General features: G+C 34.6%; 6 protein-coding genes and 1 non-coding gene across 9 annotated transcripts; 5 read left to right on the forward strand and 2 right to left on the reverse strand.

The window, feature by feature from the left end:
* The first annotated feature begins 3,400 nt into the window (after positions 1-3,400).
* LOC145038166 (small nucleolar RNA R71) lies at positions 3,401-3,508 on the forward strand. Its single transcript, XR_013679230.1, has one exon. It is a non-coding gene; the product is annotated as a small nucleolar RNA R71 (small nucleolar RNA).
* Positions 3,509-7,742: 4,234 nt separating this feature from the next.
* On the reverse strand, positions 7,743-10,813 carry LOC145037055 (B3 domain-containing protein Os01g0234100-like). The gene is made up of 7 exons (XM_078985602.1): positions 10,557-10,813; positions 10,357-10,443; positions 10,018-10,049; positions 9,802-9,943; positions 9,506-9,712; positions 9,294-9,384; positions 7,743-8,509 (listed from the first exon to the last, which is right to left on the reverse strand). The coding sequence occupies exons 1-7, from the start codon at positions 10,725-10,727 to the stop codon at positions 7,866-7,868; spliced, it is 1,374 nt and encodes a 457-aa protein (XP_078841728.1). The 5' UTR covers positions 10,728-10,813; the 3' UTR covers positions 7,743-7,865.
* Positions 10,814-17,178: 6,365 nt separating this feature from the next.
* LOC145037056 (cyclin-dependent kinase inhibitor 3-like) lies at positions 17,179-18,976 on the reverse strand. 2 transcript variants are annotated; one of them, XM_078985603.1, is made up of 4 exons: positions 18,334-18,976; positions 18,190-18,239; positions 17,903-18,055; positions 17,179-17,806 (listed from the first exon to the last, which is right to left on the reverse strand). In XM_078985603.1, the coding sequence occupies exons 1-4, from the start codon at positions 18,514-18,516 to the stop codon at positions 17,737-17,739; spliced, it is 456 nt and encodes a 151-aa protein (XP_078841729.1). In that variant the 5' UTR covers positions 18,517-18,976; the 3' UTR covers positions 17,179-17,736. The 2 variants fall into 2 exon arrangements, with proteins under 2 accessions (XP_078841729.1, XP_078841731.1); XM_078985605.1 differs by having other exon boundaries at positions 18,190-18,236; positions 18,334-18,974.
* Positions 18,977-43,130: 24,154 nt separating this feature from the next.
* LOC145035826 (uncharacterized) lies at positions 43,131-43,628 on the forward strand. Its single transcript, XM_078984335.1, has one exon. It carries the CDS (start codon positions 43,131-43,133, stop codon positions 43,626-43,628), a length of 498 nt encoding a protein of 165 aa, XP_078840461.1.
* Positions 43,629-44,006: 378 nt separating this feature from the next.
* Positions 44,007-44,959, forward strand: LOC145035827 (uncharacterized). Its single transcript, XM_078984336.1, has 4 exons — positions 44,007-44,188; positions 44,339-44,600; positions 44,712-44,767; positions 44,839-44,959. Exons 1-4 carry the CDS (start codon positions 44,007-44,009, stop codon positions 44,957-44,959), a joined length of 621 nt encoding a protein of 206 aa, XP_078840462.1.
* Positions 44,960-45,016: 57 nt separating this feature from the next.
* On the forward strand, positions 45,017-45,475 carry LOC145035829 (uncharacterized). The gene has a single exon (XM_078984337.1). It carries the CDS (start codon positions 45,017-45,019, stop codon positions 45,473-45,475), a length of 459 nt encoding a protein of 152 aa, XP_078840463.1.
* Positions 45,476-46,799: 1,324 nt separating this feature from the next.
* LOC145037057 (methionine aminopeptidase 1D, chloroplastic/mitochondrial-like) lies at positions 46,800-52,515 on the forward strand. 2 transcript variants are annotated; one of them, XM_078985607.1, is made up of 10 exons: positions 46,800-47,057; positions 47,604-47,684; positions 47,784-48,012; positions 49,031-49,192; positions 49,413-49,454; positions 49,523-49,594; positions 50,333-50,412; positions 50,508-50,605; positions 50,738-50,785; positions 52,229-52,515. In XM_078985607.1, the coding sequence occupies exons 2-10, from the start codon at positions 47,632-47,634 to the stop codon at positions 52,372-52,374; spliced, it is 930 nt and encodes a 309-aa protein (XP_078841733.1). In that variant the 5' UTR covers positions 46,800-47,057; positions 47,604-47,631; the 3' UTR covers positions 52,375-52,515. The 2 variants fall into 2 exon arrangements, with proteins under 2 accessions (XP_078841733.1, XP_078841732.1); XM_078985606.1 differs by having other exon boundaries at positions 47,615-47,684.
* Positions 52,516-72,089: the final 19,574 nt, after the last annotated feature.

The raw sequence follows: 72,089 nt of genomic DNA on the forward strand, positions 1-72,089 counted from the left end.
GTGAAATACTCGTAACTTGGAAGGAGTCCTAAATCAAGTACAAAGTGATAGTTGAGAATAGTAAATAGAAATAGTTGATTTTAATTAAGTAGTAAGTGTGTACTACTTGTTGAAAAGAATCCAATGATAGTAATTAAAATAATATGATTAAGTAGAATTATTTAAGGATAGTGAATATGTTCCTATCCTTATTATGTGAGATTTTTCAGTGTTATGAACTTTTCACGAAGAAATGTTAGCCGATTGTGAGGCTCGAAAAAAAATGTTAATAATCGAAAGAAGTTTAAAATGAGATGTAGAAATTTGATAGTAATTGATAGCTAATAACCATTTTGTATTGAAAATGGTTATCATTGTTGATAAAGACATATGTGTATTGTGGTGTAAATGTATGGGGCATTTATGCTAAGAAAATAATAGTAAATTGTGATAGTAATTGTGATGGAGGATGTGATTCAATAGTTCTTCAAAGAAGGACTATAAGTTAATGAAATTCTTGAAAATATCATGAAACTTCAGGAGATTCCAGGGACAGAATCTTTTGAAGGGGGGAAGACTTATGACACCCGGTTTTTCGTAACAAGTGTTATTTTATGAAATATTGATACTATGAAAGGGATAGGTGAGATAAACAGAAAGGGTTCATTTTTAGAAATTTTAATTATTAAAATAATGTTGAAGAATATTTTAGTTCATGTGGTGACGATTCCGTGGATATAAAGTTTACTGAAAATGGAGTTCGTATGAGAAAGTTATGGCTATTTAAAGTTGATATGAAAGTAGGATGTTATTATGAAAAAGTCAATAGAAGTCAAGTCAAAGGTCAACCTTTGACCACCAATATGTGAATCATAATTTTCACAACGTGACATTTGACTCTCACGACGTGAGCAAGTGATTCTTACGACGTGAGACATGATGAATTGACGAGACACGTGGCAGGAGAGTGCAATGCGTGGCAGGACCATGTCTGGACATTGCTCGCGACGTGAGCTAATAATGCTGACTACGTGAGAGCTTCCAGAGTATAGAAACAAGTGTTTTGATGTCATTTAGAGGATTTTGATGCATTTAAGTAGAGATGATGCCTGGGAGTCGTTTACGTGATATTATACCGGTGGAGTTATGTTGATATACGTGTGATATGGGTCGAGTTATGAGACCGTGGAGGTATAACTTACCTCATTATTATGTAACTATTTTATACAAAATTATTGTTGGTATTTGATATATTTGATTATATGTTATGTATATATACTTGTATCCGTGATATGGTGTTGTTATGAACGTGTTGGTGAGATTTGTAAGTAAATCTCACGGTAAGATAGTTAGTTGGATCTGTCAGGGTTATAAACCCTAATCTACTGAAATGTCCCGATATGGTAGATTTGGTTATTGGCTTATGGTTTTAAGCATGGTATTGATATATTATTGTATTTAATGAGCTTGGTGACTAATAGTCACGGGTTGTAGTTAAGGGTAAATTATAACAGGTTCTAAGGAACTTGGAAATTGTTGGTTAGGTACTGGTTTGTGACGAACGGGAAACTTGTATAGATCAAGGACCGAAGTGTTGTATCAACCAAATGATCAGGTGAGTAACACTACTCTAACATTTGTTGTTGTTGGTACTTGTACATTTTGGTATACGTGTATTGGTGATTATTATGACATTATATGGTACCTCAAGATGGTATAATTATTTGAATATGTTATTTCGAATTGGAGATATGGTGCTTGATTAATTAAATTGGTTATAATTAAATATTGATATATTGATTTACATTAATCTCGGATTGGAGATGGTATCATTTGATAGGTTTGGGCTTAGTGCTTTACTAAGCATGGGATTATAATGCAAAAAGGTTTCTGTTAGATCTCTTATGAGATATTGTGAATATATATGTCTGATGGATTATTTGTTATTTGGATTATGTGTTTATGTTATTGTAGGTTTTATTTACTAACCCGTGAGGCTTACGTTCTTTGTTTGTAAATGTTTTCCAGGTTAAAGATTGTAGCCCCCGACTCGATCCTGTGCTTGCGGCCAACACGATCCTTGTGATAGCTTTTTGTGCTACAGTGTGCCAGTGTATACCAAAAATTTTGTAAAAATTTTATAAGTATGGAATGTGTTTTGGGGTATATCTAGTGTAAGAAAATCTAGGTGTTACATTGGCTAAAGAATTTATTAAAGTGGAATTTCCAAATTCACAAGGAAAATTTATTCAGCCCAGATCTCCCATCTGAATTGGCAATCCATCAATGATTGTGGCAAAACATAACTCATTAAGAACAATGGTAGATGCTTTTTCCAACTCTTTTCAGGTAGTTATCACATCCTTAGCGAATTTGGGAATTTTAGCCGTGCACTTTAAAAATAGAGCATTTATTGAAAGAGATAGTACTTACTCCAAGAACTTCTGCTGTTCCAGCTCCAGAATATGTTTAAAGGCTCAAGATGGGATAACATAGGGGGCTGGAATGGTTTCGAAAATGAAGGATTTTTGTTCTCTAGTTGCCACGACGTGGAAAGGGTGCCACAACGTGAGGTCCAAACAGAACTCAATTCTGAATTATATTTTTCTACTTCGGGCTTCTCTTCTTCTAGACATGGATCAGGCTGTTCAACACTTGTATCAAACATCATAAATGGCTCATAATCTTTCTCTTTTTCATTATATATAGCCATAACGTGAGGTTGTGGTTTTGGATCGGTATTTCTAGGAAGTAACCTCTCATTAACAAGTGTTGTTAATTGCCCAAGTTGAGTCTCAATGTTCTTAATGGAAGCTTGATGATTTATCATGGTAAAATTAGTAGCATCATGTATTCTTTATAGGCTTCCATAAACCTATTAAGCATTGGCTCAAAGTCTATCTTCATCTCGGGTGGTGGTTGTTCTTTTTGGTAGAAGCCTCGATTGGGTTTCCTATACTTCTCGTCCTTTTTCTTCTTGTATCGTTGTAAGGCAACCACTCCTTAATTCGGTTTAATCTAATCCTCGTCTTATATGTCTCCACTTGAGTGTCACACTTGAGCTTTCCGGTTACCGTTATCGTCCAAGTCATAATCTTTCTTCAAATGTGGGCCATTGCAATTCTCACAACCCACATGTATGGCATGTATAGATTGATCCATCTTCATCATTCTTTAATCTATATTCTCTAGTTTTTATAATACCGCTGCTATGGTCTCATTTTCACCATCCTTACTCCCTTTTCTCCTAATATTATCATCACGTGGATTGTGGTACACCCGCGAGTGTTTTGCGAACTATTCAATTAAATCCGTAATCACCACCGGTTCCTTCTTTGGCATCGGTCATTGAGAGTTAAGAAGTTTCCTCGTGATCACATTTAGCCTATCATAGAAAATAGAAACCTCTTGTTGAACGTTTAAATCGTGTTGTGGGTAGTGTCTTAACAATCCCTTGTATCTTTCCCCAAGCTTCATATAAGGACTCCCCACTTTCTTGTTGGAAGTTAACTATTTTTTTCTTGAGTTTAGCAATATTTGATGGAGGGCTAAATTATTCAATGAAAGCTTCATGAAGGTTGGTCAAAGTTCTAATTGTTCTCGGCTCAAGTGAATTCAACCATACTTTTGCATCCCCAATAAATGTCACAGGAAGCATCCTGAGTAGTACCACATCTCTTGAAACATTTGGAACATGGAAGTAGTTGGATATGTCTAGCACATCATCAGTGTACTTGAAAGCCTCTTCATAGTCCTTGCTAGAAAATGGAATTTCATTTAGCATCAACAAAATATGTCCCTTGAGCTCAAAGTTTATTGCAGTCAAATTTTTTTGTGGTACAAGTCCTGGTCCATTATCCTCATGGATTCGCTTCTTGTAATCTTCTATAGTCATTCTGGTGATGTCCGCCATTTCTTCCCCCTCGATTTTTATTTTGTCTTCCGAATCTTCCTCGTTTGCTGGTCTGTGCCTAATGCCTTTCTTGTTAGGAGTGTTATTGAAGCTTTCAAAGTCCTTATTTGTTTGAAAACGGCTACTTGATTCGTCAAACTTTTTATCTGTCTTTTTGTGGAATACGGATTCTGGATCTTCGAGTGGTAGTATGATAGGAAGCTATGATCCCCTAGTCATAAACTATTGAAATAAAACAGAAACATGTAAAATGAATAAAAATAAATAAACTAAAAACTGATTGTAACGTGACCATGATGTGGCAAGGATGCCCACAACGTGGTTGCTGAACAGACAGAAAAATATAAGAAATGCAGAAAAATAACTTTTTGAGGTTTTTACCCTACAAAATGATCAAATAACTAAAAGCAATTAAACTAAAAATCAAATAAGACGTTCTCGGCAATGACATTAAAAACTTGGTGTGCATAGAAGTACCTACTGTTTTAAATTTTTAAAACTTAACTAACTTAATTAATTTATGCACATATAGGGAGTACCTAGTCGATTGTAGAATAGCTTGGGTAAGTCGGGTGTCGAACTTAGGGAATGAAATTTAATTAATAAAATAAGTGCTTTTAATTTAACTAAGAAAACAAACTTTAAATCAGGGGGTTTTTATCGATTTTGCAAGATCAGAAGAACTTAAATCAAACTCTTATTAAATTAGCAACTAAGGAAACAAAGAAAACAATTTTACTTCAAGATTATAGGGTACTTATGTTCAGTTCCGATTTCCCCCTCTCGTATGGTTGATTTCTAGTGGATAGATTATATTGATTACCAATTCATTAATTTACTAGCTATTATGATCAATTGCCTAGATGTACCAATTTATGAATTACCACTTAATGATCAAGCACACAGGTTAAACACAAAATCGATATAAGTACAAATTGGACTATGAATGATAAATCTAATAGTTACTTTTCTATAATCAAGTCAAGAAACCAAGCACAAATTAAGATTAATTATGCTCTCTAACACTATTAGGGTTACTAAATTTAATTACCTAATCTAAGATGTGATTAATCTTGGCTCTAATTATTTAATTATCATAAACAACTAGGTAACAAATTCATGCAACTAGAATGGTCATATATCACATAGAACTTGATAAATAAGCAATATAAGCTAAAATTTCAGCATGCTAGGATTTAAGTTATCAAACACAAGTAAAATCAACATAAATTATCCATAGGTCAAAATCAACACATAAGGATCATGTTCATCTTCACCAAATAGAAGTATAAGCTTTGTAGCCTCTCATCATAACAGGAAAACACACTAAATCAATGCAGTTTAGACTATACATGAGTAACGCTTAGCAAACCGAATAGATCTATATAGATTTCTTCTAAATCTCTTCAACTCTTGAGCTCCAATCAATTTTTTATTTTTCCAAGGTTTTCTAGATGGTTTTAGTCACAATCCCTCTCTGAAAATCGACCAAAAGTCTCTCAATTTAACATAATATTCGAGTATTTATAGTTTCCATAATTCTGACCGCCACGACGTGGAGAATATGTGTCACGTCGTGGTCTTCTATTAAATCCCGTATTCTCCAAGTCAGTTTAATGATAGCGAATCTTCCAATTGCCACTGTGTGGAGTAGAGTAGCCATGTTGTGGGCTTCAGACTTCATGCCTTCTTTTTCTTCAAAAGTCTTAGCCCACTCTTTCCTGCTTCCAGCTTCGCATTTGCTTCTTTTTCATCCTAAGCATGTCTTTGCTACTACAAAACAGATTTCAAATATAATAAGTATCTTATGTCCTTAAATAATCATAATTGTAGCTAAAATTATTAGAAATATGCATGAAATATATGAATAAATATGTACATATCAAACAACTTCTCAATAAAAGAATCGTCCCAAAATTAAGAGGACAACCACCATAAGATCCTGAAGAAAAACTGTATTTAGATATAAAGCATGTGTAGCCTAATTAGATGAACTACATTTCCAATTATTTTATTGAACATTTAATTAAGATGAAAGTAGCTCTTGATAGGTCATTATTTTGTGATTTGGGCTAGACAATCATATGTATAGGTCTTAATAGGTTCATGGTCATGTTTTGTTGATTTTGGCATAATTTACAGCTGAGTTGGTGTTTACGGCCGTAAACAGCTTTACGACCGTGAACCTGTTTACGGTCAGTTGTTCCCTATATATATAGTTTGTGTCAGAGTCTGTCAGAGGGTTGACGAACTGAGTGACGTATCATAAGTGTTTATGGTCAGTGTGTGTGTATCTTCAAGGTGTACTTGACGTTTTAGTGAATGAACATGTGCATTGCTTGATCATCTTGTTCTTCTACTCATTCTTGCTATTGTTTGTTTTAATCATTGGTTTGATTCTCGTAATTGGGACCTTACAACTCTAATATGGTAATGGTTAGGATCTGGTATTGGCTTTTACACCAAATTCCTCCTTACTTACCGTGACATTGCACTTCTTGATCTTGTTTGCAATATTTACAGTTTCACCAATCATCCCATCTACCAACTTGTCATACAAACATTCCAGAAGACAATCATGAAGCATTTCTTTACGACTGTTACATAGATTGTAGTAGCTCATTATTACATCTTCCAAAAGGTCCAAGTCACTGCATTGACCTTTGACCATGATGTGGAAATCTTGGAAGCTTTCGAGTTGTTGAGATGGAAGATTTGGTTTTGAGGGTCTAGAACTTTCTAGAACTTAGACCTAGCAATTTTAGACATGAAGACACGAATCTATGAGAGACACAACACGACACGAATACATCTTAAAATTGAGATAAAGCTTATTTATCATCATGTAATCGTTAAATTCGTGGCTGACACGTTTTCATGATACGAATACACGAATTGCCAGGTCTACTAAAACTTCTGACACAACATCTTCATTGTCATTTAATGGTGGAGTTGGTAGTCTTTGATGTTTGTTTCTCTTTGTTCTGGTATTCATTGATAGTGTGTCGGTTTCTGACACAACCTAAAGAAGCTCCGTCAATAGTTGTTGATAACGTGAAAAAAAGAATTATAGGGAAGAAGAAAGAGAAGATATTGAAGATGAAATGGTTGATGTCACAACCTCGCTCGATGAATCAAAGGGGACAACACCCCTCATCTGTCAAATTTTTATTTAGACCCTTTATCGAAACTTATAATTTATGCTTCTTTCTCTTTAAATTATTTAAATATTTTAAATTTTAATATCTATGTGTATATGTGCGCTTGTTATATAAAATCTTTTTAGTTTAAGACAAATACCAAAACTTCAAACAAAATTCATCCATCCAAAATTTTAAGGGATCCAAAATTCTAAGGGGTTGAACAACCCATACTAACCATTTTTTTGTAGTTTTGTCTTAATAGAATTATATAGGAATTTTTAAGCAATATATCACAATGTTTGTTATTGTCATCAAACTTTAATAAAATATTATCTTAAGTCATATATGTATATAAAAATGAATAATAAAAAAAACTACATATAAAAATATTAATTATATACAAAATTTATCGCCTTAAATCACGTCTTACAAATAACATGACTCAATACAACCGATAAAAGCTTGAGGATTGATATTATCTCAAAACGGTTTCAAACTTGAAGAAGTGGCTCGAAATCCAAGTGAATGAATAATTTCTATCGGATCCTTTATTCACACTTAGAATGTTTTTTCATTGTATCCCCTCTAAAGACTACTACATTCTAAAGCATCTTAAAAGTTGTGACTTGTGAGAATTGCCACATCAAATCATCGTTTCTAGCCTCCTTCAATTGAGTAATGTTGTTTATCAAATGTATAAAAAAAAAAACGGAAAATTTGAAGTTGTAGGCATAGAAACAATCCACCAATTACACATACACTTTGATCCAAATTAGTTGAACAAATATTAACACAAAGAATAAAAAAGTTATCAAAACCATCTCCACTTTCTACCATGGTGCATTAACCTCTTCTTGAAACTTCACCTCATGCCTCCCAACCTTCTCTTTTAAACCACCCACAATCACATCCAACTTTCCACATCTCTCCTTCAACCCCACAATCTCATCTTCAATTCTTTTCTTTTCAATCTTCGCTTCATTATACTTTTCAAAATCAAACCTACCTTCCGCTTCCAACACAAATCTTGAAAGTCTACATATTCTCTCCCGTAAAAACCCAACTTTCATCCCCAAAAATTCAAACGATTTCAAGGAATTATCCCATACACCGAATTCCTCCTTAGTTACTGTGACCTTGCACTTCTTGATCTTGTTTGCAATTTTTACAGTTTCCCCAATCATCCCCACTACCAACTTGTCATACAAATCTTCCGAAAGACAATCATGAAGCAACTCTTTACGGCTGTTACATAGATTGTGGTAGCTCATTCTTACATCTTCCGGAAGCTCCGAGTCAATGCATTGACCTTTGACCATGATGTGGAAATCTTGGAAGGTAGATGGAATGTTTGGTTTTGAGGGTCTAGAACCTTCTAGAACTTCTGACTCAACCTCTTCGGTGTCGTTTAGTGGTGGAGTTGGTGATCTCTGACGCTTGATTTTCTTTGTTGTGGTAAATGTTGTATCCGTTTCTATGTTATTAAAAATTGAAAAATATTAAATAAAATGAAGAGTAAATTACACGAATGGTCCCTATGGTTTGGGGTAATTTGCGTGCTTGGTCCCTAACTTATTTTTTAACTCAAAAAGTCCCTACTGTTTGTTTTTGTTATGCGTTTGGTCCATACTGTTTGCTTTTGTTACGTGTTTGGTCCCTGTCTTATCTAAAAGGACTATTATTTAAATAGGGAAAAATAGTGGTTTAGGTAAGGTAAGGTGAGCTGGTGGGGTGGGATTGAGGGTGTGTTTATTTAAATAAGTTGAAAAATCAAGGGCAAAATAGTATTTTTAGGTAAGATAGGGACCAAGCATGTAATATAAACAAACAATAGGGACCTTCCGAGTTAAAAAAATAAGTTAGGAACCAAACACATAAATTACCCTAAACCATAGGGACCATTCGTGTAATTTACTCTAAAATGAATAATTCAAAGTCTGAGATGTAAGTCTAACACCTCAAGCCCAAAGTTATAGACATGTCCAATAAGATTAAAGATTAATTGAAAATTTGAAAGCCATGGTGGAAGTTATGTGTGGCCCACAACATAGAGTTTAGAGTAAATTACAAATTTGGTCCCTAAGTAATAGTTGTTTTTACAATTTTCGTCCCAAAAATAGTCATTTATTTGAACAAGGAGCAAAAACATTACAAAAAACCTCAAATAAGAACCAAAACTACAAGAGAAAATTTTATGGGACCAAAGTTGAAAAAATCGGCTAACTCAAGGACCATAAATGAAATTTACAGAAACAGACCTGGAATTGTGTTTTCTGTTTGTGCCTCCAACTCCAAAAGGCTAAGACCACCATCTTCTTTGTTCATATCATTCGCCCTAATTATATAAACCTAGAAATTCGAAACTGAAGTTAGGTTTTGATTCTTATTTTTCCCATTTCATGAATTTGAAGATTTGATGTTCATCAAGAACAAAAATTAAACCACAGAAATGAAAAGAGAAAGATGTCACCTTAAATTTAAATTGTTCGATTAACTGGAAGATTAAAACATCCCCTTCAAGCAAATTATGTCTACTTGCAAACTTTTTCCACCCTGCACTAAGTCCATTCTTGTGAGCAATGAATTTGATATGATGTAGCTTCTTCTTTTCATCTTCAATGATCATATCACTGTCTGTTTTTGGTAAAAACAGCTTGCTGAATGGCTGTGGAAAGCTCTGCATTCAGGAGAGATGAACAGATGATGAAATTTTTCATGGATAAAAGTAAAGACTGAATCAAAAAGTTGAAAAGACAGTAGATTTACCATCCAATAACCAGAACCAACATGTGCTTTCCCCATCAATTTTATACAGCTGGGATGTTCGCTTCCTAGGGTTGACTGAATCTCTTCAGCTAGAATCATCGCAGGAGTGATTTCAACAGGAGATTTAGAGCATTTTGAGGAGCTGTATGTCAAGTAGACAGCGTTAGTTTGAAGATTATTTAGAGAAGAACAATGTAGAAATGAAGCAGAACTTACCTCGAACAATTACTGGAAGGATCGGTGATTACCTGTTGATGAAATTAATGATCTGTAAGCTCCATTTATGTCGATTAAACAGAAGAGATATACAGGAAACATGGAAAAGGTCAAAAAAAAGAAATTTTGAATGTAAAGTTAAACCCTAAACCCCAAAAAAGGAAAGATGAACGGAATTGATCGGATTCTAAAAGGTTTTGTGAAAATGGATAGCTAACACTACGAATTGATAGTTCCGAGTAATCAATTTGGTAACAAAATCCACATTAATTGTGCAATTGAAAAGCGCGATTTCGATAGCAAAACGTATCGTTTTCTATGAAATAAAATAAAACTTACGATATTAGGTTTTGGATGTATCTTTTCCGCATTGATTTCACCTGTAGAAACGCCATATCTGACCGGCTTAAACTTTCTTCGTTTGCCCTAACAGAACCACAACCAGATCCAACATTAATCAACTGATGCTTCTGCAAATGCATTGAAAATGACATAGGTATAGTTGCATGTATAGATAGGGAAAGAGAAAAGAGAGAGACCAATAAAGAAGTTGAGGAGGGAGGAGGCGGAGTGTTAGGGAGAGAGGTTTTAGTTTCAGCCAATTGGGAGATAGTGAAATCGTGTTCATCAGAATCATAAATGCTCTTATGCAGGTGGAGATCGGAATTTTGTAGGGGAAAATTGGATTCTTCGGCCACCGGAGCTGCCATAACGTAAAGGGTTTTAGGGAAGAACAGGTAAGAGAAAGAGATTGCGGGAAAGCAGCGGTGAAGTAGGAAACAAATTCCAACAAGAGGTGGGTTTGAACCTGTTTTTTTTTTTTTTTTTTTAATGTTGATAATAACCTAGAAATAAATATATTTTTCGTTAATTGCTTTTAGAAAAAATTACATAAAAGTTTATAACTTTAAAAAAAAAAAAGTTGGAGTGCAGTTTGTTGTCGGTTTATCCTCTTATGTTTATATAAATTTCGGTTTTAATGTCAAAAAAGTATCAACATAAGTTTTTATAAAAATAGATTTATACGGATGCTCAAGTCGGTTTGTGCAAAGTAGGACAAAGAAAATGTGGTTTAGCTTAAGCTAGTTAGAATTAATTATAAAGTTGGTTAGTTATGTGCTGTTTGTTTTTTCTGAGACAAAATGTCTGCAGTCTGCGGATCACAACTGTAGACATCTGCAGTAGAAGAGGTGGATCAAATGTCTGCGGTCTGAAAAAAAAAAATTGTTTGTTTTTTTAACATCTGCAGGCTACTAAAATAAATTGAAATATAAATAAACTGTTTTTTTTTTAACTTTAAAGTTATTTTTTAATATTTTAATGACTTTGTTATAAATAATTAATAAATTTATATCAACTTTTATGTATTATTGTATAAAAAATAAAAATAAAAATGGTATGAATTAACGTATATATTTGATAAAAACCAACAACTTTGGTTGCAAAATTTTAGCTAAACATTATAATTAGTGATCAAAAATTTTGATACATAAATGGACGGAAATAAACTTCTTTTTTTTTCAATTAAATCCATTAAAAACGTATCATAAATATTTTTTAGAGAAATTAACGATACCATAAATATTTTCTAGAGAAAATATAAGATTATATTATAATTTTTTTATATTTATATAAACAACTTCAACGACTATTATTGTAATAAATCTTTATTTACAAATTTATCAAAAATATCATGTTTGTATCGTCAAACGTTTTTTTTTAAGTTTTGTATTTTTTTTTAAATTGTTTATCATTAATAAAGTTGGAAAAAATATAATTAAAAAAAAAGTTAAAAAAATAAAGATATATATGTTTTTTAGGCTAGAAGATGTCTGAAGATGTTAGAAGACTCTGGTTCACATCTGCGCCAAGAAGAGGGCGCATAGATTTTTAGGTCTACAGTCTTCAAAAAAAAACAAACAGTCTGCGAAGGCTAATATCTACGCGTGGTCTGCACGGCACAGACAGAAGAGGTTACGTAGATTTGCAGGAAAAAAAAAACACTACCTTACTTTTCTCATTTCTCTTTGATAGATTAATGTAAAGTAAATTAAATATTTTTTATCTTTTGTTTCTACATATTTTCATATACTCAGTACTTATAAAATAATGACATACATAAACAATTAATGCTCTTTCTTAATCCCTTTTTTGATTTTGACATATATTTTTATCTAATAATTAAAAACAAAAGCTAAGAATATATTTGGACTTTTATTACGGTTTATAGGGTATCTACATATCTAATCCATTTTATCTTTGTCTAACAATCCAAACATACTTCTCTTTTCAAATGTCTTCAATGGCTTTCTTTCTGGAGAAGTTGTAGGAATGATGCGGATCATATCATTATCTCCCAAGAAAAACTTATTTTTGTTGATGGTTCAATTCGTCTACCACACGTTGATTCGCTTGTTTTTGTTGATGGTTCGATTCTTCTACCACATGTTGATTCACCGATGTATTCAAGATGGTATCAGTCCAATTTAATGGCTATTTGTTGGCTTCTTCATTCTTTTCATAAGAACGTAGCAGAAAATGTTCTCTTTCTACAAACTGTACATGCTATGTTAAATGAATTAAATCAACTAATCTACCAAATTCAATAACAATTATATTCAATTTTCACAAAATTCAGATGATTTTTATACTTACTTGAATGACAACCATATATATAGTAGAAACAAAAGCTAGCTACACACTAGCAAAAAATAAAAAATAATAAAATAATAAAAAAATACACAGATGTTATTAGATGTTGCATTAACTAATATCACTTTTTAATAATCTTTGCATTTCTAGACAAATCAATTATGAGAGTAAACAACAACACGTTCCAATATATCCAGAATACCTAAATAATTGTGCAAAATATCACATTGCTAATCATCCATATGAAGTTAACAACAAGACATGCATCAATCCACTTAAACATATATGAAGTGTAGAGAGAAAACATTGGCTAAATAACAATACATTAAAAACTTTTCTATTTTCCGTTCAAATTGTTATAATTTTTTTAATAACTTGTGTAACGAACTTATTTTGTTAACAATTTATTATTGCTTAAACGAGTAATTTTTGTTAAGTCTTTCTTTATCAACAAACAAACTAAACTAAATATTTTATTAAAAAAAAAACTTTCATTTACATGTACATACACAAAACAACAGTTTCATTTCCCTTTTGTTAATTAATTAGGAATCTAAAAAAAACAATCATGTATTAAAAATTATTTTTTACTTATAACGAACTTTTATTATTTTCATTTGGAAGAAGCATAAAAAACTAGTTTGTTTTAGAAAATAACTATGATTTTAAGATTTTGTTATTTTCATAAGGTTATAATAATAATAATAATAAAGTATATCAATCTTGGTCAAAAGTAATTATCAGATTGTTATATATTTATCTATTAAAAAAGTCTAATTTTAATCTATAAAGTTTGGCTAAAAAATCAATAAATTATTCACCTAACTAGTTTGGTTTTAACAGTCATTGTTTTTTTTAATATGTCATATTTCTAACTAACATGTTTCTTTTGTTAATTTGTTTATTATTTGTTTATTATAAATCATTTGTAATTGTTTCTTTTGTTAATTTGTTATTATAATGTAATTGTTTTGTTGGTATATTATAAGTTATAATATTGATATAATATTTTTAACCTTTTTATCCTTCTACCTCTATGTTTCTTTATTAATATTTTTTGGTATTTTTATATTCTTAAGATTATAGAGTATGTTTAAGAAATATTTTCATTGTTTGATTGTCATCCAAGTTTTTTCTCAATCTCATTTTCCTTATCAAAAGTCAAGGAAATGTTCACATATCATTATCTTTCACTATCTTTAATTAATTAATTTTTGTTTTAAATATTGTATATAAATATTATACTCGTTTTCTAGGGAATTAAAAACCATGAATTTTAATATTTTTTTTTATTTTTCAATATATATATATATATATATATATATATATATATAACTGAAGAAACAAAATTAACCAATCACACAAAAAGATAGTGAACGATAGTCTCCCCTCACCTTTTCCTGTACCCTCAGTATAGTGTTTCGGGGTGCAAAAACTTTTCCCTCACTCCTTATCCACCGACCTAATGAAATCTTTCTCCCTAGTCTCCTCCTTTAACCAAATCAATATCACATCATCCATTAGTCAAACATTTTTATCGTCTAATAAAGAAAATTATTATTTGATCAACAATTGTAAAATGTACAAATGCTAAAACAAGCTTGTATAATTGATGATGCAGTTGATTAAGGCGATATCAATGATGAAACATGATGTTCATTTACAAGTTGAGAAGCTTGTGGTGCATAAAGGGATGAAATGGTGTTCATTTACGGTGCCTCAACATTTTTCCGTCTCTTCTTGACTCATGATTTGGTTAGACCGTCCACCATTTTCTTATATTTTTAATTCAAGAAGATAATTATATTTCTTATTCTATTTAGTTATTGTATAGGTAAAATTGCAAAAATGGTCCTTACGGTTGCCAAACTTATGCGGTTTTGGTTCAAAAATGTTTGATGGTACACCAGTGGTCCAATTTTGGATACCTTGTACAGATTTGGTCCTTATGCTGTTAACTTTAACATGTTGACTGTTAACTTTTTAAAATGATTATTTTACCCTCACGGACCATTTCTGCAATTGAGTCTTTTTACTAAACCCTGGGGACCATTTATGCATATCTTTTTTTAACTTTATTGACATAGTATATATTAATTATTTTAATTAATTTTTAATTGGACTAATTCTTTTTATTGGATTATTATATATTAATTAATATTATTTTTATATTAATAATATTATTTTATTAGATAATAATTTCTTTTAATTAATTCCTTTTTAATTTATTTATTTTGGATTAATTCTTTTTTATTGGATTATTATATATTAATAAATATTATTTTTATTATTAAATATTTATATATTAATGAATATTACTTTATGGGATTATTAACTTCTTTTAGTTATTATTTTTTTAATTTCTATTGTATTAATTAATTTTTCTCGAACCGAGCTTTGAGACATATTTTGGACAAAATCACCATTTTCATATCGAGTGATAGTGATGGCGTTGTCCAAAATATGTTATCTCTCACATATTAAAAATAAATTAGAAGATGTTGGTTTTGGGGCCTTGTTCTTGACATTTTGTTGGATTAGTTTCTTTTAGTTAGTTTCTTTTTTAAAACATTTTTTTTATTATATTACTTATTTTTTTTAATTGTTATATATGAATAAATATTATTTTAAATATATAATATTAATATATTAATGAATATTATTTTATGGAACTACTGATATTTATAACTATTTTTTAATATTTATTTGAATTAGTGTACATTAATAAACAGGAAATTAAGTAATCTAACAACATTTTAATGTGTATTTTAAAGAAAATAACCAATTTTGTTAACAAAAATAACCACTTCGTTTGAAATGGACATCTGGACGGTAACATATTTTGGACAACATCACCACTATCATTCGATCCGAAAATTATAGTTTTGTCTAAAATATTTCTCAAACTCGGTTCAACAAAAAAAATTAATAAAATAGAAATTTTAAAAATTAACTAAAAGAAGTTAATAATCCCATAAAGTAATATTCATTAATACATATAAGTATTTACAATGAAAAATAATATTTATTAATATATAATATCCCAATAAAAAATTAATCAAATAAAAAAATTAAAAAAGAATTAATTAAAAGAAATCAATACTCCAATCAAATAATATTATTAATATATTAAATATTATATATTAAAAATAATAGTATTTATTAATATGTAATAATCCAATAAAAATAATTAATCTAATAAAAAAACTAAAAAACTTCATTAAAGAAAACTAATATATAATACTTCAATAAAGTTAAAAATAAGATATATAGAAATGGTACCTATGGTTTTTTTAAAAGATTCAATTGCAGAAATGGTCACTGAGGGTAAAATAATCATTTTTAAAAAATTAACAGTCAAACTGTTAAAGTTAACGACATAAAGACTATATCCGCACAATGTATCCAAAATTAGACCACTGGTGCACCACCAAACTTTTTTGGATCAAAACCGTATAATTTTAACAACCATAGAGCTCATTTTTAAAGTTTTGTCTATTTTATAACTTTACATATGTATCTTATATGTACTCTAAAAAATCAAAAACCACAATTAATTTAAAAGTGAATCGTAGCTCCCTTTTCTTGATAACCATGTAATGCTACATAGTCATGTAATTTTATGACTTGCAAAATTGGTTATTTTTATCCTAAAAAATCTGACAATATATCAAGTGTTTTCAGTGGCGGACGCAGACTGTTTTAGTAGGGGTATCCCTCGTACTTCAAGCGGATGCACGTAATAGAAAAAATAAAAATAAAATAAAAAAATTTACATTGCGTGCCGGAAATTAAGCAATGACCTGGGACCCCAAATACCCTCATAAGTCCGCCACCGAGTGTTTTGATCTCCTCCACTTCTTTTTAATCAAGTCTTTCCAATAACTTGTGTCATAGTAGTATTTTCATTTTTCAACCGCAACTCCCTAAACATGTTGGGAACTCCTTGACTTCACTTTTCTTCATCTATGGTATAATCTCTCTCAACATCAACCACATTTTACTTAAAAATCATCATTTTGAATCCCCGCTTCCTTTAAATGATCATCTTCTATAAAGGTTGGAGTCTATCTTGTTATAACCTTAACACGAACATAATATGTGATACTATCGATCTCTACGTTCACTACATCGACAATGATCCCTAAAGTAGTAGATTTAATGCACAAACAATTAATTTGATCATTAGGGTTCTTCTTTAACATAGATAAGTGAAATAAGAGATACATCACATTTCAGATTTTGAGTGTGAGGTGGCATTTAGCTTATTTAAAATTTTTATTACTATAAAAAGTATGATGATATCTTTTTATGTTTGTGACATAAAAAAAATACCATATAGATGTTTTGGAGGAAAAAAAAAAAAATATATATATATATATATATATATATATATATATATATATATATATATATATATATATATATATATATATATATATATATATATATATATATATATATATATGAGCTATTTAATACAAAAAACTCAAATAGAAACAACAAAAATAACAAAAATCAACTTTACTCAAAACCATATAAAAGAAAAAGATATCCTCTCAATATATGAGCTAATGACATCCATACAATCATTGTTTTCCATCAATGCTCATCCCAATAGAATGTTTTTCCACACGTGTCCGTAGCCGTCGGTGTAATTTGCATTTGTCTTTCCCCATTTCCGACCACAAACTCCGGTTATATATCTCACCGCCGGCACCAACTCCGGCGACTACCATGATTAATTTCTAACACTCGACTCTAAAACCAGAAGTTAAATATGGAAATTAAACAAGATGAGATGAAAAAAAAAAAACCTAGCTTGTAATCAGTGATGTGATAATTTTTTTGTTCATATGATCAGAAGCAGAAGGAATTGCAGTTAAAAGTACAACAATGTCGATGTACGTACTACTCTTCTTCTTCATTTTGTCTTTCAATGGCTTTTCCGTACAGAAATTCAGAGTTCAGACTCTCAATAATAATAAAAAACTGCACATTAATTCTACCTTCAATTTGTTACGAATTAATTTCGTGTAATGATTTTCAATCGTCATCTTATCATCTTCATGGCTTCAGTTGAACCCACTCGAATCGTCCTTCTGATGGCGTGTCGTTTACAATGTCGAAATTGTACCTGAAAGTTTATGGGGTATGATCGAATCTCAGTTTTTGTTTTGTTTCTTGAATTTTTAGTTCTTAAATTTGATGAACATGAAGAACGAGAACTCACTTGTCTTTGAAGCGTTTATGGAGGTCTTTCTCCGCGGCGGTGAAAAATTCTTCGAGCTCAGCCGTTGGCACTGTACGGCGGCGACAATTGGTTGCTGTTGACGACGGCTTTGATTTGAGCATCTCCGGTGCTTTGAATTTGGTGCTCGGTTTGCTGAAATGAACATCGATGAGTTTCGATTTGGTTTTAAAGGAAGGGAGAAAATGTAACAACGCTGGATCATAAAACTTCATCTTCTAAAATTTGAAGAAACTATGAGAAGAACGAGATTACAGCCATTAACAAACCTTGCTCTTGTGTCCAAATTACATCTCGCATTTGGTTCAAATTCATCCTGCTAATTCGAAACCGAAAAAATCAAATTATGACATTCATATAGAAGGAATCAGAGAGTATAAAAAAAGTTGAACAATTATCATTCATACAAATACCTTCAGATCTGTGAATTCCAATTCTTCTGTTGATCCATTATCTAAGCAACAAGACACTACATTGTGATCGCCGGCGGAAGTGCCTGTCTCCTTTTCCGTCGTAATTTGACCGAACGGCGACTTCGGTTCTCCATTACCGACCTTTCTCCTCTTCTCTGCAACCACCGAAGCTTTGGTCCTCATGCTACCGAAGCAATGTCAATCGCCAACTTCTTTGCTGCACTTCCTTGTATATATACTCGACTATTTATACGCACGCACACAAGTTATATAGTTAGTTATTTTAATGGAGAATAATATCTTCTGTGATTCTTCTGTTTTTTTAGTTTCAGAGAGAGAAAGGGGAGAGTGGAGGTGATGATGAGGACGTTGGTGATGGCAGGGATTCCGTTTGAATGCTGGTTGTTGATTGGGTGTGGGTAGTTGTGGTCCTCACTTTCTCTCTCTACATCGTTGTTACACTTCTACTGTGTGTCGGGTGTGTGATTTGATGGCGCCGTTACCTGAACCACGATTAACCCGTCGTCAATCTACCGGTATACGGTGGCTGGCTGGCCGGCCGGCGCCCCTATCCTGCGGTTACTGGTTGCAACTCATACGTGAATCGTTTTCAACGCAGCACATTTGGTGATTATTTGGTATGCAGCAAATTTCTTGATTTTACGGAGTATCTTATAATGTTTTTTTTCTTTTTTTTTACAAAATTATAAAATTGGTCCATGTAATTTGTAATTATTAATAGTAATGGCTTTTTTTTTTTTTTTTTTTTTGACAAATTCTATTATTGTAGTTTTAAGGGAGCTCGACTAATGAACCAAAAATTTGGAACCTTTTGGTCTTTATTATTCAAAACTGATTTTAAAATTCAACACACAATGTCTTATTAACCATAATAAATAATCTAATAATAAGAGGGTCCAGAAAAAAAATTTGATATACATATAACAGTATCAAATTGTATAGTTACTCGGGAACTATTTGCTATATTTCATAAACAAACATGTAGATACTCAAGAACTATTTGCTAAAAGAATTTCAAAGCAAATAGCCTATTGATAATTTCTAACCCTTTTTTATTTGTAAATCTGGTTTCACATATAATCTATGTGGCTTCGTTAGTAAAGTTTTTAAACATCTATCAAAACATGTAGATTTAGTAATGCAACAAACCTAATGCAATTTTAGCAAGTTGATATTAACTTAGTATTAAGAAATATATTCAATAATTTGTGCAGATCACTAGGTCTCGCAATTGGGTTGGGTTTGGATTGACGGGTCAGAAAGCATAAACTCAACCTAATCCATATAATATATGGGTTGGCGGACCACGGATTGATGGGTTGGAAACTTCAACTCAACCCAACTCATATAACCCGTTTAATAAATAAGCAACACATTTTAAAAAACAAGGTTTTTTCAACATAAAGTCATAAAGTGATTGAAGTAATTAACATAAAAAAATAGGTTTTCAATATAAGTTCATAAAGTCATTAACATCCAAATAAAATTGAAAAATGAAAACATTCAAATAAAGTGGAGATATTCTTTGTTCGTGACCCGTGAGTATCTAAAAATGATATTTTTTATTAGGTCATATCAAATACAGACTAGCCACATACGAATACGGAATGAATACAATGATACGAAATATTATGAATATAAAAGGAAATCAAATTTCACTAATATATATATATATATATATATATATATATATATATATATATATATATATATATACACACACGGATTGGCGGGTTGACTCGCGATCCCAAACAGGTGATCCAACCCAATCTATGAAAAAAATGGGTTAGTGGGTTGACAGGTTGGTAGGTCAAAAATCTCAACCCAAACCCATCTATTTTCGGGTTGGGTCAGTGTCGGGTTACGACTTCAGTCAAGAGTGGTCACCCTTATAGATTAGTAATGAGATAACCCCAAAGTTTATCTAATAAACGGATATTCAAAAATGGAAGGTCCATAAGGGAAACTGGTATACATATAACATATCAAACATAAGCTAATAAGTGATAGGTGGTAAGACTAATAGACTAATCTGTCTAATCGAAAAAGAAGAATCAACAATGGAGTTATCAGTTATGGAGAATCAGAGGAAGAAGTCATGAACAACATAACATTTCAGCGTTTCAGAATTCAGGAATCAATTCTTGAAGTTTGTAGTTTTAACTTTTGATTTTTGAACAATCAAGAATCGATTAGAGCCAAAAAGAAGAAAAATCAAGAATCAACTAAGGAGGATCGGAAGAAGAATAGAAAACAAATTAGTAATGGTTTTTGTGGTTCTACTGAGCATGAAGAATCAGAGAAAAGAGAATGAGAAAGAATCAAGGAACTCAAGAAGATCGAAAGAAGATCAGTCACATGCCTCTTGGATGATGAACTTTGTGGCATGTGCAAACGGAGAATCTACATTCCCCTAATTGAGGTTTGGGTTAAGTGGGGCTTCTTAGAATTGGGGGGCCCTAAGCCCTTGCTTATTTTTCCTTAATAAGGTTGGCCTTGGTTTCCAAAACTTATATAGATCTGAACATAGAAAGACTAGTATGACATTTTTATTTTCTTTTACCCCTTTTTAATTAAAATTATTCAGAAAGAAAAAGAAAAATAAATAAATGATACCCATCCCCAACCCCCAATAAAAACCTTTACACATCTCATGATTCGTCAACTGCTATAAGAACCTGAAATTTAGAGAAAGTTGACTTTTAGTCAAATATTAACCACAAGGGTAAAATGGTCAATTACAAGGAAAATACGAGATCATGGAGTTGAAACTTCAAGAAAATGGTCAAGATAAGTTTAAGTTACTTAAAAGAGGTTAGAGGGGTGAGTTTAAGAGAATGAATGCATAAGAAGATGCATTTTGGCCAAAAGGGTAAAATTGATATTTTTAAGCTTTTTAGGCCAAGTGTGTGACTTAAAAGATTAAGACTTGTATTAATTCAATAAGAAGCGACTTGATAGAATTATAGAGTATGTTCCCACCTTCGTGTAGATATAAAACACATAGAAAATAAGTAAGAAACGAAGAAGTTATAAGGGTTAGAAGTTAGGATAAAAAGTGTCCCCAAAGTTGTAATGGAATCAACAATACACTTTGTTATTCTCCAGGTGTCGCGGCGTGGCAAGTAGCTCATCATGGCGTGGTGAACGATGACAAGGATTCAAACGTGGTCCTCCACGTCTTACAGAAATGACAATGTACTTTGGCCCCACAACGCAACAAGATTTTTGCCAAGTTACAGTGGTGTAAGTGGTTGCCATTGACCACGAGTCAACTGGCCACCACGGTGCCCAGTTCACCATGGCATAGTGGCGCATAGAATAAACCCCCTGATCAATCTTCATTTTCTTCCAAAAAAAGTCCTCTTTCCTTATAGGAGGGAGCTTGGACGATTTTGGGGATGTAGAATGGTAAAGTGGTGGTCCACAGTGTTAGAGGAAAGGAATGAACCAAGGTTGTCAAAATTGAGATCTTATTTAAAATCGTTTTACATTTTGAAAGATCGTGATCATAAGATCGGATCAGGATCTTAAGATCCTACCAAAATGAACTCTTATTCAAATTTGCTCGCAAGATAGTGTAATCAAATATAACTTCTTATGCATCACCTATAATTTTTCTTGCTACAAACCATAAACATTATGAATAAAACATCTTAACTAGAAATAAGATTATTTTGATCATGTACAAGTAAGACATAAGATCACTAAAGGATTATTATGAGTATGTTCTGCCTAACTCAAGATGAAATGATAAAAATATGATACTCTAGAAGATTTCTTGCAACTTGTGACCCTCGATTTCAAGTTGAATAAACAAATTTTTAATACTTGGCTATATAATAAAACTAAAGAGGTAAGATGTAACATCCATAAATTTCACAAAAATTTTAAAATTTTTCAAAACATCCAAAAACACCATTTATTACAAATTGTTTTCAAAATAATTTGTCATCAGAGTCATTCCCATATATCATACCACAAAACATAAGGAGGTGCACGATCAAGCCTTCGCCTTCCCGCGATCCTCTAAAGTAACTAAATCCATAAACGAAACTGTAAGCTCGAAGCTTAGTGAATTCCCCCAAAGTACTAACACCCAAACATATAACATAACAACACGCATATTAGGTCATTAGCCTGACTGGACCGCCTCACAGGGCGTACAGTCTATCTGGACCGCTCCCGAGCCTTCTGCACGTCTGAACCGCCTCACAGGGCCTACATCCTATCTGGATTACTCGTTGGGCCTTCCGCCTGACTGGACCGCCTCACAGGTCCTTCAGTCTATCCGGGCTGCCTTGGGTCTGTTGGCCTTCAGCATAAAGTAGGGCCACCTAAACCCAACCATACACACACATATGTTGACATACTCATAATGTAACACCCGGATTCCCAGATATTATTTTTATTCTTTTATTTTTGGGTGATTGTGAGGAGACTCGGCGAGTTGGAGTCTAAACTCGCCGAGTAGGATCGCGGTTTTGTGCGCGGGTTCGCGTCTGAACTCGGCGAGTCCACGCTGTTTAATGAAACCCTAATTTCCAGGGTTTGAGACCTATTTAAAGGGGCTTATGGTCGTCATTTGCGGCCACCAACCCCAGAGAGAAACCTTAAAGAGCTTTTGAGCGTTTTGGGAGAGAGAATAGGCCATTATTGACTTTTGAAGCTTGGTTTGGCAAGGCAAAGGAGATTCTAGCTAAGAGGAGGCAAGGGAGGTGGACATCCTTCGATTTTGGAGCTCAGAGCATCATTTTGGAGGTATATTTTGGCTCCCTTTTCTGTTGTTATGATGAACATGGGGGTTTAGGGTTTCTTGACCCCTTTGTTGGTTAGATTTGATGTCCATTTCATCCCTATTTGTGATGAGGCTTGAGATGGGATCCATAGAGGTCTAGAGAAGCTTTATTCCTTAAGCTTTATGAGGATTCATGGGAGTTTTGACCTAGAGTTATGAGATATGGGGCTAAAACATCATTTAAGAGCAAATAGTTGTTGTTTGAGCACCAAGGTTTGGACTTTACGTGATTATCATGCTTGGGGAGGCCATATATACGATTGTATGGAATAGATCTGACCTCATAAGTGAGTTTGAGTTTATGCATGGCATGGACTCGCCGAATCTGAAGAACAGACTCGGCGAGTAGCATGAGGTTTGCCCGTAACCACTTAGCGAGTGGTCTTGTCGAGTTGAGGGGTCGACTCAGTGAGTCAGGGAGAGTCAGGGGGGACTGAGTCAAGCCGGAACTCGCCGAGTTGTTCTTAAGACTCGGCGAGTTGAGTCGTGGTGGCCCCGCAATTTATGCCAGGTGAAACCCGTCGAGTCAGAGAAGTACTCGGCGTGTCAAGAGAGGATCCAAGGGAGTCAGTGGACACGTATAGACTCGCCGAGTGGCCCTAGTGCACTCGCCGAGTCCGGTCAAAGTTGACCGTTGACCTTGTTGACCTTTAGGGTTGAGTTCAGTTGTATTTATGAGTCTATTACTTTGTGTGATTAGGCGGAGGCTATATCACATTTATTCCGAGACAGATATTTACCGAGATACGCGAGGTGAGTCTTCTCACTATACTTTACCGTGAGTAGGTAAATAGAGTTATGTGATATAGTGTTTTATATATATTGTTGTTGCACTGCATTCTTCTATGTGATTTATGTTGTGCATGCTTGCAGAGTTAGAACCTGAGGGTTCACAGAGTTTGGGTGCACGGACCCACAGAGTTATAGCCTTGAGTGGCTAATATGTGTTATATGTGGTATTTTGGGGAACTCACTAAGCTTTGTGCTTACAGTGTTTGTGTTATGTGTTTCAGGTACTAGTGAGGATCGCGGGAAGGCACCGGCTTGATCAGTACACACACGGGATTTTTATGCTATGAGATCTTGGGATTGTTATATGTTATAAATTGAGTTTCAAACAATGATGTTTTTATGATTTACAAATGAATTATGTTTTTATAAATGCGAAAAATTGTTTTTGGAAATTTACGGTGTTACAAGTTGGTATCAGAGCCTTGTTTTGAGGGATTCGGGTACACCTTCAGGAGTATTTGAACTCAAACCGAGGATTTAGAAAATATTTTCAAAAGAGAACCAAGTTTCTCAAAGAAGTAAAAGATTTTTAGAGAAACACAGAGCAGAGACGTGTGTACGATCAGTCAGCACCCGAATGGTGATTTCCCAAAATACCCTTATGTTATATGTTTATGAGACTGATATGATGTATTCTCTTGCTAGAATGGGCTAGGTATTCCTGTTAGGACTAGGGTGGCCTGATTTGTGATGCCTTAGCCTAGGGGAAAGTGAGCTGCTATGAGATGCTTGAGAGTGAGTTGAAGTAGTGAGGAGCTATAAGAGATCTATAGAGAGTGGATTATGCATAATAGAGTACTTGGGACTTAGGATCCTAAGAGGAGGACTTGGGGTGTACACTGATACGGTGCGGACAGTAGTATTGGGCCCGTACTACTGAAAACACCGGGCCATGTACAATTCAAGTAAGAATCTTCGGGATGCCAGAGATCAAGGAGGGATGCGTTATCGAGTGCGGGTATGCTCGAATGAATTTCTAATATATCGTATGTTGTATTTCAGAGGTAGATCATGGTGAGGACACGACTTATGCCAGAGAGCAGCGAGACTAGTGATGAGGAGATCCGCCAGATCATCCATGAGGAGGTGGCTGCGGCCATCAGGGAAGAGATACCAGAGATGTTCGGGTCTATTAAGACCACGCTGATTGAGACTTTTGACGAGCGTTATGCCGCTCTTTCTGAGGTTGTTGTCGCAGCGGCCACTGCTAGGCCGCAAGGGGGTGACTCGTTGTTTTTCAGGGAGTTCGGCAACATGAAGCCACCAGAGTTTGATGGGACGCAGGATCCGATTGCAGCGATGAGATGAATATCTAACATTGAGGGATGTTTCTATACTTGCTCGTGTCCGGAGCACTTGAAGGTTCGGTTTGCGCTGAACCAGCTTCGCCTAGGGGCGAAGGACTGGTGGAAGTTCGCGATAGCACACTATTCTCCAGTAGAGCTTGCTGCAGTGACCTGGGAGAGGTTCACCACCATGTTTCGTGATGAGTACGTTCCGTCGTTGGAACGAGATCGGTTGGCACAGGAGTTTTTGACCCTCAAGCAGGGTACGGAGTCTTTTACGGATATTACCAGGATGTTTCATGAGAGGGCAATGTTCTGCCCTGAACACGTGTCTACTGAGCAGGCACGAATGAGCCGTTATTTGAGTATTTTGAGGAGAGACATTCGGGAGTTCGTGTCGAACTCCTCATACCGGACATTTGCCAAGCTTCAGGCAAATGCTCAGAAGAGGGAGATCGAGCTATAGACTCAGGCGAGGGAGGAGGCGGAGTCTCAGGGGAGGGATCGGCGACCGGCACAGTCTCAGCCGGCAGCCAAGCAGGCCAAGCCCGCTGATTCCAGGGCAGGGAGCTAGAAGGGCCGCACTTGTGGGAAGTGCGGCAAGGGCCATGATGGAGTTTGTAGAGCAGGATCTTGCTACAAGTGTGGCAAGGAGGGGCATATGGCCAAAGACTGCCCAAAGGGGTTTGCAGTGTGTTTTCACTGCAACCAGACCAGACACCGGAAGGCAGAATGTCCACTGTTGTGAGGGACTACCCAGGGAGCACCACAGGGATCTTCCCCTGCTACTATCAGAGCTACTGAGAGCCAGCCAGTGAAGGCCAAGGTACCAAAGGCGCGAGGGAGAGCCTTCCAGTTGACCGCGGAGGAGGTCCGCGCAACGCCCGATGTCGTGGCTGGTATGTATTCTTTCATGTAATTATTTAACGTTTAAGATTTTATGCTTATATTATGATATGTGTAGGTACTTTTCTTGTGAATTCTGTACCTGCTTTGGTGTTATTTGACTCGGGTGCGAGTCGATCTTTTATATCGTTGGCTTTCTGTGACATCCCCAAAATCACGGCCAGAAAAGACCGGTTTGTTTATGCTTTGTCTAAAAATCAGAGTAACATTTTAAATAAAAGTGTTGTGGAATTTGTCCCAAAAGAAAATATGATAAAGATTTATCAAAAGCATTTCCATAGAAATGTATTTCATTAAAAGACTCGGGATGTCATGTTCGTATAGATCAAAAGCATAAACAGTACAATATAAGCCTTACTACATTATTTCATATCTACATGCCTATATCCGTAATCCCTCGTCCAAACATCATATCTATGCTCAAGCTCCACTACCTGTAATACATAAAACTAAGTGGGCCAGGCTTGGGAGTCTGGTGAGCATATAGGGTTTTCAACCCACAATAAATAAGTTTATTAACTTCATTAAATTAAACAAACCCGATTACCCGTTCCCGTTATCCTCACATTACGTCCCTAAGCATCTATCATAAGGGACTTATCCTAAGGATTATCATCGGGATGGACATTACTGTTAAGGGGATTCCTTAGCAACAAATGTCCTTAAGGCAACCATGTGGGGGATGGAGTACATATGATGAGCATACAGTTCAAATAAACACACAGTTCGAATAAACACCTACAGGTTGCGAGCCTGCTAGTGTTCCACTGGACTGTTTAGAATAGTCCGTGGTCGTCATGTATACTCCGCTAGATGACTGGATCATCAATAACATCTATAACGAGGCCTCTCATTATTTTATTTTGTCACACAACAACTATTACATCTACCTATGTTTTACCCAACACATTTTGTAGATATAAAATACATATACAGTTTAAATCTTTGAAAACATGTATAAAACGTTCATCCATCATATATAGCAAGTATTCAGATAATATGCACACATAGCACGTAATTTATATTAAATACTTCAAGTCTATGTGTAAGCTGAAAGTAACTATGCACTCACCTGAAAGGTGATGACTCAGCACTCGGACAGCACTTCGATACTCTCACAACGATTTTCCTTCAATAAAACCTAGTATTGATACGACTAGGGTTTAGTCTAATGATAACCGCGACAAATTAATTGTCTGACTATTATTATTATTATATAAGCGTTAATAACACTCAATATAACTCATAATAATAGCCCAAATAATTATTTTAAGGACCTAATAACATTCCTATAATTATTTGAAAGCTATATTAAAAGTTGCGTAAGCGTAGCACACTTACAGCGAATTTTATCGAAAACCGAAACTTAATTGGAGCAGCGTTTCGAAACCGAAAAACTCCTTTTTCTCGGGACTTCGGGAGCCTCGGGGATTCCTTAGGGTGCTAGGGGTTTAACTAGGGCTTAGGGGTGATTTGGGGTTGTAGAGAGAGAAAGAAGTTAGAGAGAGAAGTGATTTTGGTATGAAAAATGGAGGCAGCCTCGGCCTCCTTTTATAGCCGCGAGGGCCTCGCTACGCTGGGCGTTCGGAACTCTACGCGGGGCGTAACTCCGGATATGGGTGCCAGCTTTGCACAGCTGGCTCGCACTCGGAAGAAGACCCGGATAATACCGGAGGTACGCGGGGCGTACCGAACCTCATACGCGGGGCGTAATGCGAAGGGCATGTCACAATCCGAAGCGAAGACCGTGGGCCGCAAGCGACGGCTGGGATCGTGCCACGTCATCAGCTTCGCAACAGATTTCGCAATTTCATGCTTCAACTTTAAAAACTCGTAACTTTCTCATACGAGCTCCGTTTTCGACGTTCTTTATATCCACGTGAAGGTGGGAACGTACTCTACAACTTTCGTTTAGACTTCATCGGCTAATTTTCACTCGATTTTAATTTTTATATTGTTAACGGGCCGGGACAGAATTGGTCCGTTAAATCCTCGTAACTTCTTCATCCGACATCCGTTTTTGCCCATCTTTTTCTTGTTATGCTACTTTTAACGAGACCTTCGATTCTCATTTAGGTTGTGTCAGCCAAAAACCGCTCGATCTAATGTTCGAATTTCGGGCTGTACACTGTTAACTCGAAACTTCGGAAAATCATAACTTCTTCATACGAAGTCAGATTTGGGCGTTCTTTTTATCAATGTTCTTAGTTTAACATATCTACGACTTTCGTTTAGATCACTAAGGCTAAATATCACTCTATCGTAAATTCACTATTTACGCTTCTCGGTATCGTGTCGGTTTTGTCGCGAAACTTCGACGGGTCATAACTTCTTCGTTATAACTCGGATTTTGGTGTTCTTTATATCCTCGGAATCCTTGTTTTGACCACTACAGCTTTATGTAGAGATATCAGGCTTATCCCACACTTTAATTTTTACGCTTATTTTTATTCTTTGTTAATTATACATTTATAATTAAATAATAAGTACATAAATACACATGATCACATAATACTCAAATATTTCATCTTTATTACTTCAAAAAGAGTTACAAGAGTTGACCTAGACTATTACATTGACAAAAATGCTTAGCCCTGAAACCCGGGCGTTACACTTTCAGTCGGCACATCAGCATTAGTCGAGAGGCGTTGAGTCGACCTATGAGAGTTTCCATCGCCGACGAGAGAGCAGTATATGCCACTGAGGTGATTCGGGGATGTGTACTTGAGATTTTCAGTGAAGAGTTTCCTATTGATTTGGTCCCGATTGCGATGGGGGATGTCTGTGTCATCGTAGGCATGGATTGGTTGAGCAGATTTGGAGCAGTTAACAACTACGAGCAACAATTGGTGACTATACGAGACCCAAGTGGGGGAGTTCTTACTGTGTACGGTGAGGGTACCCGTCCCGATTCAGCATTTTGTTCGGCTGCTAGAGCGAGGCAAAGTCTACAGCAGGGCTGTAGTGGTTTTGTAGCGTATGTGACGGATACGAGGGTTGGCGCAGGGAGACCGAGTGCGGTTGAGGAGGTCCCGATAGTGTGTGAATTCCCGGATGTTTTCCCTGAGGAGTTACTGGGTGTGCCTCCCGAGAGGCAGGTGGAGTTTTGCATTGATTTGATTCCGGGGGCAGCACCTATCGCCAAGGCGCCCTATCGCCTTGCACCTCCAGAGATGCAGGAGTTATCCTCGCAGCTTTAGGAGCTACTGGGGAAGGGGTTTATACGGCCGAGAAGCTCGCCGTGGGGAGCACTGATCCTGTTTGTGAAGAAAAAGGATGGTTCGCACCGAATGTGCATAGATTATCGAGAGCTGAATAAGTTAACGGTCAAGAACCGTTACCCTTTGCCGAGGATCGATGATTTGTTCAATCAGCTGCAGGGAGAATCTTGGTTTTCCAAGATTGATCTGAGATCTGGATATCATCAGATGAGGGTGCGCGAGGAGGATATCCAGAAGACTACGTTCAGGACTCGTTATGGGCATTACGAGTTCGTGGTGATGCCATTCGGGCTCACCAATGCGCCTGCAGCATTCATGGATCTCATGAACAGGGTATGTAGACCGATGCTGGATCGATCAGTGATTGTGTTCATTGATGACATTTTGGTGTATTCAAAGTCCAGGGAGCAGCATGAGGAGCATTTGCGGGAGATCCTCAGCGTGCTGAGATCGGAGAGGCTTTACGCCAAATTCTCCAAGTGTGATTTTTGGTTATGAGAGGTGCGGTTCCTTGGTCACCTCGTTAACCAAGAGGGGATTTTCGTCGATCTGGCCAAGATTGAGGCGGTAATGAGTTGGGAGGTGCCGAAATCTCCTTCTGAGATCAGGAGTTTTCTAGGGTTGGCCGGCTATTATCGGAGGTTCATCATGGATTTCTCCAAGATTGTTGTTCCTCTCACCAGATTGACCCGGAAGGGTATGGTGTTCAGCTGGGGCCCAGAGCAGCAGGCCTCATTTGAGACTCTTCGCCAGAGATTATGCGAAGCCCCAGTGCCAGAGGGGTTGGAGGACTTTATGGTGTATTGTGACGCATCGATATATGGGTTGGGCGCGGTATTGATGCAGAGGGGGCATGTGATCGCATACGCATCGAGGCAGCTAAAGCCCCATGAGGCAAGATATCCCACCCACGATCTAGAGTTGGGGGATGTGGTGTTCGCCCTCAAGATTTGGCGCCATTACCTATATGGGTTCGGTGTACGATATACACGAATCACAAGAGTTTGAAGTATTTGATGGATCAACAGAATCTGAACATGCGTCAGAGGAGATGGTTGGACGTGGTAAAGGATTATGATTGCGAGATCTTATACCACCCGGGCAAGGCTAATGTGGTGGCCTACGCCCTGAGTTGTAGAGCAGAGAGCGCCCCGATTCAGAATATTTGTATGAGATTGACAGTGATGACTCCGATATTGGACACCATCAGAGGGGCTCAGGCTGAGGCAGTGAGACCGGAGAACTGCAAGAGAGAACGAGTTATCGGGCAGGTGATAGAGTTCGTGACTGATAGCAGAGGGCTTATGACCTTCCAGGGTCAGATTTGGGTACCGTTTGTTGGAGGAATGTGTACCATCTTGATGGAGGAGGCACATAAATCGAGATTCTTGATCCATCCCGGAGCCACTAAGATGTATTTAGATTTGAAGAGAGAGTATTGGTGGCCCTGTACGAAGAGAGATGTCGCGTGGTTTGTTGAGAGGTGCTTGACATGTCGTAGGGTTAAGGCCGAGCACCAGTGGCCGCATGGTAAGTTGCAGCCGTTGGAGGTTCCCGAATGGAAGTGGGAACAGATTACCATGGATTTTATCACCAAATTACCAAGGACTGCTAGGGGAGTCGATGCAATTTGGGTGATTGTGGACAGGTTGACAAAGAGCACCCACTTCCTTGCTATCAGCGAGAACTATTCCGCAGAGAAGTTGGTCAAGGTGTACGTGAAGGAGGTGGTATCGCAGCATGGGGTGCCGATCTCGATTGTCTCAGACCGAGATGTGCGTTTCACTTCCAGATTCTGGAAGAAATTTCATGAGGAATTGGGTACTAGGCTGCATTTTAGTACCGCATACCACCCCCAGACTGACGGATAGAGCGAGCGGACGATTCAGACGCTCGAGGATATGCTCCGGGCATGTGTGTTGGATTTCGGTGGGATTTGGGACACGTATTTACCCTTGGCAGAGTTTTCTTACAACAACATCCATCATTCGAGCATTAGCATGCCGCCCTTTGAGCTGTTGTATGGGAGGAGGTGTCGGACCCCTATCTGCTGGGGAGAAGTAGGGCAGCGCGTGATGGGTAGTACCGAGATCGTGCTTCAGACGATAGAGCAGATCCAGCAGGTCAGACAGAGGTTGTTGACCGCTCAGAGTCGTCAGAAGAGTTATGCGGACAGACGTCGGTCCGAGCTTGAGTTTCTGGTCGGCGACTTTGTGCTCCTGAAGATCTCTCCTTGGAAAGGAGTGATTCGATTCAGAAAGAAGGGCAAGTTGGGGCCCCGATATATTGGTCCCTTCAGGGTGGTCGCAAGGGTAGGCAGGGTAGCCTATCGTTTGGAGTTACCAGCAGAGTTGGGTCAGATTCACGACACTTTCCACGTGTCGCAATTGCGGAAGTGCATAGCCGACAAGTCAGCAGTAGTGCCACTAGAGGATATTCAGGTGGATGCAAGCCTAAATTATACTGAGAGACCAGTGGCGATCAGAGATCGAAAGATTAAGGTCCTGAGGAATAAAGAGGTGCCACTGGTGCAAGTCCAGTGGTAGCATTGGAAAGGGTCAAAGTTAACTTGGGAGCCGGAGCGTGAGATGCGTGAGCAGCATCCGGAGTTATTAGCGGAGTGAGACTTCGAGGGCAAAGTCTAATTCTAGTGGGGGAGAATTGTAACACCTTGGATTCCTAGGTATTATTTTTATTCTTTTATTTTTGGGTGATTGTGAGGAGATTCGGCGAGTTGGAGTCTAAACTCGCTGAGTAGGATCGTGGTTTTGTGCGCGGGTTCGCGTATGGACTCGGCGAGTCCACGCTGTTTAATGAAACCCTAATTTCCAGGGTTTGAGACCTATTTAAAGGGGCTTATGGACGTCATTTGCGGCCACCAACCCCAGAGAGAAACCCTAAAGAGCTTTTGAGCGTTTTGGGAGAGAGAAGAGGCCATTGTTGACTTTTGAAGCTTGGTTTGGCAAGGCAAAGGAGATTCTAGCTAAGAGGAGGCAAGGGAGGTGGACATCCTTCGATTTTGGAGCTCAGAGCATCATTTTGGAGGTATATTTTGGCTCCCTTTTATGTTGTTATGATGAACATGGGGGTTTAGGGTTTCTTGACCCCTTTGTTGGTTAGATTTGATGTCCATTTCATCCCTATTTGTGATAAGACTTGAGATGGGATCCATAGAGGTCCAGAGAAGCTTTATTCCTTAAGCTTTATGAGGATTCATGGGAGTTTTGACCTAGAGTTATGAGATATGGGGCTAAAACATCATTTAAGAGCAAATAGTTGTTGTTTGAGCACCAAGGTTTGGACTTTACGTGATTATCATGCTTGGGGAGGCCATATATACGATTGTATGAAACAGATCCGACCTCATAAGTGAGTTTGAGTTTATGCATGGCATGGACTCACCGAGTCTGAAGAACAGACTCAGCGAGTAGCATGAGGTTTGCCCGTAACCACTCAGCGAGTGGTCTTGTCGAGTTGAGGGGTCGACTCAGTGAGTCAGGGAGAGTCAGGGGGGACTGAGTCAAGCCGGAACTCGCCGAGTTGTTCTTAAGACTCGGCGAGTTGAGTCGTGGTGGCCCCGCAATTTATGCCAGGTGAAACCCGTCGAGTCAGAGAAGTACTCGGCGTGTCAAGAGAGGATCCAAGGGAGTCAGTGGACACGTATAGACTCGCCGAGTGGCCCTAGTGCACTCGCCGAGTCTGGTCAAAGTTGACCGTTGACCTTGTTGACCTTTAGGGTTCAGTTGTATTTATGAGTGTATTACTTTGTGTGATTAGGCGGAGGCTAGATCACATTTATTCCGAGACAAATATTTACCGAGATACGTGAGGTGAGTCTTCTCACTATACTTTACCTTGAGTAGGTAAATAGAGTTATGTGATATAGTGTTTTATATATATTGTTGTTGCACTGCATTCTTCTATGTGATTTATGTTGTGCATGCTTGCAGAGTTAGAACCTAAGGGTTCACAGAGTTTGGGTGCACGGACCCACAGAGTTATAGCCTCGAGTGGCTAATATGTGTTATATGTGGTATTTTGGCGAACTCACTAAGCTTTGTGATTACAGTGTTTGTGTTATGTGTTTTAGGTACTAGTGAGGATCGCGGGAAGGCGCTGGCTTGATCGGTACACACACAAGATTTTTATGCTATGAGATCTTGGGATTGTTATATGTTATAAATTGAGTTTCAAACAATGATGTTTTTATGATTTACAAATGAATTATGTTTTTATAAATGCGAAAAATTGTTTTGGAAATTTACGGTGTTACACATAAAACATAAACAATCAACATACAAGCACATATCATACTGATCACTAAACATAGCATCGTACTATCTACAAGGATATCAATCAAACAGATCATAATAGCATAACATCATCCTATCTATCAGGATACTGATCAAACAGATCATAACTGCATACAAGCATACTATGACCAGGATAACAATCCAAAGGGCCAACCTTGGTGGCTTTGACCCTTTAGTACAGTGAGGAAAACTTACCTCACAAGTAGTGTTGAACTAGACTGAAAGTCTCCAACCGCTGTCTCACCGAAAATCCCGAACTACTGGAGCTTCTAGAGTACAAGATAATCTCAGATATTCAAGCTTGCCTTACTTCTCCAACACCTTGATGCAATTTCCTCTTCTTCAACTACTCAAAACACACACTTTTAGCTCATACACTTAACAGAAAGGTCAAGGTTTGGGGAAAACGGATCAAAGTTATGGAGGCTGAAATGATAGAGGGTTATGAGCTCATAAGGACACTTATATAGCACCCAAACCCTAAATATTAGGGTTTTCTCTTGACGTGAGTACGCCCAGTGTACATAAGTGTATGCCCAGCGTACTAGGGCACACCTAGTACGCTCAGCATACCCTTATGTACGTGTAGCGTACTCCTCTTGATCCAAAATTGTGTTATTAGTCATTAGGGCATCTCATGACTATATCCTCCCAACCCCAAGGACTAAAAATGACAATGATAATAATGAAGGAAAGATTCGAAAATACCTGCAAAATCTCACAATGTTACAACTCTTCCTCGCTTGACTTAGACTTCATCCTCGAAGTCTGTTATAGCAAATAGATCTGGATAAATGCTCATGCATCTCGGCCTCCGGCTCCCAAGTCTACTCGGATCCCTTCTGATGTTGCCACTGTACCTTTACCAAAGGTATCTCCTTGTTACGCATAAGATTTATCTTCCTTTCTAATACATCCATCGACTGCTCAACATAATTCATGCGTTCATCAACCTGAATGTAATCCAAGGACACCACCGCATCCTTGTCTAATATACACTTCCACAATTATGAAACGTGGAAAGTGCTATGAAATGTTCCAGTCTGTACGCCACCTTGCCAAACCGGACAATAATCTGAAATGTCCAATATATCGGGGACCCAACTTTCCTTTCTTCCTGAAGAGGAGCACACCATTCCAGGGTGAGACTTTCAGCAATACCATATCACCGACTTGAACCTCTAACTCGGATCGGTGCCGGTCGACATAAATTTTCTGCCGACTCAGAGCAGTCTGCAATCGCTGCCTGATCTGCTGAATCTTCTTGGTAGTTTGCAGAACCACCTTAGTCTGACCTATGACCCGGTGTCTAACCTTACCCCAACAGATTGGGGTACAACATCTCTACCAATACACCAACTCGAAAGGTGAAGCACTAATGTTGGAGTGAAATTTGTTGTTGTAGAAGAACTCTGCAAGGGTAGGTGGGAGTCCCAGCTCCCGCTGAAATCAATGACGCACGCCCTCAACATATCCTCGAGGGTCTGAATGGTCCGCTCACTCTATAACACATGTTCTAGGTATCATTTAATTTTCTTAAGTTTTAGGGTTTTGTGCTGGAACTCAATGAGTTGGGGAGCTCCAACTCGTCGAGTGGAGGTTAATTATGACGACACAAGATTTAGATCCTACTCGACGTGTCGGAAGGCCCCGACTCGATGAGTAGGCGCTGTAAAGGAAAACCCTAATTTTTAGGGTTTGTACCCTATATAAAGGACTTAATCCACCTCTTGTGGCCTCCCTTACCACTTCATTACTCAGAAAAGAAACCCTAGCCGTTCTTTGCTGTTTCCTTGTGCTTGAGAGGCTAAGAGAGTGCTTTTGGTGCATTTTGTTGAAGAAGTTGAAGGTTGAGAAGCTTGGAACGGGAAGGAGCTTATAGATCCAACATCTACATCGTTTGGGCTTCCATTTGAAGGTAGCAAGCTGTTACCTTGGTCATTCTAGCATTAGATCCCCTTTTTCTTGAGTTTAAGGTCATTTTTAGTATGTTTGTAGATTATTTCGGGTATTAGGCATGATTTGAAGTTGTAACTTCATATCTGGGCTCCTCTAAGTCCTTTGAGTTATGAAGTCACTAAATTTATCAAGCATTGACCCTTCTCTTTAGATAAAACCACTCCCTTAGTTTAGTTTTGGCATTTAAGATCTTGCATGCACGTAAAGTTTGCAACTTTACGTAGAAACCATGCCCTAGGAGGCTAGATCTGCAATTTGGAGCTTCGGGGTAGCTTAAAAACATCTGAACACAAAAGGAATGAAGTGAGTCGTCGAGTTCCTTAGCCAACTCGAGGAGTCAGGTAGTGTTCACCCGTTTTCGAGATTCTGGGTGATTTCGGTGAAGGATTAGAGTTTTCAGTCTAGATGAGTTTTCGGTCTTCTGGACATTAAGGAACTCGACTAGTTACACAGGTAACTCGGTGAGTTGACGAGTAACTCAAATAACTCGACGAGTTGCTGGACACTCGACGATTTGAGGTCAACATGGACTATTGACCTTGACTTTGACCAGGGTTGACTTTGATGATATTTTTTCGGGCTATCAAATCGGGCAGTTGTGTCGTGTTTTTGTCTGACACGACACGACATGAAAATGTTTTGTATAACACGAACACGACACGACACAATAACGTGTTTTTTTTCATTAACACGAAAACGAACCAATTTAAACACGACACGACATGACAAATATAATATTACATAACTATTAGTGTATTTCGTTCATACTTAAAGATATATAACACGACAAAAACGACAAAAACGACAAACACGAAAAACACGACAACCACATGGTTAATCGTGTCAATTTCCTGTCAATTTATGAACACAAAAATGACACGACACAACATCATGTTTTTTAATCTTGACGCAAAAACGACACGAACATGAATTTGAATTTTGATTTCGTCCTGATTTCATTTCGTTTCGTTTCGTGTATTTTGTTCGTGCTGTGTCATAATTGACACCCCTAATATTTATGGTATTTCGAGATTGTGATAAGTTAATCACATGATGATTATAGGCCGTTGAGTTGGAGCTATGCGTGGGACCTATCTAATCTTATCTTGTCAGTTCATAATTCATGAAAGGTAAGTCTCCTCGCCATAGCAATAGGTCGAAGGCACCAAGGCCGGCCCATTATTGTTATGAATTATGATTAGTTGGTTATGGGATATGTGATATGCTAGTTATCTGTGATACTCACATGAAAGACCTCGGGGGGGGGGGGGGGGGTCCCGAGGCACTTATGTGTAAGACCTTGGAAGGTTTCTAGGGCATTCCAATATATTTGTATGTATGGTTTGTATGTTACTTCTTGGTAGTAAATGATGGGCTTTGAGAATTCTAACACTTCCTAAGTGTACATGCAACCCTAATAAACCTTGGATCTATGTTTGTCTAAGATTCATGTAAAATTGATTTCCAAGGTTCATGATCCTATCTAGCATACATGGAGAACATTTTAACTTAAACGCTAGATAGAATAACATACCTTGTTGTTGATTTTGATTCCTTGAAACCTTGTGAGCCTAGCACCCCAAGTGTGATGCCTCATATGCTTCACACAACACCAAATTCTATGGAGTAAACTTGGAGAGAAAGTATAACACTCAAAAATCGGCCCTAGCCCTCTTGTCCTACTTAGTGTAACCGATTTTAGGAGATGTCACATGGTTTATATAGTGTGTTGCATTAGGTAAACCTTAATGTAACATGACTCTTCATTTCCATGACCCATGGATTAACTCCATGGAGCATCCATGGAGTATCCTATGGGTGGAACCCAACTTGATAATCCATGGAGCCTCTTAGCCCACTATATAAGTTATGGATGATTTACATAATCAACCCATATATTTAATTAGTTATCTTTCGAACACTTAATTAATTCTAAATTAATTCTTGATCAAACTAATTAAAAAATATTATTAATAGATTAGAACTTATACTATATTAATAAACCATAAGTGTTATTTCTCTCATTTAGTTTATCCAATGCATGGTGCCATGCAACCCAAATGGACCATATCGGGTCGGGTCAAGTACATACCAGAAATAGTTATGGACTTAGACACCTTATCCAACAGTCTCCCACTTGGATAAGTCTAATAACTATATCTGTAAGTATGACTTTAGGAACCGATCAACAATCGTAGCTCTTTCAAGGTCTCTCGGAACTGAGAAGATGATGATACGCCATTTAAGATAAGTGATCATACAATCCTTTGTTCTAGATATCAGCCAAACAAATACATGGAACAATGTCTTTCTTATTGTCCAACAGATTGTTTACTGATTTCCGATTTGTTTGACATAGAACTTAATTGAACACATCAACTTAGTTCTGACTGGGCCCGGTACATAGGTCAATACAAAATCATCGAGGGGCCCAAGGTTTTATGTCATTATTCCTGTAATCTCACATTTAAATCAATAAAAACAACAAGGCAGGTGATCATTATCACATCCCAAGGTTTTATGTCAGAGATCCTATAAAGGATTAAGGGCTTTTCTTGTAACCCACTTGTCTCACTTGATCAATATGCAATACTTTCAATACGTCAAACACCACAATCTCTCATACAATTTGGTTGAATATTTTTTTATCAATTTTTGACCAAAACATGCATACATAAGATGATGAAGATAAATGTGTTCTTACAGAATGATATTCTTACAGAATGTGATTCTCGTCAAATGTTAGTATCGCACAATGTTATTCTTGTAAAAATGGTTGGAATCAAGAAGACTCTAGACCATTGAAGAATATCAAGTGCATTTGTTCAAGATTTATATATATTTAAGTATGCTATGTTTTTTAATAATTTATTTTATTTTTATTACATTCTAATAGAATCTGTATGATTGTATTAAAATGTATAAGACAGTTATTTTGTAAAAATATCTATAAATCTACATTCAAATGTCCATGAACATACAAAGATATTGTTATTTTTCAACTAATGGTTCAATAATATTATCTTTCTTCAAGAAATCTATTTAACCAAAATATGTATTCACTCATAAATATGTATCATGATACTCTTATAGAATATCATTATAACAGAATGTCGTTCTTACATAATCAAATCGGGTATAATTAAAAATTACGTTAGAGTTGAAATTGAATTAATTAAAAAAATTAGATTTTTTTAATCAAGAGAATTAATTATCCCCAGAAATCTAGAATTTCCTTTTTTAAAATTTGTCTCAATGGACTAAAAATACCATTATAGTGAAATTAGATGGTGTTTTTCTATTATCTTTAATTTACTAATATTCATTAACCACTTTCTTAAAATAACTAAAATGATTGATCCACATTCAACCTTACATCCGCACAATAGATATTTAGATTACAATAATCTCTCTCTCTCTCTCTCTATATATATATATATATATATATATATATATATATATATATATATATAGAGAGAGAGAGAGAGAGAGAGAGTATGTGTGTGTATGTGTGTGTTAAAATATCAATGAAAATACTAAACTGTAAAAATTACGAGTTTACTTTTATCTTACCAAATTTTTTTTTACATATTTAATAAGTATTCACATGTTTAATAACTATGAAATGAGGGTTTTTAGAGTTCTAATTTTTTTTAGCTATCATTTGAAACCCCTTTCTCTCTCTATGTGTTTGTGTATATATATATATATATATATATATATATATATATATATATATATATATATATATATATATATATATATATATATATATACACACACTTAATAGAGTGCATGGGCTTATGGTGATTTGAAATATTGGGATTTACCCATATTTCTTTTTGGTCCGTAATGTATTTTTTATAATTGTTTTGCATTAAATTTTAAATAAGTAAATTTATAGGTTTATTAAGCTGTGAATGTAATATTTACCTGTCAGCTAAACAGTTATCGTGATCGAAATTTCAATAGCGAATCACGGTTATCGTTGTGATATAACAGTGATATAGCGGTATTTTAATATTATGTATAATTTATATTATATATTTATACAAAATTTTTATATTAGATTATTAATACTATATAAAATTAATATCATAAAAAATCATATAAACACATAACCTAATCTATACATAATATTCTAATATAATAATACGAAAACTACAAAATCTCAAAATATCATCGCATTTCAAATCGTTTGTGGTTTCTAGGTACTGAAATAGAAAAGATATGGAAGTTGTCTTTTATTGCTTTGTTGTTTGTAATTAATTATATCTATTATTTGGACTTATTAAAGAAAAATGTAGTGGATTAGTTAAAAAAATAAAGATTTAATATTGAAATAACACACAATCATTTTTTTTATTTCTTAAAATAGGCCAATATGTACGAAATTGTAAAAGCGGGTGTAGCGTCGCTATAGCGCTAATGAGGTTCGCGGTAAATAGCTGTCAATAGCATCGCTAATAGCGTCACCGCTATTCGTAAACACTATTTCAAAATAGCGATTCGGTAACACCGCAAAATGCTATAGCACCGCTATATCACCGCTATAGCGCACTATTGATAGCATAGGCTGTTAGTACATGATTTTATATACATATCTGATTTGGAAAAAATGATTGTTATAACAATGGCACGAAGGGTTAGTGGCAGTGCTTTGTAGTTGGTGGTGATGGTAGAGTATGAGTTTAACCTTTTAGTATTTTTGAATTATTGAAAAATGGATTGTATTAAGTTTTGAATTTTATGTATTACACTATAAATGGACCATATTAACTTGCGTTTTATATATATATATATATATATATATATATATATATATATATATATATATATATATATATATATATATATATATATATATATATATATATATATATATATATATATATTTGGGATTTAGCCATATTTTTTTTGGTCCACAGTGGGCTGGACTTACACATGTGTAACAAACCACATGTGTTTCATGGACTATTTGCGATGCAGGGTACTGTTGTGACATATAGAACGTGGTGGGCTCTTTATTCAGATAATCAAACTCTATAAAAAAATAGATTATATATCATTTACCTATAATTTAATAGTTATATTACTACCTATAATAGTAACTTTTATCTACCTCGTTGGTATAATCGTAAAATATGATTTGTCCGCGTTAAAAGGATGATAAGTATATTTCTTTAAACTGCTAAGCCTCTCTAAATTTGCTGCAGTCTCATGATAAAAAGTCTCATGATAAAAGTTGTTATGGGTCTTTGTTAAACGGGAGAGGGGGAACCAAAATGCTTCTCCATTTGGTAAATCCAATGTTACAGTTCCAATTTCTCTCAAAAAAGCTGGTTTTATCGACGACTGTGGTAGTCGTGCTAGTAGAACACAGATCCTAGTGTAGTGAAGGATCCAGTGATGTTTAGGTGTCGTTTGATAGTTGTTAACTGATTGAGTTAGAAATTCTGACTGAATTTACATCTAACAGATTTTATATTGTTTGTTTATTTATCTGACTGAGTTTATTTTGTTTGATTATTTCTCTGACTAACTGGCTGTAATGAGTAATGAAAAATGATCATATTACACTTAGAAAAATCTTCAATAAAATCATAATATTTTGGTACATTTTACGTTTAAGTCTTAAATTATTTTTTGTTTACAAAAATCTTAAAAATCGGTAAAAATTTGCATTTTGATCCTTTTTGATTAGTTGGAACTTGGAATCACAACTTAATTTGAGACAATTTCATAAACTGATACACAATCTTCAAACTTTTATGCAAACATAAATATCATGACTTTTCTGCATTTTGACCATTGTGATCGGTTCTAATAATGTATTGGAGATTTGCCTTATGTTGGTTGGTTTTTACTTTTGGTTTTTGTACTTTTATTCAATTTCAAACAATTAAACATTATAAGTTTGGTATTTGAATTTTTGGTTTTCCTATTTAATAAATTTTAATTTTTTTTCTTATTGTTTTTCATATATAAACTAAATAAATGGTTGATCGGCTACATGATATGAACTAAGGAAAGAAGGCTTTTTCCTAATTTGTCCTTACAATCCACCGTCTCCATTACTTTCTTCTCGTAACATTCAAAGAAAACACTACATCTTCTCCATCTCTTCTCTCCATCATCGTACCCCTTATTCACATCAACAAATCGCAAATATTAATAGCAAATGGCATCATCTATCAATAACAATTCAACGAGCACAACAATAACAACCAAAAGAATTGTGGCAAAAATTCATAGCAAATGGAAATCACAACAACAAATCGCAATATCACAACAACAATTCGAGGCTAATCAATAATTTGCAACTATTAGGAACATAAAAGTCAGAAACACACATGGTCAGAAGAAGGTGCTCTCCGGTTGCGAGGTCGAAGGAAGACGATAGATTCTGAGCACTGGTCGCCAGTAGCAAGGGAGTAGGGGATAGGAGATCACTTTTCTTCTTTTTGTAGAGTCGTGTTTACGATAACAATGTAATACTAGTACTAAAGGCATTTTGTCTCGATCCTTCTTATTTGAAGCTTGGATTGAATCGATTTATTTTGATGGATCGAGTCCACATCTTTAACCAAGTCCATGACTCTAAAATTCAAATCAAACATGCTAATTTGGTTTTTTTACTCGGTTCCCCTTTGAACCTGGTTAGAAGCTAAATCAAACAAACCCTTATTCTTTCCTTGCTCATACTTCTTTTGTCATGTCAATGAAGGTATCATGGATCGCACCGGGGAAGCATCGCTATCTAAAATACGCATAAGCTTACTATAATCAGAGGCGGACTCACAGTGGGTGCAATGGGGGCGGCTCCCCCCACAACAACAAAAAAAATATTAAAAATATATCTTTGAAATTTAAAAAAAAACATCGCAAATTAAGGAGGGTTAAATGTTGTAGTATTGGCAGTTTTATTCACACAGTCAAAAGATAAGAAAGGTAAATAAAAACAAGAAATCACGCCTCCTTTAGTCTTCACGACAACAATTTGATTTTGCTTGCTCTTTTCATTTACAGTTTTGAGTTTTGTGTTTGATTTGATTTTCCAATTTCCATTGTTTCATCTGCAAGGTACACATGACACATATTCATATACTTTCTTTTTTTATTATTTTTCAAATAATTCGGTATTATGTCCTAGAATCTTATTATGTTGAATTGTTAATTGATTTCACTTTCTATACCCAATACACACGTCCACCTCAATAGTTTTTAAATAATTTACGTTTGATTGATCTTCTTTATATATATATATATATATATATATATATATATATATATATATATATATATATATATATATATATATATATATATATATTCTGAATTTATGATACAATTATTATTCACTAATTTGGGTGTTATTTTTAATTAGGGTTTATACTTTGTAATTATAAATACAGGGGAAATGGATAAGTTTATTATTAGAACTTCCACAAACATTGGGCAGAGCTCAAAAATAAGGCCAATTTTGGAACAAACTACAAAAATGGGGAAGAGTTCAAAAAGAAAGCCAAATTTGGAACAAACTACGAACATGGGACAAAGTTCAAAAAGAATTTGTGAAGAAATTAATTTAAATGAACTTCTTGCCGACCCTGGGACTCAAAGAAGAATGTCTAAATATAATCCTAACGATCGTGAGAAAATCCGAAGAGCCTACTTACAAAGAGGTCCTCATCAGCCACGCGGTCATAAGTTCTGTCAAACAGCTTTTAGTAAGACGAAAAGGAGATTTATTTGTGGTTGGTTCGATTTGGATTTATACAAACCTTGGTTAGAATACAACGTGACGGAAGATGCTGCATTATGCTTATATTGCTATTTATGTGATGATGATGTCGAAGCAAGTGATGGCAAGTCTTTCATAACCGAAGGATTCAATAATTGGAAAAAGCCGGAAAGATTTAAAATTCATATTAGTGGTCCAGGGAGTGCTCGCAATCAAGCCCGACAAAATTGTGAAGACTTGATGAATCAAAATTAACACATTGCGTATTCGTTTGTTAAGGAATCTGATCAAATCAACATTGAGTATACGACTCAATTACTCGCTTCTATTGATTGTGTTCGATACCTTCTACATCAAGGTTTAGCATTTCAGGGCCATGAAGAGTTAGAACTTTCAAGTAATCAGGGGAACTTTAGAGAGTTGTTGAAGCTTTTGGCAGAACACAATGAAGAAATAAGAAAATTCATCTTGCAAAATGCTCCAAAAAACAACAAGTTGGACTCTCATAAAATCCAAATACATATAGCATCGTCTTGTGCAATTGAAACTAGTAAGCTTATAACTGAAGATATTGGGGATGACTACTTTTCTATTTTGGTTGATGAATGACGTGATGTCTCTACAAAAGAACAAATGGCACTTGTACTTCGATATGTAGACAAAAAAGGTTTCGTAATTGAACGCTTTCTTGGGATTGTACGTGTACCAAATACTAACTCTTTGTCCTTGAAAGCAGCCATTGATTCATTACTTGCAACATATAAGCTTACTGTGTCGCGGATTCGTGGGCAAGGCTACGATAGAGCTAGCAATATGTGAGGTGAGTTTAATGGTCTCAAGATTCTGGTTTTAAAGGATAACAACTCTGCATTTTATGTACATTGTTTCGCACATCAACTCCAACTGGTCCTTGTTGCTATAGCTAATAATCATGTTGATATTGCTTTGCTTTTCACTATGATTAGTAAGTTAGTGAATGTTGTTGGAGCCTCTTGTAAGCGTAAAGATATGCTTCATGAGAAACAAGCTGAGAAGATCCTGGAAGCAATAGATGTTGGAGAAATTGAAACTGGTAAAGGGTTAAATCAAGAATATACTCTTCAAAGGGCAACCGATACACGATGGGGATCTCATTACGTAACATTGTTGAACATCGGTATCTTATTTTCTTCTATAATTGAGGTACTTGAGTATGTTGTTGAGGATTATAGGAGCTCTAAGCAAAAGGCAAGAGCGGTCATATTATTGGATTTGACACAATCTTTTGATTTTGTTTTTGCGTCGATCTTGATGAAAAGTATACTCGGAATTACAAATGAGTTATCATTTGCATTATAGAGGAAAGATCAAGATATAGTGAATGCTATGGAACTAGTTGGTATTTCAAAACAAAGGTTAATAACACTAAGAAACAAAGGGTGGGAATCATTGGTCAAAGAAGTTTATTTATTTTGTGAAAGTATAGTATTGGTATTCCAAATATGGATGATGTCTTTGTAGCTCGAGGTAGGACTCATCGTGTAGCTCAGCAAGTGACGAATCTTCATCATTATGAAAATGATTTATTTAAAAATGTGATAGATTGAGTGCTTCAAGAACTTAGAAGTAGGTTTAATGAAACCACTACTGAATTGCTACTTTGTATGGCTTGCTTGAACCCCGATGATTCTTTCTCATCTTTCAAGAAGGAGAAATTTGTTACCTTAACCCAACTTTATCCCTTAAACTTTTCTGAAACATGCATACTTGTTCTTGAGAACCAGCTTGACACGTATATTTTTGATATGAAATCTAGTGTTCATTTTTTTGGATTAAATGGAGTTGGATACCTTGCAATGAAGCTAGTCGAGACAAAGAAAAATTTCATTTACCACTTGGTTTATCGACTGATCAAACTTGTTTTGGCTTTACCCATCACAACGGCTTCAGTTGAAAGATCATTTTCAACAATGAAGATTGTGAAAACTCGATTACGCAACAAAATTGGGGACCAATGGTTGAATGATTGTTTGGTTACATACATCGAGAAAGAGATTTTTCAAACGATTCCAAATGACAGCATTTTGAAAAGATTTCAAACTATGAAATCCCGTCGTTGCTAATTACCGAGTACATGACAGATTATTGTTTATTAGATGGTCATTGTTGAATGGAACTACTTTATTTGTATTTCCTTAGTTTATGTCTATTTTGATATCTTGAAAAAGACAAGTGGTTGTCCATTATCTAATTATAATATTAAAAAAATGACTATGTTTTGTTTACTATAATAAATGTGGTTTAATTGTTGGTGGAAGACCAAATAGATTCTAGCCCAGCGGTATCAGATGGTGTCCTCCTTCTTTGAGGTCGAGGGTTCAAGTCCCGTGGTGAACATAGGTGGTATTAGGTGTTAGTTTTGAAGTAGATTATAGTATTTTTATTTGCCGTTTAAAAAAAAAAATTGTTGGTGGAAGATACTTGTTTGCAAGAATCAATAAGTTGCAACATAAATTCCATCAATTATCAAATTCTCATTTTTTTTGCGTGTACATCTTCAAACCGCTTCAAGTTGAATTTTTTGCCCCCTCTTTAAAAAACTTTTGGATCCGCCTCTGAGGCGCTAACTACAATAGGGTTCATGGATCTCCGATTAAATCAATCTCATTCTTAACCTTGGTTGATTCACTTCTTGAAATTATTGTTATGGTTAGATATTCACTTATAATATATATCACATATATAAAAAATAATATTAATTTTGCCCAAATATGAGTATCAATCTCCTTGGCTTATGTACAAGAAATCCTTGTCAACAAGGAGGGAACATCTCCCATTTTCCTATCTAAATGTTTTATTTTTATTTTTTAAAAATATCTTTTATATTTAAAAGTATAGAAAACTAACAAATTACTAAATTTTGAAAAATAAATTAGTTTTTATTTTAATAAAAAAGTAAATATACATTCAATAGAAAAAGAAAACTAAAGACAAACATTTTTCATAACTTCGTCACACACAGTAAGATATATGTAATTTTCTAGTTTCATAAAATACTTACGCATCTTGAAGTGCATGCCCACAAATAATTCCACATGCAAATATGTCGTATATAAAGTTAAATTAATAATTTATAAATAACAACTTTAATAAATATATATACTTGTAAATAGCGTACCTATTCCAACTATCCAACTTTAATAAACATATAAAACGTACAAAAATAATAATAATATACAGTAGGCATGAAAAAGTGCTGATTCCATTTATATTTTCGCAGCCCAAGTGAAGATTTTACAATATCCCGCGAAATCTATTTTTATACTTATTTATAGCATTTAGCTAACTTTTTATTTTCTTTAAGAGACCTTTATTAAATTTACTATCATTTTTTTTCAATATAACTCAAGTTATAAAACCAAATCTTTCCAAATAAAACTAGCCACTAAATACGTACTTATGTAGTAGCATTTTATGCGATTCGCTCGAATATTACAAAGGCTCGTGGAATTTGTGGCGGACACCAGTGGATAAGAGGCGGAGGCGGAGGCGGCGGGGAGGAGGAGTAGCCTGGATAATACTCAGAAGAAATGGTAGGCGCGGCAGCGGCGACACTTCGACCACGTCTCCTCTCACCGTTTGTCGGACACTGTTCCTATCACCGATCAAAGCAACCCCTACATCACCTCTTTCGCCACAACCCAGGTTTTTTCACCCTATCTATATCCAGTTTCTTTGTCTGTCTTTGTGATTTCAATGCCCAAGAATCTATCCTACTGTTAATCTCCATAGCGCGTTCGCTTTTGTCGAAAGAAGTATCACCATAGACCCAAATCCATCGAATGAATAACCCTTATAACCTTATTTCTGGTGCAAATTCCGTTTGTAGCTTATGTGACCTTACTGTATTTAAAGTCTCTGTTCAATTGAGATTCATATATACTGTAGCTCCCTTTAACGCTTAATCTTTTGCGACTTTGTATGACCACAATGCTGATATCTTGTTAATTGTAACATTTGGCAATAGAATTGAATCCATAATCTTGAAATAGATGTTGTTATGCACGCCAACTGCTCGATGAAAATACTACGTTGTGATGCTTTACAATCTATCCTAGAAACATTTCTAACTTTAAAGCTCTTCACTTTATTTGGCGTGTTTGGATCCAATTTCCCTAATCCCCATTTACCAAAAAACTATTCTATTTTGGGAAATCAGTATCTATTGTAAATCACCTTTCATGTTAAAAGTTAAATCACAGGTCATAAACATATTTCTATGCGATTATCAAGAACATTCACTGGAATAACAAATCTTCTATTCAACAGAAGGTATCATATATATTCAATCCAATACACTAATAGTCTAATACCATATATAACATTCAAATTTGACATGTATTTTCTATCTAATTCTTGTTGGAGCAATAGAAATACAGATGAATTCCAAGACATGAAACACAAACGTTTAAAACCTGGAAAATTGTCCCCTAAACGCCTTGTTCCTGATCATATACCAAAGCCTCCTTATGTTGATTCCATGAAGCCACCTGGAATTAGTAGTGGAGCTCAAGTTCATGATGAAAAGGGTATAGAATGTATGAGAGCAGCTGGGAATCTTGCTGCACGAGTTCTTCAGTATGCCGGGACATTAGTAAAGGTTATAATTTATACCCCATCTGTTAAGTAAGACAAGACAGGACAGGACAAAACAGAACAGGTTATAGTGCATTTGACATGCAGTTGAGTATGACTGAAAGTCTGAAATAGATTTCAATAGGATAAAAGTTGTAATTTTTTGCCCCGCCTGAAAGGGTGGGACAAACTGGGATAAATATTGCAGCTTTTTGTCCCATCCAAAAAGGTGAGATAGACAAATGTCGATAGGATAAAATTTGTAACTTTTTGTCATACTAAAAAAGATGGAACAAAAACTGATGTCAATAAGATAAAAAAAAATCAACTTTTGTTCCACCTAAAAAGGTGAGACAAATAGATGTGAATAGGACAAAAGTTGTAACTTTTTGTCACACTAAAAAAGGTCGGACAGAACCTGTCAGTAGGACAAAACAATTGCAACTTTTGTTCCACCTGAAAATTTGAGACAGATAGATGAGAATAGGACAAAAATTGTAACTTTTTGTCACTCCAAAAAAGGTGGGATAGACCGATGTGAATAAGACAAAAATTGCAAGTTTTTGTCACACTAAAAAAGGTGAGACAGACAGATGTAAATAAGATAAAAATTGTAATTTTTTGTCACACTAAAAAAGGTGAGACAGATCTTGATGTCAATAGGACAAAAAAAGTTCAACTTTTGTTCCACCTAAAAAGGTGAGACAGACAGATGTAAATAAGACAAAAATTGTAACTTTTTATCACACTAAAATAGGTGGGATAGAGCCTGATGTCAGTAGGAAAAAAATTGCAACTTATTGTTCCAACCAAAAATATGGGACCTGTAAAAGACATAAATACCATTCTCATCCTTATAACCGATAATAGCCCTAGAAACACAAGCTTACTTACATTAGGTATTTAATATCAAAATCTTGATTTGTGAGGAAAATTCTATTCTTTTTCGATTCAAAATTGTATAATTTCTTTTCTAAGTTTTTTTTTTTTTAAAAAAAAATCTTGGCTAGAATAATAAACTTATATGATTAATAAATTACCAGCCAGGTATTACAACAGATGCAATTGATGAAGAAGTTCACAAGATGATCATTGATAATGGAGCATACCCTTCACCTCTTGGTTATGGTGGATTTCCAAAAAGTGTATGCACTTCGGTAAATGAATGTATTTGCCATGGGATCCCTGATTCACGTGAACTTGAGGTTTGCCTCCACAAACATTATACTGTGTTTGTCATGCATTGGACTCAGACTGCAAATGATGTCAACGGGACAAAAACTTGAAAAGACATGAATACCCTCATCATAAAAAATTACCTTGTCTTTTGTCCAGTGTAACAAATGCAACCTAATTGTAAAAATTACTTAATTCTTTTTACATTACTATTTAGTTAACATCTTTTTTTGATGTTTGGGTTTACAGGAGGGTGATATTATCAACATAGATGTTACTGTTTATCTCAATGTAGGTTTTTGTTTAGGTATTTATTGACTTTTGTTTTATATGCATTTATAATAATCTTCGCTTTATAGGGTTACCATGGTGACACATCGGCATCATTCTTTTGTGGAGATGTTGATGATAAGGCGAAAAACCTTGTGCAGGTATTGCTTTGAGAAACTCCATCTACGTAGATCTCAAGGCACGTATACATGTATACCTCGTGCACTGCGTTTGAAAAAGACTGATGTCAATAAGACAAAAATTATAATTTTTCGTCCCAACCCAAAAAGGTGGGACAGTGACAGCTATCAACGGAACAAAAATTGCAACTTTTTGTCCCATCAAAAAAGATGGGATAGTGACACCTGTCAACGTGATGATAAAAATTGCAACTTTTTGTCCCATCCAAAAAGGTGGGACAGTGACAGCTGTTAATAAGACAAAAATTATAATTTTTTGTCCCAACCCAAAAAGGTGGGACAATGACAGCTGTCAACGGAACAAAAATTGCAACTTTTTGTCCCATCCAAAAAGGTTGGATAGTGACAGCTGTCAATGGGACAAAATCTACAAGATTCTATCCTATAAAAAAAAGTGGGACAGTGACAACTATCAGTGAGACAAAATCTACAACGTTTTATCCCGCCCAAAAAAGTGGGTTAGTAACAAACTGTCAATGGGACAAAATTTATAATTTTTTGTCCCACCAACATTGTGACTGTGACTTATGTCAATAAGACAAATTGAAATCTTTATTCCACCCAAGCAAGTGTGGCTGGGATTGGGATTAAGATTGAGACTGAGACTGAGATTAATGTTAATATGTGATAAAGGTTTTTCTTGCAATTTAAATATTTAATCATAGTTAATTCATAAACTTGCTACGTTTATTCTTGTAGGTAACTAAAGAAAGCCTATACAAAGCAATATCAGTATGTGCACCAGGAGTTGAGTTCAACAAAATTGGCAAAATCATAAAGTAAGACAATAAAAAATAAAAATAAAATACTTTTCTCAAAGCTATAATTTCTTTTATATTAAAGATCAAACTTTTTTTTTTTTTTTTTTTTATAGTGACTATGCAGATGAACATGGTTACGGTGTTGTGGAACAATTTGTTGGTCATGGGGTCGGGCGCGTATTCCACAGTGACCCAGTTATTCTACACTACAGTAATTTTTTTTATATAAAACTTTATGTCATTTTGTTTAATTTTATCTCTAAATTATTTACTTGTTTTCTTCTATTCTTTTATCATAATGTAATTCATTTGTATTATTGTACATTATTTTTCGTCTATTTAGGGAACAATGAACGTGGACGCATGATGTTGAATCAAACATTCACCATTGGTAGGCTACCTTGTTTCTTTCTTTTCATTAAGTGTTGTCTAAATTATTTAACGAATACTGTTAAAATTGATTAATACGGTGAAATTTGTGTTTTGGAATATAAGGATAAAATGATGGGGCAATTACTAATCTAAGCCAAATTAAGGAAACGATTAACAATTTTTAGCAAAACATTAGGATTTGTCCCACACTAGCCCATAAAACCGTAGGTATTTATATTCGTCTATAGTTTCGTGTTTTGTATAAAAAAAAATTATTCTGAAGAAATAAAACCATAGGTTATTTGAAAACCTACGATTTTCTCTATATCATTTACTGTTTCCCAAACTGTACCCTATGGTTTGGGTAAAATCTATGGTTTTTTTTTTTTTTTAATTATGGTTTTGGGAATATAATCTACGGTTTTGGGCTAAAAAACTATAGTTATTTATTTATTTATTTAATTTTTAATAGAAAGTATTTTTTGAAAATTAATTTGATTAAAAATATTGTTTATAAAATGTAGAGTTGTTTTTTGACAATTATTTTGTTAAAAATATTTTTTGCAAAATATAAAATAGTTTTTTTTTTTTTTTTTTTTTTTTAACAATTAATAGAATAATCTTTTGCTAAAAGGTAGATTTTTTTTTTTTGAAATTGTTCGACTGGTTTTTTTGGTAAATTTAACTAATTTTTTGCTATATTTGACTACGTTTTTGTTAAATTTGATTATTTTTTTATCAGAGTGGACTACTGTTTTGAACCTATTCTATATATATTAAGTATTTCATATTTTCAGAAAAAAGTAGTCAAATTTACCAAAAAAATCAATCAACAAATTCAAAAAAATAATCTACATTTTAGCAAAAAATTATTCTATTAATTGTTAAAAAACTATATTTTACAAAAAATACTTTTTAACAAAATAATTGTCAAAAAGCAACTCTACATTTTATAAACAATAATATTAATCAAAATAATTCTCAAAAAATATTCTCTTAAAATAATTAAAAAAATAAAAAACCGTAGTTTTGTAGCCCAAAACCATAGTTTAAAAAAAAAAAACCCGTAGATTTTACCCAAACCGTAGGCTACGGTTTGGGAAACAGTAAATAATACAGAAAAAACCGTAGGTTTTAAAATAACCTACGGTTTTATTTCTTCAAAATTATTTTTATATACAAAACACGAAATAGTAGACAAATTAGCGAAATAGTAGATTTTAAGCATAGACTGTACTGTGTCCAAACTATTCTTTCGTGGGGCTAGTTTTGGCTAATGTGTTTTTTTTTTTTTTTTGGATAAGTAATTAAGGATTTTTGTTAGATTTGTATTTTCCCCTAAAATGATTATTTCATCTTCGTTCAAATTGTTTATTCGGTTTAGAATATACAATAAACAGACTTTATGTGTACAACATTTTATCCAAAGATCTGTATCTGAGTTTGAGTCTTAATTTGGTAGAACCGATGTTGACAATGGGTAGCATTCACCCGATAATGTGGGATGATAATTGGACAGTTGTGACAGAAGATGGAAGTTTATCGGCACAATTTGAGCACACACTTTTGATAACCGAAAATGGTGTTGAGATACTAACACAATGTTAATTGTATTTGTGGGATAATAAATTAATAATCACAACCATTTCTTCACACGTTATTCATCATATATTGTTTATTTTAACGTTTGTAAGAGAACCATTTGTATATATTATGTAATTTATGTAAATACCGTGTTACTTAATTTAATCTTTGACTTAATATGTACGCGTTTTAGTTTTAAATATGAGGCTAATGAAGTTTGAGAAGTTTCTAATCCCTTTCTAATATTACAATAAATTATTAAAATAAAATGAAATAAATAGATCAAAGCATAAAGAAATCGTACTTTTTAACCTTTTAACTAAATTGAATGACACGGCTGTCATTTTCTTGCTTTAAGCTGTTTTTAGCCGGATATGATATAAACGACATTGACTTAAAAGCTGAATGACTTTTTTTATGTGTTTATTAATTTTTGAGTAGATCACATCATTATTTGTTTTTGTGTATACTTTATTTTTGTAATTTTGGTCATTGTTAAAAACTTTTATGTCGATTATATGTGATCTTTTAGGGGCTGTTTTTTTTTTTTTTAAGAGCTGCGCAACCACTTTTGTCTGCGCCGCGCAGACAACGCGCAGACATATGCTCTCACAGAGTGTTTGGTTTTTGGAAATGCGCAGACCAAAAAACGTCTGCGCGAGTTCTTCCTGGCGCAGACATGGGTCACTGTCTTCAAAGGTCTTCAGATCTCATTTTAACAAAAAAAAAACACTTGTTTTTTTTCTTTCTCTTTTTGCTGAAAATGCATTTTTAATCTTTATGACATGAAATTAAGTTTGAAAAATTAATTTATTTCAGCAGCTGCAGACGTTAAAAACAAACAGTCTTCTTATTGCAGACTGCAGATATTTCAGCACCTTAATATTATGTATGGATTTTTAATTTTTGTCTAAACATAAAGTTATTTTACTTGAAAAAGAAACAAAAATATAACATGACCAGAATCTCAAATAAAAGTCAAAAGTTAAAAGTTAAAACTGCAAGAAAAAACTTTTTTAGGAAAAAAAATCTGCTATAGACTAAAACTGTAATTTAATCTTTATTTTAATTGTTTGTATAAAAAGTTTATAAGAAAGTAAAAGTTAAACAAACCACATGAATAAAAGAACACATGCTGGATGCATCACGTTCTTTGACAAAACGTGCAGCCATTATAAGAAAAAGGGCTATAAATAAATTCCTAATATTAATTTGACAGATATATTTAAAAAGATATAATTTAATATTAATTAAGAATCAACTGAAGTCATGTATCAATAGTTTTTAGAGAAAAGTATTTTCTTAATTTTATAAAATAATTAATTGTACTGAAGATGAATATAATATAATAGTCTCATGTTCATAATATAACAATTCGAAAAGTCATAACTATTTTAATAATATATTATCGGTTTACTTTCGATTAGTTTGATCTATTTTATTTTAGGTAAATAAGTCAAAATCGTTGTTCTAATCAACATGCTCATGTGTGGATGTTTTAAATGTTTAAAGTTAGTATCCTATGGTTATGTATTATTTAAATAAATACGTTAATATATAAACAATGAAAAATTAACTTTTTGGTACCTTATCATGGTTTTCTAACGGATTATTCTCAAATGAGGAGGGTAATAAAGTCTATGAGCTCATTTTTCAAACTTTTTAGGTTAGGCTCCACAATTTATTGTTTTTTATTAGAATCTTTTCAAACTTAATAAGTTCCACAACTATTCAAAAATTTCAAACTTTGTCATGCTTTTCTAAAAGTATGATTCTTATGTAATCCCTATTCATTTATGTCGATTCATTAAACCGGAGAAAGGTGTGAAAAACTGAATAAGAAGAACAAATCTGAAATATCTAATTTTTACATTATTTTTCCTTTTACACATATAATACCCGTATTAGTATCTTAAAATTAGTTTAAGACCGGTTTTTAATCGATAAATAAGTATACAATAGACATTACAAAGGAATCCAGAATGGTAGTGTATCTTCGGAACACAAAAAATGTAGTCCGGAATACCGACAACAATTATGAATTAATGTTTTGACATGAAACTCCGAAATAAAATTTCAAATTATGTTTTTGTTTTTGATATTGTTAAATTACCCATAATAATTTGAAGAGCAATTTGCATGGATAGTGTTAAAAAAGTGGGTTTTATGGACGAAGAATTGTATTTCAGTTATAGAGGCTTTCAGTACGACCGATAAAGATAAAATTGTGTTCAAATTGTTTTTAATAAATATTTTATTTTATTTTGTAGGGATGTATTAAAATGTTTTTGGAATTTTCTTTTGCAGATAAAAAACCAAGATGTTGAATTAGAAATAATAATAATAATAATAATAATAATAATAATAAACCATCAAAGGCACCAAAAAATTAAAAAAGAAATCATAAATGGTGTTAAAGCTTAAACTGAAAGCAGATAGAACTCGAAAGATGAGATCAGAACAAGTTTGGACAAACTTGTTATTATAGATTAGTTTCAAATTTATAACTTTTTTTTATGGATTTAGCAACTTGGTTTTAATTCTGGATACATTTATGCAAGTTGATTTTTAATGTGTATTTTAATATATTTTAATTCCAGTCTCCAACATAATCGATCGATGAGGATGCGTTGCAAATAGAATATGAAATACCACGTCTTGAAGATAAGCAATGGCGTCTTGTTGATACAACTGCGTTAGAAATGATTTATGATTACCAAGGTGGGACACAACGTATGGTAATACGGAAAATCCCATTACCGTCTCTTTGCAGCCGATGAGCGGAGGAAACTAACATTGTATAATATGCAAATGCTCCTCATTATTATATGTGAAGATATATGACATTTTGTGAATACAATGGACATCATCGAAGAAGCACGTACGACAGATGCAACAATAGAAGAACGAACAAAAATTACTAATAATGGGTTCACTTTAAGTGAGACCTACATGAAATTGTTTTAAAATCATATAGACAGAGTTAGTTTACACTGGATGCAAGTTTCCGGTTATCCTGGAAATGTAAACCAATTTTAAATAGTTTAATGTTTTTTGAAACTTAATTATGTAAAAGTAATGGTGGGGTTATCTAAAATGACAATGGTTTACATTAACATTAGTACAACGCTCGTTACAAATTATATTACATACTTGTATAGGTTTCCAAAGTAAGGAAATTATAAAGGATACATATTTTGTTCGTGGTGGATAAAATCTTCTCTAATTCTAACATATGTTAGACGGTCTCTTTTTGCACAAAGTTTATCAATTTCCACATTTACATCTTGAATCCATTTCCTAGCTTCTTGACTTTATTCATAGCTTCAACAACCTATTTTTCTTTTTCATTTACTTCTGCCGCTAGATCGTCCGCACATTGATTGAGTGTCCAACTTATTTCAGAGTCCTTTTCGTTTGCTTCTTCGGTGGCCTTCATAACTTGGAAAATGTCATCAGGCATTTTATCCAAGAGTGGGAAATCCGGGCCTTCAGTAAACAGATTAATATCTGAAAAAACATATCAATCTTCTTCACAATGCCAAACACCAAAATCATATGAACTCATCCTCAAGTTTTTTCTACCTTTACGATGTATGATAGTTGCACATTAATAGGGTGAATTTGTAACAAAAGTTATTATCTCTGGAATGGGTGTCCAAAACACTGTGTCTAGAATATAGTCTTCGGAGTGTGTATACGGAATATGTGTCCGTGACTTCGTGCATCAAGAGTCTATGAAATGTATGATTGATTTGACTAGACATGAATGATTGATATGACGTTCAGGATTTTAGTACATAATGGAATTCTGAAATATCATGTAATCTAGAATGCGACTCTAACGTCTTATTTTCACATCAAAAAAATTCAGTTTTAATTTTGATTAAACATTACAATTTATAGAACCCAAGTTAAGAAAATCATTTGTCCCAAAGTACGTTATTTAAAATCAGACTAGTTTAGTAAACGTGAAGTCCTCATTGTTGGTGATGAATGTGTACAATCACGCATTTACATTCCCATGATCACCGATGGTACCTGAAACCATAAACAATTGGGTAAACACGAAGCTTAGTGAATTTCTCCAAAATAAGTGTCTAGTTTGAAACACGCACCAAAACAATAACATCAAAAGTTTGATGAAGTGGCCTTGTCTAATGATTTTGCATTAAACCAAGTTGACAAGTGTGTATATAGCAAATTTGATACTTCTGGTAAAGGAGTTATAATTTGTCTATATGTAGATGATATGTTGATTTTTGGTACCGATCTGGATCAAGTTGATAAAACCAAGAATTTTCTATCATCTAGTTTTGATATGAAAGGCCTGGGGGAGGATGGGGTGATTGTTGGTATAACGATCAAACAAGGAAACAACGGAGTTTCATTTTTTAATCTCAATACATTAAGAAGATATTGAAAAAGTTTAACTTTGAAAATTATTATCATGTTAGCACTCCTATAGATACAAATCTTAAGATTCTGCCAAATAAGGGAGTTTTAATGTCTTAGCTTGAATACTCAAGAACTATTGGATGTCTTATGTATGTCATGATTAACACTAGGCCTAGGATAACATATGTTGTAAGCAAGTTTATTAGGTATACTAGCAATCCTATTTTACATCATTAACAAGCACTAAATCGGGTATTCAAGTATTTGAAAGGAACATGGTTTGACATACAATGGATTCCATTCTATTTTGGAAGGTTATTCAGATGCCAAATGGATCACCAATTTAGAAGAACACACCTCTACTAGTGGTTGGGTATTCCTTCTTGGTGGGGGTGTCATTTCTTGGGAAACCAAGAAACAAACTTGTATTACAAACTAAACCATAAAGTTTAAATTTGTAGCATTGTCTGCTGGTAAAGAAGTTGATGTAAACAAGCAGGTGATTTTTAGCCGGGAAACTGTAAACTTTCGAAAGCAAGCTCACCCACTCTCCCCCAGTGGTTAAACTCTAGGATCTGATTTGAATTCCATATTAATGAAAAGTAGACATTTGTGGCCTAAAACTACGCGAGTGGATAGATTTACGGCTACTACTTGGCTAAGGAATTTGATATATGAAATTCCATTATGGCCCAAACCAATATCTACCAGTTCTATTAAGTATGATATTTCTGCAACCTTGGTTAAGGCTTATACTCAAATATATAATGGGAAGTCTAGAAATTTGGGTGTTATACATAGCATGATTCGTGAGCTTATCATGAATGATGTGATATCTATGGAGTTTGTAAGAACTCGATTGAATTTATCTAGTTATCTAACCAAAGGTTAGCTAGAGATCTTGTGCATAAGGCAGCTATGGGGTTAGGTTTAAGTTCCACCTGAAAGCTTTCAACTTACGATACCTAATTCTCATCTAATGTATTGTTAGATATTGAATTCAATGTGGAAAGCTTGATATTTGAATATTGGAACAATTATTAACATCATCCCATGGTATGTGTTTAGTACCACACGTAAAGGAGGTTAAAATTTTATCTCTTAATAGTTATTTGAAAATTTCTATTTGTAGGTGTAAGAATAAAAGGACTACCTATATAAGCATGAATTTTATCAGCTTCAAGAAGTTTGGGACTTAGCTTTGATATGCTTATTAAAGGATAAGACACAGGATAGTGAAATATAGTGTCAAGTTAGAACTTATGAGTATGAAAATTATTGTGTCTATTATCTTCATTTATTCATTATGAATAGAAAGGGATTAATCCTTAGTGATACACTGGTATTCGAATATTTGGATTGAGTAATATATTAATATGAAATTAAATCCTCATGACATTTCATTTATGCATTAGTTTGTTGTTTGTTATGATTTTACTTTAAGTTAGTCAAGATTACACTTAAATAGGGGAGCTTTGTTGCTGATTTATATTATCAATGTTATTTAACTGTAATGATTTATTTTTTGACCTAATACAATCTTGATAAACATTGAATAAGTGAGGGTGGTGCTGATTGCACACTTGCTTGAGTTTTTTCAAGATTCAAATCACACTTTCATTTATGGGTGAAGTCCTTAAACCAACGGGGGCCCGGAGGCAGTGCCCCTGGTAGCAAGGTCCAAGGGTTACCAACCTTGAAGGGGCCGAAGCGCAGAGCCCCAGGCCGGGGACAATTTGGAAAATACATAGAAATCTGAATTTGAGAGAATTGACTCGATTTTTACCCTTATCTAAAACTCATTTTTAGTGGTAGTTTTGTGATAGTTTGGAAACTGCCTTGTGATAGTTTAGGCGGTTTTCAAACATAGAAGTTATTAATCCATTCTGGTACACACAAGAATATACTATTCTTTCATTCTCTCTGTTCACAAACCGTTGAATTTTATCTAATAGAATTTTTTATTTGTACCATTGAAATACTTCAATTTGAAAGAGTTTCAAGAATTTCAGTGGATTCCAAGCAATTAATTTACCCTAAATTTCTAACAAACGCCCCCTCCTAAATACCACACTAGTTTTGGCCCTTCATGGTACAAAACCACCACACCCTTTTTTTTCTTTTCGAACAACTTTTGTAGTTAACAAATATATATATATATATATATATATATATATATATATATATATATATATATATATAAAGTTACGGAAAGAAAGAAAGAGAGAGAGAGAGAGAGATAGGCCATTTTTAGATGAAATGGAAAGTGTAATAATATAATGTGAGGTTGAAATGGCATATATGTGATGGGTTTTATACATAGCAAACAATCGTATGTGTGCATGCAACCCTAATTTGAGGAGCTATGTTTTTCACTATTAGACATACAATCATTGAACACAAAAACTAGAAACCCGAGGAGGAACATGTAATTTTCAAAATTAACATATAATGAGGGTTAGGATACATACCTTGATTGTTACATTGTAACAACAATCAAATCCTTGAAGATCTTGAACTTTGGTAGCAAGCGCCACAAGTGTCACGCCTCTAATGGCTCACAAACCTAGCAACCAAGGATTACTATGGAGAGAGAAGGGAAGTGGAAAATTCAGCTCTAAGCCTCTATTGGAGTGCCTTAGATGAAATCCAACCCTATAGCGGTTTATATAGGTGATAAGGAAGGTTTAGGATAAGGCAGACGTATCTTAGATAACCCTAATCCCTTAACTTCCTCCCTAATGCTTCCAAGGCACCCTTAGAGCCCAAGGAAACCCTAGAACACTCTAGATTTCATTCCCCACCTCTAAGGGAGGTTCTAGAATGCTTCAATGCTCAAATTTTGAATATTGTCACCTTTAGTCCCTACAGTTTCAATTAAATCCTATAATCCTAAAATTAATTCCAAATTAATTTCTGATTAAATATTATTAAACAATATGATTTCTAACCAATATATTATATACATAATACATTAATAAATCATTTATCTTGATTTCAAATTAATTTATTAACCAAGTAATAAATTAATAAATCATTTTTCTCTCTCCAACAATTATCCTATTCCATTGTCAGGTTTGAAGGCAACCTAAAAGGACATTGCTACTATCAATTCAAGTACATACCAATTATAGTTATGGGCTTAGACACCTAATCCAACAATATGTTGTACCCAATATTGTCTTAATAAAGTTTTAGAAATGGTCTATGTGCTTTCGAAAAAGTGGCACGTTGAAGATATCTTTCACAAACGCTTCAAATTTGCCCTTATGGTTTCAAAAAATGGCATTGCGATTCACTTTGCCTTAGTCCAACACACGTTCACCTACTATCTTCTCTTTTCCCCTTATTAACAGTGTTGTGTCTTCTCTTCTCCCATCATGAACGACGATGCCTCCTCATCTACTTCTTCACCTTTCTGCCGACATACCCCACCAGAGACATCAACTCAATCCCACTGTTTCACCTTGCAGAATGATTCAGATCTATGATGAAAGAGTGAGAATAACTCATTCGGAAACGAAAGATGAAGGTGGGATTTTAGTTCGATTCATTCTAAGGTCCAAAGAACACATCCGATTGAAGGCAACATATCTAGATAAGATCAGAAGCTTTTAAAGTATTATGATTTGTTTTTTGTTCCTTTTTAGGCTAAAGTTTTTTTGAACAATTTTTTGCATGTATGTTTGTAACTTCTAAATCCTTATTATTAAGATTCTCATATGATCAATTTTTTTTATCTTAGTTCTAATATGGTCACTATTGTGTCTGTATCTTCAGTGAACAATTATGAAGTACTGTACAGTTCAAAATTAGCAATTAAAAATATTATCAAAGATCTGTATTCTTCGTTTTTGTTATTTCATTGAGAAAAGATTACTAGGGATGGTGTTTCTGTGTTTTTGTGTTTGGATTTGATTTTAAAGATTTGAAAAAGATTTTATATAAAATTTTGGATTTGTTTTTAGTGGTGGTAGACGGTGGTAGTTTGTTGTGTATATTGACGGCGGACGATATATATGGGCGATGGATGATGGTATCTATCATTGAATTGTTGAATGAAACAATAAAAAATAAAAAGATCTTTCAAAAATGATCTCCTTAACAAAAACATATCGATCATTTAAAAAAAAATAACAATTCAAAATACATACCAACTATGCAATTTTTAAAAGTCATATTGACAAAATCTAAAATGTTTCTGGAAGATATCCTCAACATTTTAATTTATAAAATTAAAAAAAAAATGCATTTTGTATAGAAAATTTTTTCTAAGAGCTTCTCCAACCGTCCTGCATTTTTCTGATTTGCAGGGTTAAATTGTTCCAATGGTCCGTTATTTCTGCCGACATTCTTATGTTATACTACAGTAACACATAAATATAATGAGCTACTATTCATCCTTATATTTTAATGATATTAATAAAATATTAATTCTATGAACTTGTGGGTGTAAACTCATTACTTTTTAGAAAAAATAGTATTTTATTAATAAAATATACGATATATGTTTTTGATATAAAATTTTAAAGTAGGATTGGATTCGAACCTGCATTTTTGTGTTAAAACAACACCATTTTAAAGTTTTTAGAGGGTCATGGTTGGAGTTGCTCTAAGAGCTTCTCCAACCGTCCTCCTGCATTTTTCTGTTTTGCAGGGTTAAATTGTTCCAATGATCCGTTATTTTTGCCGGTATTCTTATGTTATGTAACAGTAACACATAAATATAGTGGGCTACTATTCATCCTTATATTTTAATGATATTAATAAAATATTAATTCTATGAACTTGTGGGTGTAAACCCATTACTTTTTAGAAAAAAATAGTAATTTATTAATAAAATATATGATATATGTTTTTGATATAAAATTTTAAAATAGGATTAGAATGGAACTTTCATTTTTGTGTTAAAATAAGGGAATATGACTTATCAAGGTAATTAACTTTTCGGTATGTTCACATCTGGGTAACTATCTTTTTTTTGTACATATGTAGGTAACAAACTTTTTAGGAGTGTTCACATATGACCATTATGACCTGCTATAGCAGGTTAAATCCTAAATGTGAACGCTTTCAACAAGTTTGTTACCTAGATGTGTACAAAAAAAAAATAGTTAACTAAATATGAACAAAACGAAAAGTAAACGAAACAACACTACAACCCACTAAATATGAAGAGACAGTAGGCTATGGTGTTGGTTCTCCAGAGTTGAAGTACCAAAAAAAAAGGACGGTGAAGACGTTGATGTTACTAAAGATGGAAAAGAAATAGAAGATGGGGAGGATCAGAGATGAGATAGTGAATGGTAAGACTCAAATTAAATTTCTCAAATGTGGTTTCAGGTTTACGGTGATAAGATACATATATGTGGGGTATATTAATTTTTTTTATAAAAAATAAATACATAAATAAGAAAATTAATTTAAAAAATTAATAAGGGAAAAATAGTATTTTTAGATAAGACAGAGACCAAACGCGTAACAAAAATAAACAGTAAGGATCATCCAAGTTAAAAAAAAATTAATTAAAAATAAACAGTAGAGATCATCTGAGAAGATACAAATATGTGTGGTCTATTAATTTTTTTAAATATGTATAAAATAAACACATAGATAAGAAAATTAATTAAAAAAATAAATTAATAAGGGCACAATAGTATTTTTAGGTAAGACGGGGACCAAACGCGCAACAAAAATAAATAGTAGGGACCATTTAAGTTAAAAAAATAAATTAGGGACAAAAACCACAAATTCCCCCAAACTACAGGGACCATTCATGTAATTTAATTTTTAATTTTCATTTTGTTCATATTTGGGTAATTATTTTTTTTTGTACACATCTAGGTAAGAAACTTGTTGAAAGAGTTCACATCTAGGATTTAACCTGCTATAGCAGGTCATAATGGTCATATGTGAACACTTCCAAAAAGTTTGTTACTAACATATGTACAAAAAAAAGATAGTTACCTAGATATGAACATACCGAAAAGTTAATTACCTTGATAAGTCATATTCCCTTAAAATAATACCATTTTAAAGATTTTGGAGGGTTATTGTTGGAGTTGCTCTAAGTACACAATAGTTTGTGTTTTTCAATCCGTGTATTACACGGGTTTATAAAAAAACTTTAATATAAAATTATAAGCATTACATATTTTTTAAAGTAATAATTTTACAAAAATACAAAGAATATAATAAATTAAGTAAGTAATAAAGATTGTAGAACATTTATTATGAAATTTAATAGAATGATCTACTTTACATATATAAATCTCATTAAAATATGGATTTTAAATTTAAAAAAAAATAAAAATTTTAAGAAAATGATAAGTGGAAAAGAAATAATTCAAAAACTCTTAGAAAATAACATGTGTCAAATTCAATAAGAAGATAACATTTAACAAATTGATTTTCATTTGTTAGGTTAGATATATTATTTACAAATCTTTAAAATGACATTAAACATTTCTAAAATTTTACACAGCCCCAAAAGACCCTCTTCATGTCAGCGTCATCTTAAACGCATTGCACTTCGATGGGATGGATTTTGCCATTTTGGACAAGAAGTCTTAACTTCGATGCGATGGATTTTTGACAAAAAGTCTTAGTTTTCTCCACCAATTTTTTTAAAAGAAAACAAAAAGTGACATAACACTAATTCAACATAATCTTACATCTTAGAAAGACATTTTATGTTTAATTTTTAATATTTATGACCTGTTGTGGTTGGCCATGGCATATGACAAAAAGACTGTTGGTAATTTTATACTAGAAAAAGGTCATTTTATATACTATGTATCCATGGTTACAATAATTATGAAAATTATTTTTTTATCGTTCGTGATATTAACAAAAAGATACTACTGTAAGAATTAATAATTATTACTTTCATAAGTTATTTATATTTTTAAAAGACATCACAAATAAAGTACTTTTGGATTGTGGATGATGAATAGATTGAGTGTAAGTTAAATCACAACTTCATCGATCATCATTAAAAGCAGGTACGTGACATCATTAAATCATCCTTCGGTTTTTGATTTTATTTTAAGGTTTGTTCTTTAGAGTAAATTACATATTTGGTCCCTGTAATTTGCTACAATCTGTAATTTAAGCCTAATTTTTGAATTTTTGATATGGATGGGTCATGTGGTTTTCAAATCTTACACCGGAGGTCCCTGACACCATCAAAGAAGCTTCGCCAGACACACGTGTAATGACAAAACACCCATATTTTTGTCATTTTTTTATATTTATTTTAATTATTATATATACTAACAAAAAATCTCTACCACCAATGCCAACTAATCACCATCACCAAACACAACACACATCACCACTAGAGATGAAAGTAGGTCTAAACCCGGACCGGATGGATCCGGACCCGGAAAATCCGGAATCGGTTAACGGAATTTTGTAAAATCGGAAACCGGACCGGTATATAGGAACCAGTTTCGGTTTGGTTCCGGGTATGGTTCCAGGTAAAGTGGATCTAGAATCGGAAAACCCGAAAACATTAAAGTGGGTAGGTTAGAATCGGAAAACCCGAAAAAACCAGAATTTTTTGGTAATTAATTACTACTTAGTGGGTTGAACTTTGAAAATTTTAATATTGATATTCCGACTTTGGGGGATTGTAACTCATTGAGTATAAAAACCAAAATTAACAAAATTATAGTGTAAAAGCATGTATAAACTCTAAAATAAACTCTGGAAATAACCGCATGTCAATCCGACTTTAAACGAATGTGATATGCATGTGTTAACATTTTCACATAATACAAAGTACAAAAACAAATAGCTGAAAAGTTGAAAATTTTCAGTTTTGATATCCTGACTTCGGAGGATTGTAAATCATTGAATGTTAAACCAAAAATGACAAAACTATAGTCTATAATCATCTACAAACTATAAACTTCAAGTTGGAAAAAACCATATGTCAATCCGACTTCAAAAAAATTAGATATACATGTTTTAAAACTTTCACCGAATACAAAAAAACTGAAAAATTAAAAACTTCCAACTTTGATATATCGACTTTGGAGGACTGTAAGTCAATGAATATAAAATTAAAAATGGCAAATTTAAAGTCTAAAATCATGTACAAACTCTAAACTACATGTTGGAAAAAATTGTATGTCAATCGGAGTTGAAACGAATGAGATATGCATGTTTTAAACGTTTCACAAAAAAACGGTTCCGGGCCTAAAAGTGGTTCCGGTTCCAAAAATCGGTTCCGGTTTTTAGACCCGGTTTACCCGGACCCAATGGACGCAAACCCGGATAAAACCAATTTTTAAACCCGGAACCGGAACCAATTCTATATATTCCGGTTCTAACGGTTCCGATTCCGGTTTTCCGGTTCTAAATCTCATCCCTAATCACCACCATCAACAACCACACCAACGACCATTACCTATCAACATCAGTTCACCCACCAATATCACCAATATCACCAATCATCATCAAACCCTTACCACACCATCATTAACATGTCACCCAAAAACTAAGTACCAAATCACCATCTTTAATACCAATGCCACCACTCACCATAACCAACTACGTACCGCCAAAAAAAACAATCACAACAACCATCACCAATTTCAAATCCCTTAAAAAAAACCCTAAATGAGAATGAAAACCATACCTTCTAGATTATATTAAATTCAACAAATGACAAAGGAATTGCAACAATATGGTTGGAGATGCATGGGAGGGATATAACATAATGGCTACTTGTTTTTGTTGAAGGCAAGAAAAAGAAGTCACCGCTATCTATGTACTGAAATCCTTTCTAGACACACACACACACATGCACACATACACACATGGAGACAAAAAGTCATAGAGTGACAAAGAAAGAGATGCCATAGACGATAATGAGAGATAAGAGAGATGAGAGTGGGTATCGATGGGGCAGAAACCTTTATGGGTTATTGTTTATAGTAATTTATAAAATGGTTCCTAAGTTATCAAAAATAATATCAAAATAACAAAAAAAATGGATATAAATGTCAGTTTACAGACATTTAACAGAATGAGATTTTACAAAGTTAGTCTCATGAACCTCCAATGCAAGATATGACAATCACAAGTACCGGCCATGTCAAAAATTCAAAAATAAAAATAAAAATGTATATTAAAACAAATCATAAGGACCAAATCTATAATTTACTTATATATATATATATATATATATATATATATATATATATGTGTGTGTGTGTGTGTGTTGGGTTTTTAATACATCTATACACACTAGATTAGCACATTAGAATAAACAAATAAATCTCTATGTGTACATGATGTTGGGTTTTAGTTCAAAAATAGTTTCATAAACTAGAAATATATGGCGACGGAAGACTTAAAATTTTGAACATAGCATAATATTTTATACCCACAAACATTTGTCATCTTTGAATCCTCAAGGGGAGACTTGGAAGTTGATGAAGAAAATTGAACTTTTGAGACGCCAACAATGACTCAACTTATCTAGATGTGTGACAACCCGTTATTTCAGGTCAATGTAATGACTAAAAGTCGAGTCTTGTAACCTCTTTGTAAAGTAATAAGAATATCATCGAAAATGAAATGTTCAAAAATCTCTGTTTGGGTACACTATGTGGTAGATATCGTGATAAGGTTTCTAAAAATATAAAGAACACTAAAATTCGAGCTAAAGCGAAGGAGTTATGACCAATCTATGATTCATAATGCTACCGGTAGAGCGTTGTTAAGCATAACACAAGAAATTTCAATAAAATACTTTTTAGCCTTAGGTATCTAAATGAAAGTCATAGATATCATTAAACCGCGAACATACATAAAAAGAACGCCCAAATCTGACTTCGTATGAGGAAGTTAAGAATTTTCGAAGTTTCTGACCTAGCAGTAGACAACTAAAAACTCGAAATAGAAATCGAGCGGTCTTTAGCTGACACAACCTAAACGAAAGTTGAAGACCCCGACAATAGGAGTACAACAGTAAAAAATCTGACGAAAATAGACATCATATGAAGGAGTTATGGGATTTAAACGGACTTTTCCACGCCCGGGTTGTTAAAAATAATATAATAAAAATAAATTCAAAATTAGCTGACGGAGTCTAAACGAAAGTTGTAGAGCCTTTTCACACCTACGCGTGCATATAAAGAATGTTGAAATTGAAGCTCGTACGCGAAAGTTACGGACTTTACAAGTTCGGGACACAAAACCCGAGGCTGACTTAGCCTCACGACATAAGGGAACCATGCTCACGACGTGAGCTCGTGACTGATGGGTTCCAGAGTGTCAAACATGTCAACTCGTCGAAGAGTATCATGCTGAGTAAGCCTCACGACGTGGGAAATCCAAAACTCACGACGTGAGACCCCAAATCAACCCCTATAAATAGAAGTTTAAGGGTGTCGGGTTTGGTGCTCATCTCTTTCCATCTAAGCGTCATTACTCTGCGTGATTACCTTGATAAGCCTTCCCGAAGCCCTGGTTTTTCATACTCGAGTCCCGAAGGAAGTCCTACACTCCCGAGATCCCCGAAAATCCCGAGATTTCAACTCTCTCTAGTCGAAGTTCTGCTCGATTCTTCTCTCGACTACTTCAAAACAACCACTTCAATCAAGTGAGTTCTTACCCCTTAATCAACCTTTGAAATGCTTTTAAATGTTTTTAAATGCTTTATGGGGGGGGGGGGGATTCAAGTTGAACCATGTTAGTTATTAGATCAATCACATGTGATTAATAACTAGTATACCAATGGATTTTTCATACTATAAACTGTTTTACCAAACAAATGACTTCAAACTGTCTATCAAACTATTTTACATATCAAACTCTTTATCAAATTCACTTTTGTATACTAAACCTTTCTTTTACAGTTTCCAAATTTATATATTGTTAAAACTGTATCTACTACATATATAGTTATATAAATAAGGTTTGAAGGACTTAAGAGAGATAACTCACTTTACTTCCTGTGCTTGTGTGGTTGTGGTCTTAAAGTACCCGGTTGTTTATACGAGTGTCGTTGAATCCTTAGTTACATATTATGTATATATGTATAGTTATAATAACTTTATCTCAGTTCAGTACATTCAGTCATACAAACAAGTTTGCTAATAAACTATAACAGGTATAGTTTAGAGTTATACTACTTACTACTTTTAGTTCAATGAAGCATACAAGAGTCAGTTCATTCATGAGTCATTACTTATTACTATGAGAACATATATAACTATACTAGGAAGAGAACATATACAACGATACTATGATGAGAACATACAAGTATACGATAACATAAATGTGATCCACTATGTCGGAGCATGCCTTCATTGTCATGGACCGAGTTGTAACAAGAATCTCCTGGATGGAGAGCGTGAGTTTGCGTATAGATCTATACTGGATTGACTATCCTACAACTTGCTGCTAGCTACAGAGGGACCTACTGTTCTTCGGGTGCCAAACGTCATACCTTTTGACGACTTACATTGTCGTGTTTTCCAGTCGATAGTATGGTACAATTACTCACATAATACCTTGATATAAATTTGGTGTAAGATAGATAGTACATCAGTAGTTCCTAAAATACAACACTACAGTATTACATTAATTTACCCTTTACATTTATTTGGTGATTACTTCACTTAAACATTAATGTACAAACTATATTTTGATAATGATAGTTATACTTGGGAACATTACACACTTTTACAAGAAACAAACATACAAAACAGTTGTGCCTTGGTAGAAGGCTACTTTTAGTAGAAAATATAGGATTTTCTAGGGGTTACAAACACTTACAAACATTCACATACTTTTACTACAAACGTTTACAAACTCATACTTCAAACAACGGTTCAAACATTTTGATACAAACATAGACACTAAATACTTATGAACTCACCAACTTTAATGCTGATAAACTCTTTCAAAATAACTTGTATTCTCAGGTCATCAGTAGATAGGTACCAATGATAGCTTTTGGGAAAATAGAGCGCATTCAAGACTAATATTATATTTTGATTTATGTTTTGGTATCTTATATACTACAGAACACACTTGTATTAAAATTATCTATTTAATGCAATGGATGATGTTGTTTACTTGTTTACTATTATACTGTGTTGTGATACTGTACATGACGTCCTCTGCCCCAGAACGTTTCTGTTGTTCTTGGTTTTGGGGTGTGGCAGATTGGTATCAGAGCATCGTTTATAGTGAATCTAGTATATCAACCCATAAAAGATATACTAACTATAAACACATTGAGATTAAAACACTCTGACCAAGAGTCTATATTTTTAAATAATAAAATATTTAACTAAGTATACAAGTCTGCACTCATACTAAAATCAGTGTCACAATGACAAATACAAAAGTATTACGATTGTTGAATATCACAAGTAAGCTCGGGGATGTATGGTGAGTTGTGGGAATAGCATAGCCTGATCAAGTATGCTGGTCCGAGGAGTGAGTAGTATATGCCCTAGAATGGTTGTGATATGGCAACAAGTCTAAAAACTTACCAACACTGCCACAATGAAAGCACTAGAACAGAACATACGTATAAAATACTATATGAGTATTTTGTGTTACTATAATCACTTATCTGGGAACATAAAAATGTCTCTATCAAGTAGGTCAATAGTCATTAAGTGCATACACTAAGGTTATATGAAATTTAGGTGTTATAGACTCAGAATCTGTGATCTTTGCTTTACTTCCTGTCCTTGTTTGGTTGTGGATTTGGAGTTAGGACCACCTATTCGAAGGTCTATCCTTCTTCGATTTCATATAACTGGTATACACTACACAAGTATTGACATAACTGATAAAGATCATATTATAATTATCTTATGTAGTACGTCTATTTATATAAGATTCTTATACCCCTTTTTCTCGCATAGATATCATGGTTGAATTCCATCATCATGACGACCCGTACTTTCCACCCCATGGCAATGTTGGATGGCTTGAAGCAGAGTCCAATGATGAGCATAAAATCCCTTTGGATGATCATCACGCAGAAGGCTTCTTAGATGGATCTGACTTCGAGCCAGAAGTCAACAACCTACCCCAAGTAGGTCAAGCCCTAATTAACAACCACCGACCAGTGTTTTAGAGTCCCACACCCTTGTGGGCAACAAACTTGGATCGTTGGAGCGACGAACAAGGTCAACCCTTACCCTACAACGGGGACAGAATCTTTTACAACATAAGCGAGGGTGGCTCGGCTGATCGAGCCCTACCCATCTTGGTCCGTAGGATTGCTCGGAATGTGGAGCAAGGTCGGGCAGCTATCGGCCATGTAGTGGAGATTGATGCCAACACTGGTGTCAACATGGTCCGCATTCGCCATATCGAAGAGGCAATGGAAAGAAACGAAGGAACTAAAGAACATTCCGGTAGTGAGCGACTTTCCCGACATCTTTCCTGAAGAACTACCAGGATTACCTCCGCAACGACAAGTCGAGTTTAGAATCGACTTAGTCCCAGGAGCTACCCCAGTAGCCAAATCGCCCTACCGATTAGCACCAGCAGAGATGCAGGAACTATCTGGTCAACTTAATGAATTGCTTAACAAGGGCTTTATAAGACCAAGTTTCTCACCCTGGGGATCCCCGGTCTTGTTCGTTAAGAAGAAAGATGGATCATTCCGTATGTGTATCGACTACAGAGAACTCAACAAACTAACGGTCAAAAATCATTAACCTTTGCCTCGCATAGACGATTTATTTGACCAACTACAAGGGGTGAGTTACTTTTTCAAAATTGATCTAAGATCCGGATATCACCAGTTACGAGTGCTAGAGGAGGATGTTCCAAAGACAGCCTTCCATACTCGTTACGGACACTACGAGTTCGTGGTGATGCCATTCGGATTGACCAATGCGCCTGCAGTGTTCATGGACTTAATGAATAGAGTATGTCGTCCTTACTTGGATCAATTCGTCATCATCTTCATTGATGACATTCTGATCTACTCTCGAAGTAAGGAAGAGCATGGCGATCACCTGCGACAAGTTCTAGGAACTTTATGAACGGAGAAGCTCTATGCGAAGTTCTCTAAATGTAAATTTTGGATCCGAAGAGTCGAATTCATAGGACACGTGGTTAGCAAAGAGGGAATCCATGTGGGCCCATCCAAAATTAAAGCCATTGAGAACTGGTCAGCACCGAAGACGCCTACAGAAATTCGTCAATTTCTAGGTCTCACTGGCTACTATCGCAGGTTCATACAGAACTTCTCCCAGATTGCGAAACCTCTTACTACACTGACCCAAAAAGGAGTGGCCTTTGACTGGGAAGAGAAACAAGAAAAATCGTTTCAAACGCTGAAGCGAGCCTTATGCACCGCACTGATACTATCCCTCCCCGAAGGGATAGAAGACTTAGTTGTATATTGTGGTGCATCCAACCAAGGGCTCGGTTGTGTTCTGATGCAATGAGGTAAGGTCATCGCCTATGCCTCGAGACAGCTGAAGACACACGAAGTCAACTACACCACACACGATCTTGAGTTGGGGGCAGTTGTGTTTGCCCTGAAGATCTGGAGACACTATCTGTATGGTATGAAAAGCACGATCTTTATAGACAACTAGAGCTTACAACACATATTCGATCAGAAGGAGCTCAACATGAGACAACGATGATGGGTCGAACTACTCAATGACTAAGAATACGAAATTTGTTATCATCTGGGGAAAGCCAACGTAGTAGCAGACGACCTAAGTCGGAAAGAGTATTCTGGTCGAAGGGTCAAATCATTAACAATGACTATCCATTCACACTTGTCTACACAAATTCAGAATGCTCAATCTCCCTCTTCCGATCCTTTCCCTGAGACTCCACCTCCTCCCTGGCCTGAGTCTCCAGCTCAATCTCCCTCTTCCGAGCATTTTCCCGAAGCTCGAGAAACATCCGGTACGTTGAGTTTGCCACGAACTCGCGAATATCTCTCCTCAGAATGCTCAGATACCGGCTCATGCATGTCTGCTCGATATACACCTGCTCAGGGAAGATCATTGCCCTCTCATGAAACTTCCTAGTGATCAAAGTAACAGAATCAGTGCCCTGCTTGAGGGACAAGAACTCCTGAGCCAATCGTTCCCTCTCCACTGGGGGAACGTACTCATAAAAGATATACTAACTATAAACACATTGGGATTAAAACAATCTGACCAAGAGTCTATATTTTTAAATAATAAAATATTTAACTAAGTATACAAGTCTGCACTCATACTAAAATCAGTGTCACAATGACAAATACAAAAGTATTACGATTGTTGAATATCACAAGTAAGCTCGGGGATGTATGGTGAGTTGTGGGAATAGCATAGCCTGAT

This window comes from Lactuca saligna, chromosome 3 (assembly GCF_052625555.1).
Source record: "Lactuca saligna cultivar CGN05327 chromosome 3, ASM5262555v1, whole genome shotgun sequence".
Classification (NCBI taxonomy): Eukaryota; Viridiplantae; Streptophyta; class Magnoliopsida; order Asterales; family Asteraceae; genus Lactuca; species Lactuca saligna.

Bases quoted from the DNA above. Each gene is read 5' to 3' on its own strand.
- LOC145037055 (XM_078985602.1), bottom strand. From the start codon at position 10,727: ATGGCAGCTCCGGTGGCCGAAGAATCCAATTTTCCCCTACAAAATTCC. The intron at 9,713-9,801 runs GTAAATCTACTG...TCCTGAATGCAG, and splicing joins TTGGTTCTGGTTATTGGATG to AGCTTTCCACAGCCATTCAG. The intron at 9,385-9,505 runs GTGACATCTTTC...TCGAATTTCTAG, and splicing joins TCGAACAATTTAAATTTAAG to GTTTATATAATTAGGGCGAA.
- LOC145037056 (XM_078985603.1), bottom strand. From the start codon at position 18,516: ATGAGGACCAAAGCTTCGGTGGTTGCAGAGAAGAGGAGAAAGGTCGGT. The intron at 18,056-18,189 runs GTTTGTTAATGG...TGTTCATTTCAG, and splicing joins AATTTGGACACAAGAGCAAG to CAAACCGAGCACCAAATTCA. The intron at 17,807-17,902 runs GTGAGTTCTCGT...ATAAACTTTCAG, and splicing joins CATAAACGCTTCAAAGACAA to GTACAATTTCGACATTGTAA.
- LOC145035826 (XM_078984335.1), top strand. From the start codon at position 43,131: ATGGGGAAGAGTTCAAAAAGAAAGCCAAATTTGGAACAAACTACGAAC.
- LOC145035827 (XM_078984336.1), top strand. From the start codon at position 44,007: ATGGCACTTGTACTTCGATATGTAGACAAAAAAGGTTTCGTAATTGAA. The intron at 44,601-44,711 runs GCAAGAGCGGTC...TTTGCATTATAG, and splicing joins ATAGGAGCTCTAAGCAAAAG to AGGAAAGATCAAGATATAGT. The intron at 44,768-44,838 runs GTTAATAACACT...GTGAAAGTATAG, and splicing joins GTTGGTATTTCAAAACAAAG to TATTGGTATTCCAAATATGG.
- LOC145035829 (XM_078984337.1), top strand. From the start codon at position 45,017: ATGGCTTGCTTGAACCCCGATGATTCTTTCTCATCTTTCAAGAAGGAG.
- LOC145037057 (XM_078985606.1), top strand. From the start codon at position 46,943: ATGGTAGGCGCGGCAGCGGCGACACTTCGACCACGTCTCCTCTCACCG. The intron at 47,685-47,783 runs GTATCATATATA...TTGGAGCAATAG, and splicing joins AATCTTCTATTCAACAGAAG to AAATACAGATGAATTCCAAG. The intron at 49,595-50,332 runs GTATTGCTTTGA...TTATTCTTGTAG, and splicing joins AGGCGAAAAACCTTGTGCAG to GTAACTAAAGAAAGCCTATA.